Source organism: Canis aureus, chromosome 1 (assembly GCF_053574225.1).
Source record: "Canis aureus isolate CA01 chromosome 1, VMU_Caureus_v.1.0, whole genome shotgun sequence".
In the NCBI taxonomy this organism is placed as follows: domain Eukaryota; kingdom Metazoa; phylum Chordata; class Mammalia; order Carnivora; family Canidae; genus Canis; species Canis aureus.
In genome coordinates, this window is record NC_135611.1 from 78968833 (window position 1) to 79040921 (window position 72089).

The 72089-nt window shown below is 35.1% G+C and overlaps 1 pseudogene across 1 annotated transcript; it reads left to right on the forward strand.

Moving 5' to 3' along the window:
* The first annotated feature begins 19981 nt into the window (after nucleotides 1-19981).
* On the forward strand, nucleotides 19982-46513 carry LOC144318670 (proteasome subunit alpha type-1 pseudogene; annotated as a pseudogene). The gene is made up of 4 exons (XR_013384730.1): nucleotides 19982-20867; nucleotides 35006-35136; nucleotides 42340-42398; nucleotides 43848-46513. The product of XR_013384730.1 is annotated as a proteasome subunit alpha type-1 pseudogene (transcript).
* The last annotated feature ends 25576 nt before the right edge of the window (nucleotides 46514-72089 follow it).

Here is a 72089-nt window from a genome sequence, read left to right on the forward strand (position 1 = left end):
ATTTATGGCTAACCAATGTAGCTGTAACTTTCACTACAATGTTGAATAACAGTTGTAAAAGCAGGCATCCTTGTCTTGCTCCAGATTTTAGAGATAAGCTTTCAGCCTTTCACCATTGAGTAGGATGTTAGCTATAGGTTTTCAGTAAATTCCCTTTATCATGTTCATAAAGTTCCCTTCTCTTCCTGATTTTACATATAAATTTTAAAATCAGTTTGCCAATATAAAAAAAAAAAAAATCCCTGTTATGCAGGGCATGTTCCCTTCCCATCCTTGTAGTGTTTTATTTTTTCCTGGCCTTGGAGAGTTTCCTCATTTGCATGTGCTCTCCGCAAATTGGTAGGATTTTCTTTTTGTGCACCTTTTTTCCTTGCTGGGATTTTGCCCTGCATACCTCAGCTGTCTTGGTTCAACCAGACTCCTATTTTTTGCATTTTCTGAATGGGCTCTCACTGGGTTCTTCTTCCTTCATTCATAATGTTGACATTCTTCAAACAGTATACTGTGGCATGTACAGGGTTCAACCCATTCTTTTCCTGTCTCAGAAAAACTCCTTTGGCCTGATGTTCAATATACTGAAACATATTTATTGTATTTTTTGCAATTTTTTAGTTGTTTTACAGAGGATATTAAATGCAATCCCTATGACTCCAAGCTTGCCTGAAAGCCAAGTGGGGACTTGGCTTGAATTTTTTTCTAAAGATTTATTTATTTATTTATTTATTTGTTTATTCATTCATTCATTCATTCGAGAGATTGTGCACAAGCAGGGAGGGGGAAGAGGGAGAGAGAGAATCTCACGCAGAACATGTAGCCTGACGTGAGGCTTTCTCATGACCTGGAGATCATGATCTGAGCAGAAATCAAGAATCACACACTTAACTGACTGAGCCACCCAGGCTCCCCAACCATGTTGAATTTTTTTTAAAGATTTTATTTATTTATTCATGAGAGATGGAGAGAGGCAGAGACACAGGCAGAGGGACAAGCAGGCTCCATGCAGGGAGCCTGATGTGGGACTTGATCCTGGGACCCCAGGATCATGCCCTGAGCTGAAGGCAGATGCTCAACCACTGAGCCACCCAGGTGTCCCCCAACCATGTTGAATTTTTAATGCCCAAGTCACAATATTATGAATGAACTTTGTCCTGATTTCTAGATTAACTCTTGCCAAACATCCCCATATTATTTTTTAGAGTGTATCAGGTAACTTTCCCATGTATTATTAGGATAAATTATCTCATACTCTTTTGCCGATTAGCATTGTTAAAAGATTTTTCTAGTTTTTTTTTTTTTTAAGTCATTAAATCACTAACACTCTTCTATTCTGTTTGGCTTATGGAATTAGCCTTTCACCCTAATTTCAGATTCTACAATTTTGACTACAAAATTTAAAACTACCTATTAAATGATCTCAGTATAGTAAAATAGAGAGTATCTTACAACTAATGAAGCCTACAACCTTTCTCAGAGTACTGTACAGTTCAGCCACAATTCTGTTCTACCCTGACTCTGACCTGCTGTACAAGCTTATCTATTTTCACCATAGGGAATGCTAGCATCAAATATCAAGCTCCATTTATTCTGCAATTTTAAAATAGAAACAAAACTTCAAGTAAGCCAAAAATTTAGGATTTTTTTTCCTTTAACTCCACTCTAAAACTTTTTCAAGTCATCATGTCTTGTCCCTGCATTAAACTCTCTCAGAATGATTGACAGTGGGATATCAACTCTCTGTAAAAAAGTATGGTTAAAACTTATATCACAAATAAAACTATCACACAATATCTGACATCATCAGAACATTTTCAAAAATTCTGTTAGGTTTATGTGATCAAAAATTTCTCAAAATTTCTCCTCCATTATTAGGTCTGTATGACTTTCTTAGAGCCTATAAATTCTCAGAGCCTGTCCAATAGTCTGCAAAACACCCATTCAAGTAAGAATCTACACAATTCCTTAAGTTTAAACATTAATTTACAGGCAAAAGAGAGTGTAAATCCAAATTCAAGAACGAAATATATCCTAAAATGTCTATTTATGTATAAACTTTTAAATAATATTAATTTTCTTAATGAACAAATGACCGAAGATTCCTTTTCTTTCATGGAACCTTATTACACATAAATATTTTGCATCATTTTATCTCACCTGATGATTAGAATCAAGAGCTTATTTCCCAGAAGTGTCAAATTTAAATAAAATTCTTATAGAATTTTGTTTTAATGAGCTGCATTTCTACTTGGTTGGATAGTAAACAAACTGAAACATATTTATAATTCATCCCATTGTTTGCTATATCATTTATTTCTGATTATATTTATTTATAAAATAAATATGTCATTCCTTTTTTTCTTCGTGGAAATAGTACTGTAGTAACAACTCATGCTAAATGTCTATTTTTTATTATGAATATGATGACCTTTACAATATTTTCCTAAACAGGAGAATTTCTCTACGAATGAAAAAGGGTGCTAAGAATTTTACCAAAAAATAAACTGGGCTTATCTTTAGTAACAGACATATAGTCTTCCAAGTAATTTGGTATAAAGGACTAAATATCATAAGTGGTAGAATCAGTATTTGTTTTTTGTTTATCTCTTTATCTTATCTCTCAAACAAAGACATCACAGTAAGAACCAACTGATATCTCCATGGATTTACTTATTCTAATCTTTGTATCAACTCGTGGTGTCTATATACATTTTCCCAGCTTCTCTTTGCAGAAAAAAAAAAAAAAAATATATATATATATATATATATATATAAATGAACTGTTTTCATATGGAATTATGATGCTTAATATACTCATTTCAACTTTTAGATATTTAGGAAACTTGGAGAATTTTAAAGAACATTCTATTGTCTCCAGGATTTCATTGACCAACCACTCAAAGATAAAACATACAAGTCATATTTATTCTTTAATTGTCAATAGGAATTATTTGTAATCAGTGTAAGTGACAATAACTGAGTCTCAAAATAGCCCTGCCTAAAAAGCCAGAATAAATTCTTTATTGAAAATAGTGGAAAATGACTGAACATTCCTATTCTAGTATATTTTTTTACTTAGGTAATTTAAACATTAAAAGGACCTGAAAAATAACAGTACTTAACACTCTTGTTTTCTCTCCAGAGTGTGCAGTAGATTTGAGATAGCAAATAGCCTTGGGAATGTTGTACTGGGTTTCTTTAACACTAGTCTGGCACATTAAAAGTGTTATCCATGGAATGTTGAATAAAATGCTTCCTCATAATAATGTTTCTTTAGATCTCTCATAACTTTCTATTTCCAAGAGATCTGGAAACAAAACCAGTATGTTAGCAATTCAACTTCTATTTATTTATTTCTTAGACTTTCAAAATAGCATCCTTCACTAGCTAGCCTCAGGACACAATTGTAATAAGTAACGAATACAATAAATTAAAATGCTCAAAAAACAGCTTAGAGCAATATTAAAACAGCATGACAAGAATCATTTAAACAGCGAATATCCATTACTTCTTGCTGCATCACTGCATTTGACAATCTGGAAGCATTCTTTTGCATGATTTTGTATAAGGTCAACATATAGAGAATTTATCAACAATTTTTAGCAGGCACTCAATAACTGCATGTAGAATTAATGAATAATTATGTGCATAAATAATGCTTAAACATTTAAGGGCAAGAATGGGAGGGGAATGTTTTGTATTGTGTATTACTTGCCTGAGGAAAATTGAAACCCTAGTTTTCAAAGGGATGGAAACAGTGATTTGTGTCAGTGAATATTTTATTTCAGTCAGATTTCAATAAATTAGAAATACATACTAATTCTGTTACTGATTACAGTATTATGTAATATATTTTATTTAAGGGAAAAAATAACAGCAAAAACAATTATATATTTATAGTATTTTATAGTCTTAATTACACTTGCTTTAGATATAAGTAAGAAACAATATTATGAACCAAGACAAGATTTTTTTATTAAATGAAGAATAAAATATATCACAAAAGAGAAAGAATAAAAGCAAAGAAGTTAATTTTGTATCAGCCAACTTTAATGGAACAACTCATTTAAAATGTCTATATTTTAGACATAAACATAATACACCTTTAAACTAATGTATACATAATAGATTATTCTGAGTCTAGATAATAGCCTAGCATTCCTTTCACATAATTAAGATGCTATCTCCAAAACCATGCTCAAACTGTCTTCCATAGTTTTTTTTTTTTTTAATGCACTAGAATACTTGCACTGCCCCTTTGAAACTTTCATTTATTCATCACACTACAAATCATTTTTGCATTGTCTAATCCACTAGATTACAAATTTAATGAGCCCAGGTTTACTGATATATAATACTGACCAGAAAAGTCCTCAGCCTATTTGGGTTCAATAGAGACTGGTTGTATAGAGAGCTAGCTTGCTATGGGGGTTTGGAGATGGTGGGGCTCCTGCATCTTCCAGTGTAATGATCTTGAACACTCTCTTTTCTTAGTGCAAAATGTCAGGGACACCCAATGAGGAGGTCACCACCAAGGTAGGAGAAGAGAAAAATGCACCTGAAAGAAGCTACAGAGCAAGATGGTAGATTCAAAATTTAGGATACTTTAAATTTAAAACTGGTTAGAAGGGTAGATACAATTTCTTCATCTTACAATCAACAAAAAAATAGATAACCGAAGGAGGGAAAGAAAAAGCAAAATGTTGTCAAAGGTGAAATTCAGAAAAATCAAGTTTATTCAAGAAAACTGGATTATTGTGAAATGCATTACTGACCTACTTTCTCTAACCCAGCTATTACAAAGCTTGTGTGAGTCCATTACTGGCACCCTTACATCTCTGAACATCCTCATGGCTGTCCCTGATGCCTCCAAGGTCTTCACTGCACAGTGGTAGAATCAGCACTGAATATGTTTGAAAAGTGGGAAGGTCTCCCAGAACTATAGAACTATGTGAGTGATAGCACTTAGAGTATAAAGTGTGAGGGGGTATATCCTTAGGTCACATCACAAACGTATCATAATCCACTATGCCAAATTCTAAGAAAGCATATTACTAATAGATTAAAATATTGACCATAGATGTTCTATGAACAGCTATTCTTCACTCGAATTTATCAGTTCTCTAAGTATAAAACCTTTTTTTTTTCTAAAACTTTGATAAATATCAGATCTAGTGTGCAGTTTAAGTCATATTTGCTTTGGTGAAACTTAGGACCTCTTAATTCAATGTGAGCCTTTTAATTCAATTTGGGTTTTTGGACTACTGAGAAGAGGAAAGATTTGTGAGCTTTGAACAGCCTTTGTTAAGGAGAGCTTCACTGAGACAGTGACAACTCTTCAAGGGAGCTTTTACAGGTTTCTCATTGATGCTTCAATTTTACATGACTTAATTAGGTTGTATTTTATATCTGATTTTAGTAAGAAAAAAACCCACAAAATTTTGGCTTACAATATTTTATCATGATTATTTCTGCATTAGCACAAGGACAATTGGAAGAGTTTGTGCTTTTAAACATTTAACATTATCCTGTAGTTTTTGAAGTGTGACAATGCCCTCCAAAAATGACTGAATACAGCAAATTGAGTAATTTGGAAAGCAACTGAAATAGATTGTATGTTCAAAAATGTATTATAAAATGTTCAATAGTTATTTGCAGTTTCTATTCACCTGTATAAAGAATACATCTATTTTCATGTATTCACAAGTAGAAGCACATATCTTGGACATATCTTGGTGTTCGTATTTCAGGAGAACACAGAGGAACACACAAGCTCATTTTATTCTTTCATTGGTCTTATTTCCATATCTCTAAAGTACCTTTCAAACTGTTACCTGTGGATTTATAAAGTGGTAAACATTCAACCATAAAAGGTTGAATTGAAAAAGCTGTTTTAGCAGATGCTAGCAGTGCCCTGTCATAACCATTGGCCCTCACTCTCTAGGATATGTCAAATGCTTCCTTCTATCATCTGTGACTCTCTACCAGAGCAATTTCCCTGTGTACAGGGGCATGCTCCACTTACCTGTGGGTCATACTGGGAGGGCTGGGAGGCAGGAGAGATGGTTAACACTCCCAGGAGCAGCTCACAAACAATGAGGAGTAGGAATTTGTAAAATAAATATACCATCTTCCTTACTTTAAGGAAGTAAGGTGAAATTTAGGTGAAATTTAGGTGCTTTAGGTGAAATTTCTCTGAGAAATGTTCTATGCTATCACCCAGAAGGATCTCCTCAGGATTGCACCTGTTGACCATCTGCTTATCAACTGTGAACAGGCTTTCTTTCTCCATCTTACTACCCTATCTCCCTTCCAGTACTTCCTGGTATCAATTTCCAAATAAACATTTTGTTCTCTCATCTTTCCTTATATCACATTTTGCTTCTGGGGAGGAATGATAGCTCTTTTAAAAATATGATCATCTTAGAAAGTAAAGAACTTGGGGAACATAGATGAAAGAAAGGTAGAAAAGAAATAACCATAGGAAATGGTCAGATTGAAATATAGTACAAATGAAAGAGTAGGGGAAGAAAACAGAAGAGAAAATAATAAACATAAAAAGAGAAAAAAGTACTGTAAAGGCAAACAGAATAATGTAGGCTTAAAAAAAGTGAAAGAGAGAGTAAAAGCTAGAAATTAAAAAAAAAAAAAAAAAAAAAGACTAGTGACTAATGCATTCCACCTAGTGTTCTCAGCTTGTTATCCTTGTCAGGAACCTGGGCAATCCAGCTTCTATGGTTCCTGAGAGGCTGAGATTGAAGGTAAAAATAGCTCATGCTTATAGTAGTCTTTGGTGCCTAAGAACAAGCATCAAGAATGAAAGGGAGCATAAGCATCCAACCAGAAATGTGTGTTTAATGTATGGGTCAAAAAGAGAAGTAATAATGAGAAGTGTATGTGCAAAGAGCCAAGGAAGGTGAACATAAGGGATATTAAATCAGCATAATTGAATGAACAGGATAGCTTAAGGGAATGCCAGAATTGGTTAATGAGCCACACTTGCCTTTAACTTCCCTGGGAAAGAACTGTGTCTCTTGTTTTCCAAGACACTGGACATTTATTTTCCTTACTCTTGGGTAAATGGTTAAGAGTGGAATTTCAGAGTCTTAGGGCAAGTAGATGTCTCCCTTTATAAGCAACTACGAATGAGTTTTCCAAAATGGTTACACTATTTTACATTCCAGCCAGCAATGTCTGAGAGTTCCAGTTGCTCCACATCTCTACCAACATTTGGTGTTGGTCTTTTAATCTGAATTATGGTAGTGGGTGTAAAGTGATATTTCGCAGTATAAATGTTAAAGATAACATTTGCATGTTAAGAACATTTTCATGGGTTTGTGAGCTACTTATATATCTTCTTTTTTTTAAGATTTTTTTTTTTTTTATTTATTCATGATACACAGAGACACAGGAGGAGGGAGAAGCAGGCACCATGCCGGGAGCCCACTGTGGGACTCAATCCCGGGACTCCAGGATCGCTCCCTGAGCCAAAGGCAGGTGCTAAACTGCTGAGCTACCCAGGAATCCCCTATATATCTTCTTTTATGAAGTGTTTATTCAAAATTTTCCTTCTTTCTTTGGCAAGGAGACATGAGCTCTGTGATAATGAAACAAATCTTTTTCAGTATATACCACAAGAAGTGTTATTTTCAAAGGTAATCACATTGTGCAAAAAGTGAGTTTTTCATTTAAGTTGATATGAAACAATTTTCAATGCAAAATAGGTTTGTTACAAACGCACAGTGTTTTTAAAGTTTTTAAAGATGGTAAAATGTATGTATTGTTACTATCAGAGAAATAAATTTTTGCATAATTTCTAGATTCCCAGGGGCCTGATCCAAATAGTAGCTTTCATTTCTCAAATCTGACAAGATAAACAAGACTTAATCGTTATTACTTATTTCTCAAATTTAACAGATAGCTCCATTTTCCATCCTCAAGTGCCTGAGGGTCTCTTAAACATGTGTTGTTTCTTATTTTATTTAATAAAGAACAAACAAACAAGCTACCTCCTTACAATTCTATGAGCATAAAAAAGTACTTTAGCTATTTCATTTAAATTATATGATCTCTAAACATTAGATATTGTGGAAATATTAGGATGAGAATTGTTATATAAGTATACTCCAGATAGAATGTAATATCAGTTTTACATAAAGTTATACTTTTTTAACAGTTTCCCCCCAATATACCAGAATATAAAAATCTCATCACATTCTAACCAACATTGAATTGATAAAAGATCAAACCTAAAATCATGGGATTTTAGAGGTCATTTGGACCCAAAGAATTCTTTAGCACCAGGGGAACCTGAGTGGCTCAGTTGGGTAAGTGTCTAACTTCAGTTCAGATCATGATCTCAGGGTCCTGGGATTGTGCTCTGTGTCAAGCTCCATGCTCAGTAAGAAGTCTGCTTTTTTCTTTCCCTATCCCTCTCCCTTTCTCTACTGTTTGTGCTCTAGCTCTCTCTCTCTCTCTGTCTCTCAAACAAAAAATAAGATCTAAAAAAAAAAAATTCTCTGGTATCATTTTGCTCAAATATTTGACATTTATATGCCAAAAGATTTGAAAGGGACATGAACCAATACATTTAAGTAAATGTATTTTTTAAAGGTAAGTAACTATTAAGTTATCTTGATATTTAAGAAACAATTTTCTGTCAATGAAAAAGATTATATAACTTGCACTTTTGATTCCATGAGTCACAGTCAATCTTTAGGTCTACAGAATATTACATAACATAATAATAATAATAATAATAATAATAATAATAATAATAAAATACTGTGTATTTTACAAACATAAGCATTAATTATTAATCATTTAGTATTTATGTTAGCAAAATGTTTTCACTGAAAGCTGCAACTCAAATTTACATTGAAAAAGGTTAATGTCAAAGTTCTTAAAGCATATGCCCAACTGTTAAGAAGTCTATGATTAAGATCATGATAGAATTTCTTTGTAAATAATTATGAGTTTTCTATTTCAAAATTTTTGCAATGCCTTTTTTTCTCTCTTCCTCTGGTACTACCAAACTGCCTGCAGAGCATATACTCTGTTATGTACCATCTAATACATTATGGCTTCAAAATTATTCAAGTAAGATACATCTCTTAAGAAGTAGAATTATTCAGCAAAGAGTAAGTATTGAATCTTCTCTGACTGGTGTAAAGAAGATGAAGAAAAAGTTTTAACCACTGAACAGAGATAGCAAAAGTGTTTCAGCTGGAATACCAACTCTTACTAGTTGATAGTAGTTGATTGGAATACTGTATTGAGACAGATTAAAAGTTTTGTCTAGGCTCACAAGCAAAGAAGGGCATGGTTTGTTATTAATGGCTGCTATGAGCATGGGAAGTGGGAATGCCACATGTGTGCTGGCCCTTTTTTATAATTTCATTGAGATTCCTTCACTTGTTATTGAAAATGATAGAAGAGTCATGCTGTCTCTATGACTGTAGGAGAAAAAGTGAAAATGATACCACACCATGGGTCTTTGGCTATATTATCTCATTATTCTTTTTAACAATTCTTTTTAAACATTTGAGAAACCGTCTGTAGGATCACTGATTTGCTAAGTTTTGTCAGAATAGATGCTCTATTTGTGTAAGAAACTCACCAAAAGTACGGATTACATAAATTTCTAATAAAAACACTAAAATGAAAAGATACCAACACCCCATGTTCACTGCAGCACTGTTTAGAATAGCTGAGATATGGAAACAACCCAAGTGTTCATCAGTGAATGATGGATGAAGAAAATGTACACACAAACATACATACACAGACAGATACAGTCAATATTATTCAGTTATAAAAAAGGAAGGAAATCTTGACATTTGCGACAACATGGATAGAATCTCGAGGACATCACGCTAAATGATAAAAGTTAGAGAAAGACAATAACTGCACGATCTCACTTATATGTGGAATCTAAAACAAACAAAACAAAAATAAAAATCCTAAATTCATAGATTACAGAGAACATATTGACACATTGGTGGTTGCCAGAGGTGAGGGTGTGGGGTGGGCAAAATGTGGGCAAAGTGAGCAAAGGGGGTCAAAAGGTACAAACTTCCTGCTACAAAATAAATAGGTCATAGGGATGTGTATATTTATGCATACATTTTCTTCATTCTTTCATCCACCCACTGCTAGATACATATGGATGTAATGTATAGCATTAACTATATAGTTAATAGTTGTGTAGCTAATAATATTGTATTGCATATTTGAAAGGTGGTAAAAGAATAAATCTTAAAAGTACTTATCACAAGAAAAAATTTTTGTAACTATGCGTAGTTATGGACGTCAACTAGGCTTATTCTGGTGACTTCACAATGTACACAAATATCAAATCATTATATTATGCATCTGAAACTAATATAATGTTATATGTCATTTATACTCATTTTTTAATTAAAAAATACATCAAATGAGTAAAAAATATTCTAATGTGATAATAGAACTGCATTTACTAAAAATGCTATTTGGTTGGTAAGAAACAGTTTTCTCTAGAAATGAAGAACTACTATCTTCTCATGACTTCAGAACAAATAATTATCTTGTGACCTTAGCCCTATTTCGTAGTCATGACCTCAGACTACATTAAGAAACAATGACTTCAGAATTTCTATCATAGAAAGGTAGGACTGATTTGAACATGATAGTTAATGACATGTCTTAAAGTGTTTTTGCAATGAAGCATGCTGTTTTACTTAATGTGTGTTTATGTGGGGTATTTGAGGAATGCTGATAAAGACAGGGGACATGACCAATGATCTCTTATGCCATGCATTTGGGAAATATGAATGCATTCATACACCCCAATTTATCTTTGATGTTCATATAGTTGTTAAGAAAATAATTGGTTTGTGTGAAATAAGCTGGTTGTCATGTACAGGGATCACACTGATCATTTAATTAGTGATAGTTGCTTTGGAGGAATTTTTTCATGGCTTCTTGAATGACCTAAGAGGTTTGGACCTGTTTGTTTGTATTTTGTTTGCCTTTTGATAAAATAGTATATTCCTTTGAGCACAAGGAACTTTTGTTTGTAGAGCTTTTATTTGTGTATAGTAGCCAAATGAAGGAGCTGCATTTGTTCTTACACAGGACAAACTTACAGAACCAAGATTTCAATAGTACAAAGTTCCAAACTCTCCAATAGTACAAACTCTTATACGAATAATTAGAATTTCATTCCACACATCAAACATCATCAACTTTTCAAACAGAATTAAATATAAGTCTCTGGGATCATTCCTCACTCTCCATCTAATGACCATAACCACTTATGTGTAAGATTCTCATCTAAAACCAGTAACAAGATGAAACACGTCTAACAATGACTTATGGGTCAATAGGGCTTCAACCCTTCATTGCTGAAGCTGGATGATAATTTTTAAAAGCTCTGTCAAAGCTTAATACACACATAATTGAAACAGTATAGGGAAAAGAAAATTTAATTTTCCGATTCTGAACACGTTTTGTTGCAGCAAGGAGAAATTACAACTATTGTTCGGTTATTTAGTGTGTTATTGCAACATTATATAACACAGAACATTTATTGTTATAGAAAGTGCTTTTCACTTTAAAGGCCCAAGTCATAAAAAGTTGTGCACTGGTTGTTATCATTTACCTTTTCCTTAGGTACATTACTTTTCATACGCTTTCATTAGTGCTTTGCTCCCTAGCGTGCAAGTAACTTAACATCTACTTGCCAAAACTGAGCTGGGGAGAAAAAAAGGAGTTATTCTTGCTTCAATTCTTTAAAATGGAACAAAGCATTTTGCAAGAGATGGTAGCTGTAAAAGAGCCAGACGGAGGAGCCTATAAAGTGCGGCTCGTGAGCATAGAGCAAGACTTAATAGGCTTCGAGCAATTAATAGATGCTATTAGAGTTTTATGTGACCTTAATTTTGCATAGTGCCCTAACAATGATGCCTCTAAAATGCTTGGTTAATCTTTTCTCACAAAGCTTGATGTTTGCCCTTAGTGCACGGTAGCTTTTTGGTTACTGTTGTTCTTGAGAAAAGGAGAAAATTATGTGAGGTAGCTATCTGGAATTACTTGCCTAGAACTTGAAGACTGAATAAAATCTATTTATCTTTTCTGCTTACTGAAGTGTCATTTCAGATGGCCTGACGTCTGCTTCCTGCAACAGAGTTTTGGGCAATGAGTTAATGTCACTAATAAGTAGAAACCTTATGCTTTCCAAATATTAGATTTGGGGATGAAACAGTAAAGCTTGCACTTTACTACTTGTATAATTCACTTGGAAAACTGTAGTATAAAAGGATAAAGATGGTAGAATAACTGGAAAATAACAACTAGGTGACCCAATGATTTTCTTGGGTTTTCCCTCAGTTTATAAAGAACAAATGCAAAAGGTCACTCAAGTTGCCGCTTTTCAAGTGGAGGCACTGGTTATTAGGTGTAGCAGAGTGTTAGAGAATACTTCTGCCAACAATTTACATCTAGAGAGCTGAGATAATTTTAAAAGAATCATTGGGAAATTTGAAACAACAACAGCAACAACAATAAAGAACACTGAAAATGATTTAACACCAAAAAAAAAAAAAAAGAAAAAAAAAATCATGAGGAAAAGGAGATCCAGACTTCCCAGCAAGATGGAGGAAGAATGAGCTTAAGGCTCTTTGCTTGTAACTAAACTAGTGATGCCACAGGGGTAGGGGTGATATTACTGAATCTGTGAAATTAATATCAAATCTCTGAGAAGCCCCTGGAGGAGTAGAATGGATTAGGTCACAGTGTCAAGGACTAATGAGAAGATGAGGCTTGAGATGTAAAAGATTTTATTTGTGCTCTTTTCATACCCCTCGTCAAGAGGGCTTGCTTTCAAAATAGCCCTAGGATGGGCAAGCTGAGCTTGACGTCTCCCCCTCAGAAATCTTCACTCGCTCTTGCTTTCTATTTGATTTTGATTTTAGAGACCAGAGAGATTTTATCTAGATGGAAGGCAAGAAAAAGCCTTTGTAAGATATAAAAATTTACAATGTAAATATTACAATATAAAAATATACATAATAGGATATAAGCATTGAAAAAAGAGGGAACGAAGTCTCCTATATCGCTGCATCATATAATAGATAATCATATTTATCTTCTTATCAAAATCAGGCTGAGTTCAGGAAAGTCTTCCCTGAGAAAATGACACTAGATACATGCATTTTGAAAAAATAGGTGGAGATTAGACTGATTAAATAAGTATAACCATTCTAGGCACAGGGAACAAGATGTAAAAAGACAGATGCATGGCATAGATTAAGTTTAAATGTGTGGCTGGAGAAAGAATGCTGAATTGTATATATTTGGAGTGGAATTGTGATAGAAGAGTTTATGGAACACATCATGAAGCAGAGCTAAGGAATTTAGACCTTTTCCTGAGGACCATTAAAGTGCTATGAGCAGGAGAATTTAGTGTCAGATTTAATATTAGAAAGTTGGCTCAAGCTGTGGTGTGGGAGTTGATAGAGCTAGGGAGTGATGCTCAAACAAAGAGTAGGGATGTAAGAGGTAATTCAGATGAAAAGTGAGGAGAGCTAAGATGAGTTTCTAGAAAGAAAATGGACAGAGTTCATTTCATTTTATTAAGGATATAGAATTTGCAGGATTTTGCAACTAATAGGATATGGTGTTAGTAAAAAAGAAAGAGTTGGCTACATTTTATTTGGTTATTTTCAGCATAAGCTCACTCATTATTCCACAGGATAGCCAATCTATTTTTGAAAATGTTTATATATATGAAGTTGAAATCTGCCTCTCTGCAAGTTGATCTTCATTTTCCTGCTGGAACTATAAAAAAATAAATCAATCTCCCACAAGCCAGTCTTTCTGATACTCAGGTACAGCTCCATTTTCATCCCCACATCTTCATTTTTTCTAAATTTTTTCCTAAAATGAGCAGTTCTTTAATGATGTCCTAAATAGTATGATTTCTAGACATTGTGCCATCCTAGCCACCCATTTCTAAACATACTCATGTGTAAATACTTTTATTTATTTTTTTAAGAAGATTTATTTATTTTTTAGAGAGAGATAGTGCGAGTGGGGTCAGGGACAGAGGGAGAGGGAGAGAGAGAGAGAATTTTAAGCCAACTCCCTGCTGAGTGAGCACAGAGCCTAATGTGGGACTTGATCCGAGGACCCTGAAATCATGACCTGAGCTGAATCAAGGTGCATGCTTAACCAAATGAACCACAGAGGTGACCCCACTTGCATCAATACTTTTATAATGGACCAGCCCACATCTGAAATGATGTAGAGCCTAGAGGAAGCTCCATTGTTCTGAGTGTTATAGGTCTAGTAGTAGAGCTTGAGCTTGCAATATTTTCTTTCATCTGCACTTAGTTCCTTGGTGCCTTCAGTCCATTCCTTCTCTCTTCTTTCCATTCTTTTTGTCAGTTATATCACAAGATTAGTGCTATGTTGAGTTGACGGTAGCCTAAAATCCTGAAAGTATATTAAAGAGTTCTCCTCTAACTTATATTTAAGTAGCTATCTTATTTTAACCTAATGCCAAAAAATTGTGCAATCTCAGCACACCAATGGAATTGATAGATATGATTTTGAGTTTTGATTCTCTTATTTACCATATTAGTTATTCTGCATGCTGTCTGCTCCATTATATAAAACATTTGCTTATTTCTGAATTGTCATGACCCTTAATTCCTCTATTCTGGAACTAATCACTTGATGCTTTGTGTTATACTCATTTAGTGATAGGACTTAATCTTTTATAAATGATAAGTTCCTTGATATCAGAGTCCATGCTGATTTACTTCTTTTTATTCTTTCTATGGTCTAGAACATAATAAGCATTTCAGCAAACAAATGAGTGGATAATTTACAGTAGCAAGAAAATTATTATCATTTTCTTCAAGTATCCTTTGTTTCTATTGTCACAATCAACACTGTTCCATCCATTATAGATTGAAAATCTTTTTGTCTGATAGAGAATTTCAAAAGGAAAATTCAAATTTAGTATCTCTGATTTCCATCTCTCATTTATAAACATTATCTCATCTGCCTCAAGTGATAAAGCTGAACTTTTCCTTATTCAAATCTATCTGAACATACATTTATAACTCTTGTGACTATCTTTAATTATTTGGTTTCCTTCCTCTCTGACAGATGCCCTTTGTAAATTTAACTGGTCCTCTTCCTGTCCAGCCATATTGGTTTTTGGTGCCCCTTATTTCCTCAATGGTATAATATGTGATTATTTATAGAAACTTCATTTTGAGGACTATCAGCCTTCTTCCCTTTTAGTATATATTTTTTCAATTTCTTGATATGTGAAACTAGTACTATCCCTCCCATGGTGGTTAGACATTATTTTATGCTATTACTATCACCTTCCAAGATCCTCACATTTTGTCAACAAAAACTTCCTCATTGCTCAACATTGAGAATAGTTATTTTATCAACCATCCAAAGACAACCTCTCTATCAAGAAAAGCTGATAATCATTTATAGATTACCAATATTTGTACCCATAACTACAGTATATCTATTTTTAATGTCAAAGCTATTATCATACTCAATTGGCAAATATTAAAATAATCTTACTGAAGGTAGAAATAAAATGAAGATACTTTTCGTCACCAATATTATTTATCATTCTTAAGCTTTATGACAATGCTATGAACAAATAGAAAGAGATAAAAATAGGGTCGGAGGATGAGCACAATCAATGACAAATGGTTTAACTAATTTATCTAGAAAACCTGAGACAATTAAGTGAAAAGCCATATAAATGCAGCCAGGAATGGATGATATATAGAGCTCAATCATTTTTATTTCTCCTTCACTTCTGAAGGCTAATTTCACTAGATACAGAATTCTAGTTAGAAAGCTTTTTTCTTTCAACACTTTATTTTATTCTTTTCTTGCTTCCTTGGTTTCTGATGAAAATTGCTCTGAAATTCTTACCCTTATTCCTTTATAGGTAAGGTGATTTTCCTTTTCTAACTTCTTTGAGGATTTTCTCTTTAATTTTGGTTTTCTGCAATGTGAATATGATAGGCTTAGATGTAGATTTTGTTTTGTACTTATCATACTTAAGGCTTTCTGAATTTCATGGATCTCTGGTTTGGAGTCTGTCATTTACTTTTAGAATGTTCTCAGCCATGACTTTAAGTGTTTCTTCTGCTTCATTCAGTCTTTTCTTCTCCCTCTGATATCCCAGTTATACTTTTTGCAAATTTTCTCAGAGGTTTTGGATGTTCTGTTATGTGTGGGGTTTTTTTTCTCTCCCATTCTTTTTTTTTTTTTTTTTTTTTCTTCTGTGTATTTCAGTTTGGGGAATTTCTATTGACCTATCTTCAAGCTCACTGATTCTTTTCTTTGGTCATGTCCAATCTCTTGATTAGTGCATAACAGTCATTCTTCATTTCTCTTACAGTGTTTTTTATTTCTATTATCTTTGGATTTCTTCTTAGGATTCCCATCTCCTACATTATCCATCTGTTCTTGCATGTGATCTACTTTTTAAAGCACTTAACAAATTAATTACTAATGTTAATTAATAAATACCAGTTTTCTTAAATTCCATGTCTGATAATTGAGTCTTGTTCTGATGCTCACTTTGCCTCTTCAGACTGTGGTCTTCCTTGTCCTTGGCATGTCTTGTAATTTTTTTGTTTAAAGTCAAATGTATTGTATTGGGTAATAGGAACTATAGTAATAGGCTTTTAATGTGAGTAGTTATTCTTGCCAGGAATTTAGCTATGTTTAATGTTTTCTGTGGCTGTAGGTGATAGAGACTTCAAATTCTAGCATCTTTGCTTTTGTCTTTCTTGCTTCCTTTGCTTTTCATGAAGTACTCTTTATAGAGTCTATTTATTGCAGTTCTTCCAGCTGAAATCCACTGTTCTATGCTGAGGCCTTGTTTGTGTGGTGGTTAAGATGTATGTAGGAGGGAGATGTGTTTTATAATCTTATGATTAAATCTCAGTCTTTTACTGTGCCTGTGTCCTTACATTGTGACCCTTCATAAGTATTTCTTAGTCTCCTCCCCCTCAGACAAGGCTGGAAGACTAGAAAGGACTAGAATGGAAATGCTGCCTCTAGTAAATTAGACAGAACTCTGGTCAAGTGTCTTTCCCCTGAAGAATAGGTCTTTGCTAAGGAGAGTGCTCTGTGTGAATTTCACAGAGATTACTGTTCTCCTCTTCCCATCAGAGCCATGAGAGGACCTTTTTGACTCTTCACCATGAGAACCAAGTAAAATTTCCAAAGGTAAAAATCTATGAAAGAATGGGTGTCTCCCCAAGACTGAAGCTTGTAAAAGTTTCTCACTCATACTGGTTCACATTCAGCCTCCAGCAATTCATCAAAATTATTGCCTAAGTTTACCCACCAGTTTATGGCTATAGAGGCTTGTTCCACATAAATAGCTTTTAGCTGTGACTCTCTGTGTTCGCCTGTCTCTCCAGATTTCAGGGTGCTAGTTTGCCCTGCAAACCCAGGTTTCTGAGGGATCCATGAAAGCCTGTTGATTTCAGTCTTTTCAGCTTTTTTTCTTTCAGGACAGGAGTGACAACTTCCAAGCTCTCTACATGTCAGAGTTGAATCTGAAAGTAACTGTGTGTGTGTGTGTGTGTGTGTGTGTATTCAATCCTTTAGAAGATATGAAGAAAATATAGTTTAATAACATTAAAAATAAAGTAAAATACCTGAGACTGAGCTATAAGAAATGTGTAAGTTCTATATAAAAAAGTTTCAATAGAAACTTCCCAAATTGAAATGCACACACAAACACACACAGAGAATGGGGAAACACACCCATGTGCACACAGACACACAACAGAACATCCAAAAACTGTAGGAAACTTGCAAAAAGTATAATTGGAATATATATAAAACTGCTAAATGCATATGAGGAAGACAAAAAATACTCATCATTCAGATGCCAATTCTCTCAATGAATCTCTAAATTTGATATAATTCCAACAAAAGTGCCAAAAGTATTTCTTAAAAGTGAATAAGTTTATTTTAAAATTGATATGAAAAGCAAAACAACAAGAATGGCTGCCAAAATTCTAAAGCAAAATGTAAGGCAGGTGAATATAGATTGTTCAATAATAAATGAAAGCATATTAAAAATTGTAAGAGTCTATTTGAGAAAAATTGATTTCAAATGGGCAATACCAAACTGGAAGTGGTTAGGAGTGCTCCACCAGCAGCTTATGGAGAGACTTTTACAGTGAAAAGGTGGAAACAGAGTAAGGAAATTGTGGATTTGCTATAGCTTATAAGGTTTCTTCAACCATATTCTTTAACATAGCTTAAAACCTGTTTGGCTATTTGTCATTGGTTGTCCTTAGGTTTCAATTTTATAACCTTCAGGCACTTACAGGCTTAGATTTTGGTTTCCTTACCTAGGCCACAGCAGCATTAGAGCGACAGCAATCTAATGGCTTTCTTGTTTCATTAATTTAACAAGATCTACCACATTTTAAAAGGTCATAACAAAAAGCACAGTAAATAAAATAGCATGATAGAATGCAGAATTGTTCATTCATTTAATTAATGTGCACCTACAGTAAGTCAGACACTTTCCTAAGGATTTGGGATATAGTAGTGAGGAAATCAGAAAAAAAAAATATTTGCCCTCATGGAGTAATTTTATTCTAGTAGAGAAAGACATATAATCTAAAAAATTAATATGCAAAATACCAAATGTATGAGATACTAATAAGTGGGATGAAGGAAAAATAAAGCAGGAGCGGGAATGAGAAATGTTGGACAGGGGATGTTAAATATTAAATAGTTTGGTTGAGGAAAAGCTCACAGATGAAGTGATATTTGAACAAGAGTGTGAAACAAATCATGGTATTTGCCATGCAGATATTGGGGGAAATTTTCTAAGCACAGGAAATATTAAATGAATAGGCTCTGAGGCAGGAGCATGTTGGGTGTTTCATCGTAATTTGAAAGAGAACCAGGAGTTAAGAGAAGAACCATAGTGAAAATACTAAGCAACGAGGTCAGGATTAAGAGGTCAAGGTCATCTGATATTCTATCAGTCATTATAAATATATTTTGGCTTTTCATATGAATTTGATAGGAGTCCATTGGAGGGTTTTGAGCAGAGCAGTGACATAATCTGACATGCATAAAATGGATTCCTCTAGCTTCTGTATTGTGAATAAACCATTGAAGGGGAAAGTCAGAAGCAAGGAAGTGAGGATAATAATATGGGTGAAATATGATTTTGTTTAAATAAAGGTGGTAGCAAGATAGGTAATGTGAAAAGAAGGCAGTTGTGAGAGCAAGTAGAATAAGGTCATGGGGAAATAATAAGTTAAACTTTGAGCTTGTAAAATTTGAGATGCCTATCAGATGTTCAAATGAAATGTCATGTAGGTACTTTCATGTGTGATTCTAGATTTGAAGGGGAAAATGTGAGCCATAGATATAAATCTGGGTATATTTCATTATATAGATGCTATCTGAAGATATAAAACTGATGAGATACCCAGGAAGTAACTGTAGAGAAAGAAGGATGAAATCCTGGGACAGCCCATTGCTAGAGAGTGGGGAGATTAGAAAGTAGTAGGAAAGGGGACAGAGAAGGAGTTGTCAGTGAAGTAGAACAACTGAGCTTGGGAAGCTGAGTAATAAATTTGGCTGGTCTTTATCCCCAGTTACTGGGAAGTAACCTGTAAATCCTTGGAATTTCCAGAGAGATAGGAGTGTCTCTGTTATTTATGGAGGGATGCTAGATTGTTCATGCTAATGGGATGACTCAGGATGGGAACTAGCCCCACCAGAAACACCAACCCTGTGGTTAGAAGGTTGGATCATGTGATATCAGCCTGCTCTCTGGTGAGGGGAGAGGATTGAGTATTGAATGCAACAGAGTAGCCAGGGACTAAATCAACTGTGCCTATGTAATGAAATCCCAATAAAAGTTCTGAATACTAAATTTAGCTAGACTAAACTTTGCTAGTTGACAATACTCTGTTGTTGCATGGTAATGTGCCCAGAGGGTAGTGAGTCCTGAAGATAAGGAAGCTTAATGTTTGGGATCCTCTCAGACCTCACCCTATGTACCTCTCCCTTTGACAGGTGTTGCTTTGTATCCCTTTGTTATTAAAATTGCAATAGTTAGTATAGCACCTTCCCTTAGTTCTGTGAGTCATTCCGGTGAATTATTGAACCTCAGAGGGTAATAAGAACCTTTGAATTTGTGGACAGCAGAGCAGAGGTGAGGGTGGCCTGGAAAACCCTGGATTCATGGCAGTCTTGCAGAGGACTGTGCCCTTAATGTTTGGCTCAACTCTGAATAGTTGGGTGTCAGAAGTCAGTGCAGAGGCCAATGGAAGAATATATTTTAGGGAGCAGGTAGTGATTATTTGAGTCAGTTTGTATGCAGACTGAGAATTGAGGTCTCTATTCACCATGTGGAAACTATGGGTGGCTTTGACAAGAGAATGTTCCATAGAGTTAAGGAAGTGAAATCTTGATTGCAGAGCATTCTATCTAGAATAGGAGGAGAGGAACTGTAGTTAGCAAGTATAGACTACCCTTTTGGAGTTTTACCATCAATGGAAAAAGATATTTGGCTTTAATTGGAGGTAAAAAATGTGGGATTATTTTTCTTCTTCTTTAAGATTGGAGATTTTATATAATGTTTACACTGATGAAAATAATCCATTAGAAGGAAAACACAGATGAGATAGGAAAGAGCAAGAATAATGTCTGAACATTATCCTTGAGCATCTGAAAGGCACTGGATTAGATGCTTAATTTAGGGGTTGGCCTGGAAAAGAACACAGATGATGCCTCCATAGTAGCAGAAGAGAAGGGAGATTATGTGCATAGATGTCTTCAAATGACAGGTAAGTGACCTTGCAAAGAAGTTCTCTCTTATTGCTTCTGTTTTTAGTGAAATACAAAACAGGGTTATGGTGTGAGAGTGAGGACAGTGTAGAAGTTATTGGAGCCTTGAGGAGAGAAAAGCGGGTATGAACCCCAGGCAGTACTAAAGAATGTGACGATAGTGATCATGAGTAAAAAGTGAAACCAGTCAGCATGGTGGCAATGAGGAGCAAGGAGAGTCTCTGCTCCACAGAATTGGAAGTCATAGTGGGGTAAAAACTGTAATCATTTGAGAGGGCTCCCAGGAAGGGAAAAATGCATTCAAGGCACTCTTGGACCAAGAAGGTAAAGTGAATAGGAAAAAAAAAAAGTGAGGATATGACACGTTTGCTGTTAACAGATTAGTGGGGAAAAAATAGAAAATCCATAAAGAAATCTGTGTGTGTTTAATAATTGTAGAACTTCACATCCATTCAGAAAAAAAAATGGATTATTTAATACATGTTGTAACTGGAGGAAAACGTTTATTTTATTTTATTTTTTTAATTTTTATTTATTTTTTTAGGAAAAAGTTTAGAACTCTGTCTAACATTTTATACCATGAAAAATTCAGACAGGTCAAATACTTAAATATGAAAAAGTAAATTACAAATTTGCTATAAAAACAAAAATTTAAAAATAATTTTGAAATGGGTAGACACAAAAGTATAGAAATTATTGTGAATTGTATTGATCAATTTTGCTACTTAAAGTTTAAACATATCAATTCTTTTTGAACACAGAGACCAACACAGGGCTCGATCCCACAACTGAGAGATCATGACCTGGGCTGAAACCAAGAGCCAGATGCTTAACCAACTGAGCTACCCAGGTGCTCCTGTTGTTATTTATATTACAGGAAGTGGCTAACTAATTTTGTTATTAGTTAATAACCACCACTTATAGTCAATAAGACCAATAGCCCAATAGTTAAATAGACAAAGTATATGAACAAACCATTTATTTAAAAAAAAAAAAAGAAATGTAGCTAGGTAGCTCTTGGGCATATTAAACATTAGTTAATATCAGCCATATTAAAAATGCAAATGAAAACTATGAAGCTCCAAATTTCACTCATCAAATTGGCAAAGATCAAAAAGTTTGATAAGACACCACTGGGGCAGAGATTATACATTGCAGTCTATAAGATGGAAACAAATGAAATAGTCATTAACAAGGTACTTTGTTAAATAAAATATGCTGTATCATTATAGTGGAACACTGAGTAGCCAAAATTAGCCAAAGAATGAGCTAATTTTATATGCTACTTTGAAATGTGTTACCAAAATTTTGTTAAGATAAGTTTTCTTAAAGATTTTATTTATTTATTCATGAGAGACAGAGAGAGGGAGAGGCAGAGACACAGGTAGAGGGAGAAACAGGCTCCATGCAGGGAGCCTGATGTGAGACTTGATCCCGGGACCCCAGGATCACACCCTGAGCCAAGAGCAGACTCTTTAACCTCAGCAGCCCAGGCATCCCTGTCAAGATAATTTAAAGAGCAAGCAATACTGCGAGGAGTAACAATGTAAAGGGCACCTCAAGACTCAGACACTGCATATGATAGCTACTTTGAATCAAAATAAAAAAACAAGTGTAGTACACACACATAAATATGCATGTATACTTGTATTTGCATAAAAATATATAGGAATATATAAACATACTAATTGTTTGCTTCTGGAAAACGGCTTGAGTCCTATGGAAGAATAGAATGGAACATAGTCTTACCTTTTTGGAACTTTTAAATTTTATGTCATTATTTTATTACATTTTATACCGTATTCATATTATCCACTTCAAAAATTTTAAGGAAATATTTTAAATTAATACAATTGGAAACTATTGAAACACTTTAAACAGGTGAGTTTAAAAAATAAAGGTAAGCCAGTATTGACTGAAAATAAAAACTTTTGAAGTTTTAAAAACGTAATGACAATAAAAGTAATAACATTGAATTCACAAGGGAATTCACAAGGGAGCTGAAGAATACTGACAAGGATTTAAGGAGAATGATATGGTTTGTTTCATTCTATCTTGGTTAAAATATTAAGCTTGGTTGCTAAAAAATTTTAGGCAGTTAAGCCCCGGTGGCGCAGCAGTTTAGCACTGTCTGCAGCCGGGGACATGATCCTGGAGACCTGGGATCGAGTCCCATGTCAGTCTCCCTGTGTGGAGCCTGCTTCTCCCTCTGCCTGTATGTCTCTGCCTCTCTCTCTCTCTCTCTCTCTCTCTGTCTTTCATGAATAAATAAATAAAATCTTTAAAAAAAATAAAAGAAAGTAAATAGACTGCATACTGTCCAAACCTGAGATGGAAAAAAAATAGGAAACATTAAAAAGTTGATCAGGAAAAAGAAAATGAATAATAAGAATGTGAGGCGGTAATACATGATAATAGAAAAATATCCAAATAGGACAATGACTACAGTAAATGTAAATACAGTTAACTCACTTATTTAAAGTCAGAGCAACTCAGCTTCCTTCCCTTTTATGTTAAGAAAAATGCAGAAAGTAATTACAGTGCCTTTGCTAATAATAGAGCTAATGTTTGTTTTGGAGATCTTTGTTTTGCGTATATTTACCCTAAATATATGTGTTCTATTTCCTCTGTTTTGGTTATTGTTTCCTCATGTGTTTTTGTTTTGTCCTCAGCAGAAACCTCTAATGCATAGACAAAGGTCATGGAGCAGGTTACAAGAAGGACTCAGATCCCTCTCCCTCTCTGTAGCCTTGCTAAGTTACTGTGCAAAGCCCTCCCACTCTGGCTCTGGGCTTTGGCCATGTGACGTACTTTGGCCAATGGAATATTAACAAACATGACACAGCCAGAGACTCAGGAAACGCTTGTATAATGTTTTCCTGCTTCTGCATTTTGCCTTCTCTGTGAGAACGTGCCTGCCTGACAATGGAGGACATGAGAGACAGAGAACTAAGCCATAGCAGTCACTCTAGGCAAGGCTGACCCTAGTACAGTCAAAAAGCCAGCCATCGGGATCCCTGGGTGGCGCAGCGGTTTGGCGCCTGCCTTTGGCCCAGGGCGCGATCCTGGAGACCCGGTGATCGAATCCCACGTCGGGCTCCCGGTGCATGGAGCCTGCTTCTCCCTCTGCCTGTGTCTCTGCCTCTCTCTTTCTCTCTGTGACTATCATAAATAAATAAAAATTAAAAAAAAATATTTAAAAAAAAAAAAAAAGCCAGCCATCCCCCATAATATGTGAATAACTGCCACAAAATAAGTAAAATTATCCAATTAACCCACAGATTTGTAAGCTAAATAAATATTTATTGTTTACACTGCCGAGTTTTGAGGTGGTTGGTTATGTAGCAGTATGGTGGTAAAAGATTCTTGGTACAACTGAGGAGACTTTTTGGATTGGCTTTTTCAGTGAGTGTAGAATGAGTACAGTGGTGAGAAGCCACCAGTCCTCATGTGACAATGTAAGCCAACACTCCAGCAAGTGAGACACAGCGCGCTCACAAAGACATTGAGGGACCATTTTACAACAATTCTCTCCACCAAATGATCAAAATAGGATTGAATTTTAGAAAGTACCAAGGGTCTGATACCTGCTAGTCTATACTTCTTATTAGCACCAATTTATGTTCTTTCAACTCTGTTCAACTGCAATGTAATTCTTCTCATTTGCCAGTCTTACTCTGCTTCTGACAGTTGCCTTCTCTTTTCTGGCTCTCTTGTCTCTGTTTAACCTGCCACAGCCTTTTGTTTTCCCCCTTGTGCTTCAGGAAAAGGAAGATAACTTGGCATACCTGCCAAAGACTTGTGACAGTAATATATGAGCAGGGTGCTCCCCTGATGTCTCGGAATAAAACGGTACCCTCAAGAAGACAAACCCTCTGTCATTTGGTTTCCAGGGATACAAACATCTAAAAATGCAGAGCTAAATACATTTAAAGTAAGAAATTCTTTTAAAAGTGAAAGTGCAGAGAATGATCTAGAGGGAAAAAATATGGGCTTTGGAGTCAGATACTCCTGGGATTGAATCCTGACAGCCATTCACCTCCAGCAAGTTACTTAGCTGCTTGAGCATCCCTTTCATCTTCTGCAAGATGTGAGGATTATGAGACAGAATAACTGAACTCCTAGCACAACCAGCATATTTCTTCTTCCAAGTCTCTCTGGCCTCACTGACAACTAAGACTTCTTTTACATTACTACTAAATATCCCCCAAATCCTTTAGCAATTCTGCTCTGTCAGAGCCCCTCTAAACTGCCTCTCTTTGGAAGCCAGTGCTCTTTCTGAGCAAAAGCCCTATGGTTACTAGGATCTAACTACCAAAGACAAAGAGAAGAGAAAGCTAGAAATAACATTTTAAAATTCTTATTTGGATACATTTTCAAATTGGAACCCTTTATCCTTCTTCCATTAAGAAATAATGCTTCCATGACTCATTAACAAAACAACATTTTAAATTTCATAGAACTTGCAGAGCAAATCAGGAAGATTACTCCATAAAGCAATCGTGAGGACACTGTTAGGTACAATTATATGCCATAATTAATAGTATATAGCTAGTCAAGTTGATTTATGGATCTATGGAATGATGACCATTTCCTAAAGGAATGAGACTGGAGCCCTGAGACAGGTTGTTGACAAAATAAAAATTGACATATTGGATGTCTGATAAGAATTTTCTCAGCTGTTGATAACAGTGGATTATGACTCATTTAAATATCTTTTCAGTTTAAATCCCTAGTTTATGCCACAACCACTTTCATAAACACTGAATTATAGATGATAAAATGTGCAATTTTTATTTTTCATCAGTAGGATAACTTTCTTGTTCTTACACTATTCTAAATAGGAGGAATATAAAAGCAACAAAATCTTGACAAGCACTTATTCCATGGCTAAGAGATGAAAATAGACACCACCATTTATTGAATGTCTCAAATGTGCTAAGTACTTTGTGCATATTATCTTATTTAATTCCAATGAAAACCGTTTGGGATAAATATTGTTAGCCCCATTTTATAGGATGAAGTGTTAACAGACAATAAGGAAAGTTCTTACGTTAAAAATGGCTATTTAAAATTATTATTGGATGCAATACTATTAACTGAACAATAAAATACGTATATAACAACCACCAAGCCCCTCTCTTGCTTCACCTACTTGAAAACAATGCTTCCTCTGCATTCATATAGTGGGAATCCTGGATTCTGTCAATTTCTCCTTATATTTCCTGCTCTCAGGATTCACCTGCCACCTAGCCTTATTCATTTGACTTGCTACATCTCCTTTTCAAGTGAACTGCTTATGCTACTCTTGAAGGATTTTCAAGAAGGGCATTTTCTTGTCAGTGGCCAGATGAAGAGCTGAATTTTAAAATGAAGATGAGAAGTCAAAGGTGGGAGGGATTCTTTTCAACTTTTCAAAGCTGTATGAAGACAATGGGTTAAAAATAAAATTGTGGTATAAATTTAATGAACAGGGGAATGAGTTTCCATCATGAGGCATGTAAATGCAAAATTATTCTCTGTGATTTCTGTTGTCCTTGGCCATTATAGTTAGGAAAGCTTCTTATAGCACAATGTAACTAATCAAAGAATCATTTAAAGTGTATTTTTGGTACACAGATATTATTAATAAGTGATTCATTTCAGTCATTCTTATATATGATATACCAAGAAAAAAAAAAGGTGGGGAATCAGACTAGCTGTTTATGAAATTAATCTTAACTTCCTTGGAATTTGAATGTGGTATTTTGGTGTCTACAGGGCACAAAGGAAGAATAGCATACAAAATACTAATTTCATTTGTTGCACAATACTATTTTTTTGACACTATATAAAACTAAACAGAGCACATTGGGTTCTCAGAAATTCTACAATGATGTTAACATCTTGCTTTTATCCCACAAGGGTGATCCAAGTTGGAAGCTACCATCAGAATATAATTCCTGCCGATAAACTAAATATTCATTATAATTTCCAGCATCTCCCAAGTCAAAGACTTCCTTACTTGTCATAATCATCTCACTTAAAAGAAATCGAGACATACTATAATTAATGTTTTCTCTATGTTGAAATTTTTCTGGGACTGAAATTTGGATATCTCTCATTTTCTTGTTTCAAGTTTAGATTATAAAATGACATGTGATTTAGTGCCCCAAAGCACTTTTCAGACTAAATTAGTCCGAGGCTTTTATAAATGCCTAAGAGAAATTAAACAGCTTAGCCGTAATTAAACGACTGGCTAGAGGTAAAGCTAAAATGAGAAGAGTCTTTTGTGCTTTTTTTCTAGCCAGGACACAGTGCTGTCTTCCTGTTACAATATGAACCTTTTTCCCCCTTTATCTGCCTTCAGTGGAGACAAAACAGCTGGTCACCATCCTTCCTATTTGGATAAAGAGCACAAGAATGGATTATTATAAAAATCACCTCCTTCCCTCCAGTCTAGTGGGTGATGATTCCACTGAAGGGAAAGAGCAATAGAGGGGAAACTTTCAATGTTGCTGGCTTGTTTCCATGTAGTCTGGATAATAGAGCTCTTTGATGTCTGGCACTTTCATAGCCACCAAATTCAGCCTCCCAGTCAACAGAAAAGCTATTTTACACTACTTTTGATGTGATGAAATAACTTAACTAGACATGGTTAATCACATAGCTGGTGATTATGCCATGCAAGGAAAAGCCATTAAAATAAGCCAAGTGCCGCCTCTAAAAAGAACAAAGGAAAACTTCCTAGCAGGCATGTTCATAGCTGACTCAAGTGCTCTGGCATGACTCAGTTTTTTACCATCCAGATTCACTCTCACTATTTTCATAACACGAAACATAAACATCACTGCTTCCATGAGAATTCTGCATACCTGCCTAACTTGCTTATTTCTTATTCTGTGAGGCAGTCACAATTTGTCTTTACTTTGTTCCAGACATATTTGGCTTTGATCACACCGCCAGGCTGAACACCGACAGATTCTGGGACTAAAGCAGAGAAAGCTCTTTTGTAAAAGTTTAATCCCACTTAGGTCATCTGTTTATTGCTTTGTCCAAAACATCTAGGTTTTCAGATGATTTGACTAGTATCACAAATGCAAATCTTATAATAAATGAGAGTACCTACAGGTTAGCAGCATCAAAGGAAACTAATGCTCTGGGGGGAACAGCACTGACAAGTTGGTTTATTAGTTCAGCTGGTTTGTAAAGACCAGCCAAGGTCCTGTTTTCAACTAGATTGTTTATTTGTACCAGTGGATGCTCAACTATTTCAAGAAAATAAGCAAACTACATCTACTGAGTAGATTCTTTCTATGTAGGGGAAATTCTAATTTTTGTAAATCTCAATGAACTGAAAACTAATCAAATATGACATTTAACCCACATTCATGCATTTCTCAAAGCCTGATAACCAAATGAGTCAGTGATCTTGAAATTAAGCTATTAATGGTAATATATAATTACACTGAAAAAATTAACTATAGGCTAAATAATCTATGTATTAGGTGGGCTATCTATGTTGGTCGAACATAGAGGGCACTGTTGTATAAAAACCATCCAAGAACCAACACAGATGTTAGGAAGATATAATTCTAAAAATTAGGACTTCAAGGTAATTGTAGAGAAAGTTACTCAGTGCTGTAAAACAAATCTACACCCTGTGCTAAGATGATTTATCTTTTTAGGAAGGAGTATAACAAATCTCGAAAAACTCATTCAATACAAGAAAAATTGCATTTTTCAGTAATGGATGGATTTGTTAACTATTCAAAAATAAAATGCCAACAGGTCATTAAAAGTTGAATTACAGATGCTTTCAGTGTCTATATCACTGTTTGAAATGACAAGGAAACTAATTAAACATTCTGCCCATAGTTTCCTCATCAATAAAATGATGAGGCTCATTCACTCAGTCAAAAATATTTATAGGGCTCCCATTTAATGTGCCGTACGATTTAAAGTAATAAGACACACAGAGTCTTTGCCCTCTTGGAACTTACACTCTGGCAAAGGAAAGATGGAAAATAAACATGAAAGTGGTAATGACTCTGAAACAAATAATAAAGACAATGTGACAGTGACTCGGAGAGGAAAGTGCTGCTTTAGTCAGGGATCATCTCACCTGATGGAGGAGAAGTCTAGCAAAGATGTGATTTGGGCAGAGTTGGAGGAGAGAATCCCAAAGAGCTGAACCAAACCAAGGCCTTAGCCAGGATTGGACTTGGTGTGGTAGAACCAGAAGGACAGCATGATAAGCATGATGAGTAAAGCAAGTGTGAAAAGTGGTTAGGTCAGAGATAGAGGAAGAAACTAAACACATGATATTTAGTCCATGGTATTGGTCTAAAGGAATTTGGACTTGAGTTTAAATGTATTGGTAAAGCATCATAGGTTTTGAACAGGAGAGTAAGAAGGAATTTACACGTTCAAAGATGGCTCTTGCATTTGAGTACAGACTAGATCTTGGAGTAGCAAGAATTGAGGGAGAAAAACCAGTTACCAGGAGTGGATTAGATGGTTTAGATTAGGGCAGCTAGACTAGATAGGAAATTCTCAATTTCTTGGCAATTGATCATTTTCCCAGTCTGTGGAGACATCTCAAACTAATGTTTTTTAAATGCAATAAAATACAATGTAGAGAATTAAAAAAGAGAACTAGTATATTAAAATATATAAATATTTTACATGTGATTAATACATTAAATAACAAGATTTAGCATAAGTAAAATTTTGAAATGTCTGCACAAGCTGACTATGATATGGAAATATCTGATTAATATTGATAACAAGGTACTACTAATATCACTGTGGTTAGTGCTACATTTATGATTAAAGAAAATGCTGGAACGCCTGGGGGCTCAGCGGTTAAGTGTCTGCTTTCAGCTCAGGGCAAGATCCTGGAGTTCTGGGATTGAGTCCCACATCGGGATCCCTTCATGGAGGCTGCTTCTCCTCCCTCTGCCTATATCTCTGCCTCTCTCTGTGTGTCTCTTGTGAATAAATAAATAAAATCTTTTTTTTAATGCTAAATTTTAGTTAGATGTATATGAAAACAAAGTTGCAAGTTTTTCCATATAAATTCACACACCTCTGAACTCTGGGTCATACATGATCATATTTGTAGCTTCCTCCGTTTATACCACTTTCTTCGGCCATTGAGCTTAGGGAGCTCAAATTCCAGATAACTATACTATTTCTATCTCTAAAGAGAATTTGAGTTGATATCAGAAAAAACTCTATAGAGATTTTTCAGTTTGCCAAGATATCCTGACTTCCTTACATCCTTAGAATTGACTTTCCATCCCAAGATTTAGATATGAATAAGCAATAAAACCAGGGCTCACAGCAACATGCATCCACCATTGCTTTGAAAATACTTACTAGATAAATAGTATGTACATGAGTTAACTCCTGTTTATATACAGAAACACTTTCTCATATGCTCTCAGAAACAATAGAAACAATGGGGAAAATATAACTAGAGATTCACAGTCCTGGGTTTTGCTCTTGGATCTTCCTCTCAATTGTTTGATTGCCTTTGACAAATTACATGACTCACTGATTTCCTCATTTATACTGTAAAGCTAAAATATATTTACTTTACATTGACCAGCCAAGCATGCTACTTTTCTGTAGGAAAAAAAAAAAAAAAAAAAAAAAAACTAAACAGGTTGAATAAAATGAAATAAATCTTTTCATGCTATTGATATCATCGTGTGATGCATTCCTCATGGTTATTTGGCTTGGTTTGATTATACTGTATATTGAAGAAGAGTTCTAATTGTTTTGACAGGCTTAACACCTATCAAAGAAATTATGTATGGAAGAGGGAAATCTTAGTTTGATGTTGTCTCTGAGATACTGAACAGTTTTGTCCGCCATTTCTTAATATTTGTTTTGCTTTAAGTACATTTTGTTCCATATCCAATTTTCCCTTTCCGCTTCCAGCAACCATTGCTTTCAAGGTAACTTTCTAATATAGAATACAAGAGGAAATCTGGATCACTAAGGACTTTCATTATAAATAATAAGAAAACATGAAAATAAAGTGATCTTTCTAAGTTCAAAAAAGTATGTTTTTATTTATGTATCTAGCCTTAAAAACAAATATGGGCTATATATCTAAGCCCCTAAAATCCACCCAAATTAACCTAATGAGAATCAGTTTTGGGGGGCCCTTGGGTGGCTCAGTAAGTTAAGCATCTGCCTTTGGCTCAGGTCATGATCCTGGAGTCCTAGGATCCAGCCCCACATCAGGCTCCCTACTTAGCAGAAAGCTGCTTCTCCCTCTGCCCTTCCCCTCTCTTGTTCTCTCTCTCTCTTTCACCCTCTTCCCCCCACCTCTCATCTTCCTCAATAAATAATCTTAAAAAAATCAGTTTTTGTAAATCTACTGCTAACCATTTCAATTAGTGATTTTGGTATCACAAAATTTTAAAGAAGCCATGATAAAAGACCTAAAGTTAGCTAATATGGCTAGTATAATATGACGTGGGCATTAAAAGGTAAATTTCTATGACAAGTATCACAAAGAGCCATGACATTTACCACGAAGTTGCAATCAGAGTGTTTATGTGTGACATGGAGTTCAACATTCACCTATAGTTTTGGAAACCCACAGGACTGGGTTAATGGAAAGAGCACTTCAATTTTTACTTCTTGGCCAAAATCAATAGGCATTCCCTCATCAGGGAAGTGAGCCCAGAACGAAAGCCAAGACTGTTAATAAGCAAAGAGTCTTACTGGCCTGGTACTATGTGAGGCAAGAGGAGCAGTATTACCAAGGGTAAACATAGTTGTTTTTATTACATTACAGAATTCGAGAGAATTAATGAGAAGGAAGCTTAGATATATTAATATCATCTATAATAAAATATGAACAAAGAGAAGAAAAATGACATAATTGAACCATGGTCTTTGAGGACAGGTATATATTAACCCAATTTGTTATTCTCTAGGCTAACATCTTGGCCAGTTACTTAAAATGTCTACGGCTCAGATTTCTAATCTATAAGCATAGACATGATAACAGTAACTGTCAGAGTCCCCCTAAGGAGCTCTGGGATAATCCATGTGAAAAAGTGTCTTGCAATTGAGTAGGCAATTTTAGTTTTACTCTTGTCAAAATAAGCATTTCTTTTTGTTAATTTAAACTAATAAAAATTAAAGTTACTTCTTAATTTTCAGGCATGGTAACATAATAGGATGTTCTGAATAAGATTCCTTTTTTTCTTGGTTTGGATCTTCCATAATTTTCCCCTTTTTTCCACACCATAGTCCCATAGTCTTTTGGCTTTCTTCTTACCCATCTTGGTTCTTTTTTTTTTTTTTTTACTGGTCCATTTTATACCAATCATACTTTAACCTTCCTTTCCCTCTTTTATCGTGATCTTTCTCCCACTGCCTTTCCTCATGCCTTCTCATCACAGCTCTCCTTCTCTTTGGCTCAGCTTCAACACTCATTTGCACTGTGACCTTTCAGGCCAGAGTGTGCTAAGTTGCATGCTTGTCTTTCCAACCAATCCCAGAACTCTTTGATCTTGCAGAGACCTGACCAACCATGGCATTTCTTTGAACTCAATGCCTTTGGCTTTTCTCAATAGCTCTTCCTAACTTCTGCCTGTAATTTTGCTTTAGCTGGAATTCCATTTGTTGGAAGGTGCCAGTTGTATAGGCGCCAAATATTTGAGGTTTTGTTATGTGATCAGAAATTTGGATATTTTAAATCAGGGAATTTTAGCAGTGCTCTAGTGCTTAAATGAGTCTTAAATAAAAACATATATATGACTTAAAACACAATACAACTTTTCTGTGAATAAAATTAAGAAGGAACAATGGCAAACATAAAATGGCTGTTTATATTATATTGTTTCTTATCAGAGCAATATTAACAATTTTCTTAGCTCTGCAAAAATTCCACTACACTCTCTTCCTTCAAATTGTAAAGTAAAGCAGCTTAATAATTTAATAAAAATTAATAAAATAATTTAATAAAATCCTTTATAAGTTTCATGTGTTTATTGAAACTGGATTATGATTAAGATGGAGAAGTGGTGGTATAAAGAGATTTAAAGATTATAACATGCAAAAAAATAGAAAAACTATAGTCCTAAAAAGGAATATTGAAGTAATTAGTCACATTGACTTGGAACAGTTAGTAATAGATTTGCATGTTACATCAGTCAAGATTTTTTTTTAATTTGTGAACTAGAAACAATGTAACTCTGTTGTTTTTCTCTCTCTCGATTATACTTAAATATTTGATCATTTATCTGGAGAAAGATGAAAAATCTGATTGAATTGTCCAGACAATTGCAATACAAAAATCATTTGTGACTGCATTGTTGTTACCATATTGATTGTAAATGTGAAAGTCAGTGGCTGGGTCCTTTATGAAATGTAGCTGGAGGCTCTCTGGCTCAGCTTTATTTATTAACAAAAGAGGGAAACAGTTTCAGAGTGAGTGAATATTTTATAAAACATTCACAAAGAAGGAAGGAAGGAAGGAAGGAAGGAAGGAAGGAAGGAAGGAAGGAAGGAGGGAGGGAGGGAGGGAAGGAAGGAAGGAAGGAAGGAAGGAAGGAAGGAAGGAAGGAAGGAAGGGAAAACATCCAGGCAAGGAAATAAAAAGACTTTCAGTCTTCCTTTTATTTAAAGTTAAACCTAAAGATACTCTAACAAGATTTGGTTTTCAGAACTTACTTGTTAAAACTCTACCAATGTGACACATTTGAGACCTAGACTCTGCTGCTCCTAGAGAAAGACAGAATATGCGTGGTGTTTGTGAGTCAAGCCACAAATTGCTCTAGCAATTGACTAGAACTTGAAATTCTGGGGATCCCTGGGTGGCTCAGCGGTTTAGCGCCTGCCTTTGGCCCAGGGCGTGATCCTGGAATCCCAGGATAGAGTCCTGCGTCGGGCTCCCAGCATGGAGCCTGCTTCTCCCTCTCCTCTGCCTGTGTCTCTGCTTCTCTCTCTCACTCTCTCTCTCTCTATGTCTATCATAAATAAATAAAAATAAATTTAAAAAAAAGAACTTGAAATTCCACGTGTTAGGTATATCCTTTCACTTGAAGCTGTTGTTCCTTTGTAAAACATACTTTTCCTTAAAATGGGAATCACTTATGCTGTTTAATCACATGGAGCAATCACAAGGATGGCTCCAGAAGAGATGGTGCTACCAAAAGATTAAATATGGGAAAAGTAAAAAAGTATAAGTTTTTGTAGCAAACATCATTTTTTAATGGGCTAGACCTACTAAATCTGTATCAGATGAAGATTTATATTCCTGTTTTTACTTTTGTTTTTTTACCGAGTAAATATCTATGGAGTTTTCCTGTGTGCATGTCATTATTCTAGGTTCTGGTGATATCAAAAACACACACACCGACTTATGATACTCTTTCATACAACCTTCTTTCAGTATGTAGTTATTGAATTTCTAATACATGCCCAGTAATGGTCTGGGTGCTAAGAATATTGACATGAATACTACAGAAAATTTCCCATTTTTCACTGTGTTTATTTTCTTTGGAGAGTGATAAAAATAGACAAAAAATTGTCAAAGTGTTGTCATATTAAAAAAATGGTATTTAAGATCAAGGAATAACTGAGGGAGAGTGGGTATTTCAGATGTGATTGGAATGAAGAAGAAGCCAACCATACAACAGTTTTGAGAGAGAGCATTCTAGCTTTCTAGCTAGAGGTAAAAAAAAAAAAAAAAAAATCTCTGAGACAGAAGGAAGTCTAGCAAATTAAAGTAAGAGTTACCTGTGTTATAAGCTTCATCAGAGGGAGCTAGAGGCAGAATGTTATGAGCTAAGAGTGCTGAGGTAGACAGTAGCCAGACTGTGAAGAGAATTATTGGTTGTGGTATGACGTTTGCATCTTAAGTGTGCTGAGAAACCCCTGTAGAGGTTTTAAGCAGAAAAGGAACAAGATAAAATGTATGCTTTAAAATTTTATTCTGCTTGAGAGATAAACTAAGTATATACTCTGTGTTTGACACCACTGCTTACCAAATGCCTTTTAAAAAGCCACTGCCAGTTTCACTTCTGCTTAAGATCTAGAAACTCACAACAGAACATCATTCTCATCTTAACAACAAGATAATGGTGGATATCCTATAAAATCCTAACTTTCTTGAATTCATCAGAGCTCTGACACAGCATGACAACAAAACAAACTGAATTCCAAGGAGTGACAAAGCACCTCTGAGGAGAGATGGGACCCATGGACTATTTTACCTTTGGCAGAGTGTGGGAAGGAGAGATGACTGCTATAGAAGTAAGTAATATATAATCAACCAAAACTATAATAAAATCTAAAAGGCTGAATGTGGGCTATCACATCAATTTAGAATAACTGAGAGCCTCCCCTCCACACAAAAAGCCCCTCTCACAATGGTGAGGGGGATACTTCTCACTCACTCCCAAAATCTTCTTCATGGGCTTCCATCAGGTAACCATTTAAAAAAGGGGGTGCAAGGCATGAGAACAGAGTGAGCACTCTGCAATGGTAGACATATGAAAGAGGCGATTGGCTACCACTGAGGGATAAGCACACAACACTTATTCCTCAGATTCTATTTCCATGAGAAGCAAAATCCTAAACCATTGATTAAGAGGCAGCAAATCCTTTTGCTCCCACACCTGCTGGGGAGGGATATAAGCAAAACCACTGGGGGGAAGGGAGGAAACCCTCCTTTTTGCCTAAGCAGCCAGGCAAAGATTCATTGCCTCTGCAGAAAGCATAGAAACAAAAGCTGTCTGCTCCAGGCTGAAAGGGCAGAAAATCCCCCCAAGGCTCAAAATCCCAAGTGATATCAATCAGGGGCCTGCTACTTTTGAGAGAGGGGCAGAAAACTCTTTCTTTCTCAAGTTGTGTCAAAGACAGATGACAGTTTGGCTGTTATAGGAAGAACAGGCAGGAATGATGAAGAGACCCAAAGCTCAGACACAAAGACCCTGCTTGAAACTAAATAGGGACCAGGAGACTAGAGATTCACTACTCCAATCACAAGCTTAGTTAGCATAGGCAACCAAGCAATAACAATGCACGACAATGTGTGTTTTAAAGGAGTGTGGCCAGTAATTGGGAATGTAGAGAAAAACTCTTGATATGATACAGATATCTAGGACCTACTGAAAACTGTAGGTGAGGGAGGAAAAAATAAAATCCCTTGGCCACCCCCAGGCTTCACACTAAGCACAAAATGACAAAGACTTACACTGGAGAAATCTGAAATTTGTAGTACACTGAAGGTAACAATAGCAACCACAAAATCTACAGTTTGCTCAACTACCAAATGGACTGGCTCAATCTTCCACATTGGCAGCCTGATAGCGAAGAGACATGCCCACTTCTAGATATAAATACTATTTATTTCAACTTCAACTGATTTCCATGAAACATGACGTTTTGCATTCAACTGCATTTAAGAGACATGCAAGAAAAGCAAGGGTGAAAAAAAGATCCATTCTCAAAAGATAAAGCAACTAACAGAAGCAGACTCAGAAATGACTCAGCTGTTAAAACAATCAGAGACTTGAAAGTAACTCTGGGTAATATGTCAAAGAATCAAATGGAAAGAAATAGACATTATGCAGGAGCAAGTGGGGAATTTCAGCAGAATTGGAAACTATAAAAAATGTCAAATACAAATGCGTACAATTAAAAAAAAACACTTTTGGGTATCAAGCATTCTTTTAATAGCCTTATAAATAGACTAGACACAGCTAAAGAAAGAAACAATAGACTGATCTAAAGAGAGGTAAAGAGAAATTACTCAAAAAAACAAAAGATAAAAGAATAAAAAAAAAAAAAAACACAGAGTATGCCAGAATTATGGGACAAGTACAAATAGTTTAACATATAGGTAAGTGAGGTTCCAGAAAAAGAAATTAGGAGGTTGAAAAAATATTTGAAGAGCTATAGGCTAAGAATTTCCAAAACTAATCAAATACAACAAACTATAGATCCAAAATGGTAAGAGAACACAAAACAGTATAAATACAAATTATATATGTATTTATATATTATATATAGGTAAACAAAGATGTATACAAAAATGTAGGCACATCCTAAACTTTGGAAAGCCAAATATAAAGTGAAAATCTTGAAGAACAAAAAAATAGAAACAGAGGAATAAAGATACTACCCACAGAAGACATCCCATCATTAGTTATACCCACCAGAAAACAGTGGGGTGACATCTTCCAAGTACTGACAAGACTACATAGAACAAAACTATCAACGCAGAATTTTATGCCCAGCAAAAATGTTTTATATAAGTGAAGGGAAAGTAAAAGTATTTTCAGACAGAGAAAAGCTAAAAAAAAGTTCATTGCCAGTAGATTTGCATTACAAGAAAATAGTAAAAGAATTTCTTCAGGCAGAAAGAATATAACACAAATGTAAATTTGGATCTCTATAAAGAAGAGTACCAGAAATAGTAAAAATGCAGATAAATATAAAAGGTATTATTTTCCACAATTTTAAATAGCAAATATAAAAAGATAAGTGAGTGCTTAATTCAAAATAGCAACACTATATTGTGAGGTTTATAACAGCAGGAAGTGAAATCACAATAAGAGAAGAGAAAAGAATGGGAAAGAGGAAATGGATTTCAAATGTATACTGTTGCAAAGTTCTTATACCAAAAGTGGTATCATACTATTTGACAATAGACTTTCATAAATAATTTATTAAAAACTTTGGAACAACAATTTATACACACACACATATACACACCTGTGACTATTACCTTATGCAGCAAAAGGGATTTTGCAGATGTGATTATGTTAAAAATGTGGAGATGTGGAGGTTATTCTGGATTATCCAAAAGGGCTGATGTAAACATATGAATCATTAAAAGAAAAAGGCAGATCAGAGTCAGTAGTAGGTATGTAGCCACAAGACAAGAAATGCAGGTGATCTCTAAAATTAAAAAAGGCAAGGAAGCAGAGGTCTTCTAAAGAAATGCAGCCCTCCCAAAACCTTGATTTTAGACTTTGGAACTCCATATATATAGGAAAATAAATTTATGACGTGGTAGGCCACTAAGTTTGTGGCAGTTTGTTGCAATAGGAATTAGGAAAATGATACAACTAATTAAGTGATAGTATGGGTAAAATGCAATCATAAAAATACTCAATTTTAAAAGGGTCAGATGAGGTAGAGAAGAACATAAAACAGATTGGAAAACACAAAAGCAAAAATATAAAAGTACAAAATAAAAATAGCAAGAGAGTAGATTTAAATTCAGTAATATCAATTATCATACTCTATCTAAAAGCTCTAAACAGAACATATTAAGGGCAGAAATTGTGAGATTGGGTAAGAAGGCAAATCCCAGCTACACATTGTCTATTAGAAAACCACATTAAAAGAAAACACACACAAAAATAAAAGGATGGATGAAAATATACAGTGAACAGAATAATGTTAAAAGTCTTAAAGAGTCTTAGGGATTCTTAACAAACTCTTTCATAAAACATGAAACAAGATCGCATTTCCAGACTCATACCACAATACGAAATGCTGGCAAGAATGTGGGAGAACAGCTCCCGTCCATTGCTAGTAGGAATGGTACAGCCGTTTTGTAAAACAATTTAGCATTTTTACGTAAAGTTACACTTACCATAGGATTCATCAATTCTATTCAAGAGAAATGAAAACATGCTCCCTTCTATACCTGCATGTGAATGCTTCATGGTAGTTTTAGAAAGTACTGTCTTGTAGAATTCCTTATTTGTATTAGTTTTCTGTTCTTGCAGCAAGGAATTACAAATTCAGGTGCTAAAAACAACACCCACGTATTATCTCACAGTTTTGTAAGTCATTGTCTGGGTCTCTGTTGAGGGTCTCATAAGGTTGAAATCAAGGTACTGACTGGGCTCGGCAGTTATCAGAAGGCTTGGAGGAGGGGCGCCCAGGTGGCTCAGTGGGTGAGTGTCTGCTTTTGGCTCAGGCAGTGATCCTGGGGTCCTGGAATCAAATCCCACATGGGCATCCCCCTCCATGGGGAGCCTGTCTCTCCCTCTGCCTATCTCTCTCTTCTCTATGTCTCTCATAAATAAATAAATACATAAATCTTTAAAAAAAATGGCTTGGGAGAAAATTTGCTTCCAAGTTTATTCAAGCCGTTGGCCGAATCCAGTTCCTTGTGACTGTAGGTTTGAATTCCGGTTCTCTTGATAGCTGTTAGGTGCCTGCTGTCAGCTAACAAAGGCCCGCCACATTTCTTCTCAGATGACCCCCTCCTCACTCAAAGCCGTCAATGGTGCACGAAGTCTTTCTCATGTTAGGTTTTCTGCACTGCACTTCCACAACCAGCATGACAAAACTTTCTGCCTTTAAAGGGTTCATGTGATCAGATTAAGCCAACATGGACTGTTCTTCCTATAATCCTCTTATCCCTATAGTCACCTGTGCTATATAACAATATAATGACATGTGTGATATTTTATCATATGCACTGGTTCTATCCATGCTCAAATGGGAAGGAATTAACAAGGGTGAATTATTAGGATTCTGCCTACATATTATTCAAGAGGCAGTAGATATTGTTAGAATATTTGTTAAGGAGCATTATTAATCTGACTTGGATAATTATATATATATTTGCAATATATATAATATACATATAAATATTTGCTTCTCTTTGTGATATTTTAATATTATACAGACATAGCTACTAGGCAAAGTATCTAGAATGTTCTAGTGATAGGTTTTAACTGTCAAGGTCATATCAGTGGCAAGATTTTGCTTTCCCGGCTTATTCCAAAGCAATTTCTTTAGCTGGATTTACTGGAAGTACTAATTTCTACATAAGCAGTACTGCCTATATTTTTTTCTATGAATGAAAGGAGAGATAAAAAGCCATGAACCTAAATACTCAAGCAATGATTTAAGAGGAAAATAAGTCTTGAGTTCATTCACCAGAAGTATGTCTAACCTGAACATGTGAAGAGAGGGAAGCAGATGAACAAAAATGGGACTCTGCAGGAAGGTAACATCGTCAATAGGTCCTGGGGGTACTATCAGCATTCCTTTATACCACCTCTTTTAAAAATACCATTAAGGGATTAGTAAGGCTATCCCAGGGAAGTGTGAATTCTGACCCTTGTTTAAAGATTTAATGATCCGATACTAGTTGACTTGTCCTTATACTTGTTTTTCACTCTAATCTGTTCTCACTGAAGAGTCAAATGAGACACTATCTTTTCCCCCCAATTTCATTTTGGTTTTATATATATACATATTAATATGTATATATATATATATATGTATATATTTGACATACATCATCTTACATACTCCTAACACATTTGAAATCTAAGTAGTATTGCTCCCATTTGCCAGAAGAAGAAACTGAAATTTGGAATTAAAATCATCTTTCTTAGATGGCACAAATAAAAAGAGCCAGAATCCAAATTAGAAAAAAAAGGGGCATCTGGATTCAAAGCGTGTGCTCTTATCACTTTCCTCCATTATTTCTCATAGAACACATATCATTAGGCCTTCTTGGAGTTTGCCTCTTTCCCCAAGGTTCATATGGCCTTGAACTAATGAATGCTTGCATCATTAGGTATAATTTTATGTATTTTATTTTGGCCATGTGTGTACCTTATATTGCAATTTGGTTTTCTGCTTTACTCTTAGCATTATGAATTTTTATTCTTGGTTTCCCATGATATAGGTTACCATGACCTATCACTATTTTTTTCTTTTTGGCTATTTGCTTATTGTGTTTATTTGTTCTTTTGTTAGGGGACCCCAGATCTAGAAAGTTGAGATTATTCTACTCCTTTTGTCATGGCATGATAACATCATATCACTCTGCACAGTTCCTAAACTGACACCTTTTTAAAATTCCTTTATTTTACCTCTGTACCCTCCTCTCATTTCATCCCTTCCTTCCTATTAGGCAACTATTCCGATTGTTTGATGTCTTTTAAAAATTCATGTATGTCTTTTACTTATCGGATTTTTTTTTTTTTGGTGTATTTCAAAAATACAGAAAGGGGGTTAAAATATCCATCCAATTCTGCTTTATTCTTTTTCACGCAGTACTGTGTTTTTAAGATCTACTGACGTTGTGTGAATCTCTTGACCATCGCCTCTAACTTCTGAAAAGTATTCAATAGTGTGTATTTTCCTGTAAGAAATACTTAGAATGCCATCAATCTCCCACTCCTGAACGTATTGCTGCAGTGAACACATTTCCCTGCAGAGATGTACAGGGAAATGTGGGGTGAGCAAACTTTTCTGGGCCATATGCTCCAGAGTGAGATTGTTGGGTCAGAAGTTATACATAACTCAGTCTGACAGCAAACTCTTCAGCCAGCAGTGGCCGAGGGTTCCAATATCTTTGTACTCTTTCCAGCTCTTGGCATCAATGAGTTTTATATGATTTTATAATTTTATGGATTTAAAATCCTCTCTTCTTGTTTTTTTCTCTCCTTTTTCTTTTCTTTTCATTACATGCTAATGAGTTAAAGTTATTAGTAATATAGATTTCTCCATCTGGGAATTACCACATTGTAATATTTGTCAATTTCTCTAATCCTTTACTTTTGATTTTCAGGAGTTCATTATGTATTCCAGATATTAATTCCTTATTTTTAGACACTGTAAATATTTTCTTCCAATATATTATTTGTTAACTTTGTTAGTGATTCTTTATTGAATAAAAAATCTTTAATATTAATAAAAACAAACATCTTTTTTCCCCTCGGTTTGTTCCGTGAGAGATTGGTTTACTAAGTCCTTTCTCAATCATAGATCACACAGAAGTTCTAATATATAAAATATTATTTATAATTTACCTTTAGGTCCTTAATCCTTCTAAGGCTTATGTTTGTAGATATTACTAAATGAAAAGATTGTTTTGTAATTTTTCTACTTGGTGGGACAATATACTGTCTTCTAATTCCTTCCTCATTTCTTTCTTCAACACTTTCTATCATATATCTAGTTCTTATATACGAATGAATCTGTCTCCAATTTCTACTTGCTTAAATATTAATAACTCCAAGCACCTTGAACAATCTCTATCACAAAGAATTATTTTAAAATATTGGAATAAATAAATTTCATTCATAGGATAGTGTTATTAAGAATTTCTGCTAAAATATTTTTTACATGTATATGTTTCTGAAATTTAAAAGTTAGGGAGATTTTGAATAAACTTCATTAGTCAATTTGAGGGAAGTCTCTCTGACCTGTCACTGATAAGAAAAGGCAATGTTATTCAACATCCTAAATAGATGACCCATAAAATTCCTTGGTACTCCTAAACTCAGTTTCTATGGTGGAAAGCTAAGGGAATTTGAATGAATGGGATAGCATGTGGGTATAGCTGAGGTTGAAGTATTCTGCTCATGCCCTTAGAAGTGCTAGTATGACATTCCATTTTTACTTTTTGACCTTACTCTTTGTTCTGGATTCTCACTAAAGCATTTTGCAATCCACACCTTTTCCTAGAATTTCATGGAATCCAGATTGTCTGCCTGATTGCCAAGAACTTCAATGGGAGATACTAGGTACCAGTGAATTGCATAGATTTTCTGATTTGTAACACCAGACAGCACATTCCTTAATCACATTCTTCACTGGAAGGTGATTTTTGTTGCTTGCTGATAGCAATTTCATTATATCAAACTGGACTGCAATATGGCCAAATAAGCACTAGCCATTCGCTTATTATGGGACTAGGGCTAAGAATCTATTTATGTATCAAAACACATCTTGGAACAGCTTAGATATTTCCTGGAAAGGAATAAGATGTAAATAATTCTGGGTGATGTGCTCTTAATTTGGATAATCTGATCTGCTCTGTATTCTCTGTCACCACAATATAAGGTGTAGGATCGTGTTTGTCTGACAGTAGCAGAACTATTACTACAGTGGCTTAAAAGAGTAGAATGCTTAATTATGTCAGGCAAAAGGGAATCAGGAGACTATTCAGCTATATTGATTTAAACGAAGCCATCAATGACTCATGCTCTTTTTCCTTCTCTGTGGCTTTTGTCATAGTGGCAACATAGTGGATCCTAGATTTCTTTTTAATGAGTCTAATTAATACAGATGGATTTCCCTTATTAATATTTGAAGATGTTACCTTCAATCTGCCCTCTTAATATTCTGGACTCTTTAGAATTTCCTTTATAACATTATTTAGCCATTTTTAATTATCTAGCCCTTTTTTCTTATGAAAATTATGCAGTTGCTAAAATGTCCTTTTGAAATGTGTAGTAATAATATGGATATATCTTGATCAATTTATTATTGCCCTAGATTTAAATGCTCTGATTAAAATAGATATTATAATTATATTATATTTAGGTAATGCAAAATATGCGTAATTCCAAATAATGTGTATTATATAAAAATATAGTATTTATTGAGGACTTATTATGTGGCTGGCAATGCTTTCATCAAGCAAATTCTTGACATAGAATAATCCAGTTAACCTCACCTTAAATTTCAGATATAAATACTAGTAATATCCCCATTTACAAATGAGGAAATTTAATCTTGGAGAGAACAAGCACTCGCCTAATGTGACACAGCTAGTGAGTGGTTCTTCTGAAATTTGAATCTAGGCAATCTGGCTCTAGACTCATGCTCTTCTTAAATACCACAGTTACACAGCTATGCTTCTATAAATATAATTTATTTCCATATGGCAATTTTTGCCAAGTTATATTATATGATTGTTTAATACTCAACTACTCAACTTGTAGTCACTAAGTCTCCAGATACTTTCTCTTATAACATTTAAAAAATACGTATATGCTTGTGGTGGAGACATTGTGACCTTTATCTGTGTGTGTGTATGTTATTAAATCAGTTTTATAACATACTAAGTGGTTCAGTTTAAGACCTTGAAATGCACATGGGGTCTCGGTTTTTTGCCAAGTTTTACAATTACATTTCTTCTCTTAATTGAACTAACCTCATCCATTTGAGTTTTTGTTCACTTTTGGCAGGATAAGTAAAGGCCTTGCTACAAAGAACACGTAAGTCAGAGGAAGCCTTTGATTATTATTCATTCCCATAAAATGTACAGATGTGGCCTCAATAATGTGTACTAAAAATACTAATTTTTGTAAACCAAGAAATTTGGGACAGCCCAGTTACCTTGTTAGGAAGAATATCAACCTTCACAATACTACTTAGACAACAGTTCTCAAATCTACATTGTTCAGCTTTCAAAAGTTCAAATTCATGTATGTACTGAAGTCATTTTAAAAAGCTTTCACATGTGAGCCACTCTTTTCAGTGTTGTTGGGGAGAAGATAAAAAATAAAGTTTTAATACACATAAAAATGCAAAATATTTTATTTATAATTATCACAAATTTGCTTGCCAGCCCATGGCTTAAGGACAATTTGATTAAAGAACAACAAAACCCATATAAGTTAATCATTGCTGAAAGCCTGAAAAATGATAAATTTAAGCAGTAGCTTTATTTGTAGTCAACAAGGGAATTAGATTATCCTTTTGCAGCAGAAGAGGTTACAATTTGTTACATCCCATTGACAGCCTCTAAAATATACAAACTTTTTACCTAACACAGATAACACATCTTTAGGAGAAATAAAATTACTTGATTTGTTTTATGAACCAATGGGTGTCCTATCTGTATTAAACAACATAAAATATTTGTACTTTTGTTTTTGATTGGTGTTGTATCTATATTTTAGAAGGTAATAAAAGACGTTTGCTTACTGTCAGGCAACCAGAATCAAAGCCCTTCACTTGGTGGCAATTGCTTAGGAAAGCATATTGTGCTCAAAAATATTAGATATTCAATAAATACATGGAAATAAAACTTTCAAGTTAAAGAGGGTCTTAGAGACTGTCTACCACAGAGATTTTCTTTTTTCAAGAAAAAAAAATCTCTTTTTATATATTTTACTATTTGTAAAACATAATGTTGAGACACTGCTCTAGTGGACTCCACAGAGAGTGCCCTAAGGTCTATCTCATGAGACCTCCAATTTCCCATATCAAAGCTCCTACCTTATTAGGTAGCATTGAAACACAGTTTTAAATAATTAGTAATTCCACAATTTGATAGAAATAAGGAAACTGAGGGACAAAGATGTTAGTTAGTGTAAGAATTTGAATTTACTTTTCCTGATTCCTAGATGAGCATTCCATCATCTGAAATGTTGTATTGAAGGTTAATGCTCAAGGATAGATGTTAGCACAATGTAATTCTAGGCCAAATGGAAAAGATACTTATATAACCTGTATTTTGGAATTATTGATGCTACTGTTCTGCTCCATTAGTAGGGATAATTGCTATATGACTGCATTGAGTCATTTTGAAAGCTATTAGATTCAATTGAATGCTAAATGCATTTTACTAAAGTAATAGGTTTGTTTGGCACTGAAATAGCTATCAACAGCAAGTTCTGGGATCTTCAGAAATCATAAAACAGAATATGCATCTTCTTCAAAGGCCTAGAATAGTTTAAGAAAAGTATAACTGGAGAACCTGGAGTAGACGGTCTTAGGGGTAGTGAGATTAAGATTTTAGTTAAATTTTGGCGCTCCTGAAGCCGCCACCTCTGCCGGAGGCCGCAGCCGGACCCCCGCAGGAACCATGTTTCGCAACCAGTATGACAATGATGTCATTGTTTGGAGCCCTCAGGGCAGGATTCATCAAATTGAATATGAAATGGAAGCTGTCAAAAAAGGTTCAGTTGGTCTGAAATAAAAAACCCATGCAGTGTTGGTTGCATTGAAGAGAGCACAGTCAGAGCTTGCAGCTCATCAGAAGAAAATTCTTCATGTTGATAACCATATTGGTATCTCAATTGCGGGACTTATTGCTGATGCTAGACTGCTACGTAATTTTATGCCAGTGTTTGGATTCCAGATTTGTATTTGACAGACTTCTTCCTGTGTCTCGTCTTGTATCTCTAATTGGAAGCAAGACCCAGATACCAACACAAGGTATGGCCGGAGACCATATAGTGTTTGACTGCTTATTGCTGGTTATGATGATATGGGCCCTCACATTTCCCAAACCTGTCCATCTGCCAACTATTTTGACTGTAGAGCCATGTCCATTGGAGCCCGTTCTCAATCAGCTCGTACTTACTTGGAGAGACATATGTCTGGGTTTATGGAGTGCAATTTGAATGAACTGGTTAAACATGGTCTGCGTGCCTTAGGAGAGACACTTCCTGCAGAATAAGACCTACCTACAAAGGATGTTTCCATTGGAATTGTTGGTAAAGACTTGGAGTTTACAATTTATGATGATGATGATGTATCTCCGTTCCTGGAAGGTCTTGAAGAAAGACCACAGAGAAAGGCACAGCCTGCTCAACCTGCTAATGAACCTGCAGGAAAGGCCGATGAACCAATGGAGCATTAAGTCACAAACCAGTCTATATGCATATTATCAAATATGTAAGAATGCAGGAACCCTTACTGATGACAGTTATCTATACTTTGAACCAAAAGATGCAGCCTGGTCTTCTGGTATGTTTTAGGAATCGGTCCAGATGTGTTTTTCCCAAGTAACTTGTCTGAACCATATAATGGTGTGCATTTTTCTTTGAAAGGTTCTATATAATCATTGTCTAGAAAGTATAGTTATCTGTACTAATGTTTTTATATGAAGAACATAGTGTCTTTGTGGTTTTAAAGACAACAGTGAAATAAAATTGTTTCACCTGAAAAAAAAAAAGACTTTAGTTAAATTTTATTCCAATTACAAATAAGAATCCATCTGATTTGAAAGTGTCAAGGGCAAATGGCTACTCTTATCACATATTACTCTCATTCCCTTCTACTCAATAAAAGTAGGAAAGAAAACAATTTTTTCAGGATTTGCAGTCCTATAATAATTTATGTAAATTTGAAATCATATACAATATTAAACTGAGACCTAAAGCAATGTAACTGTGTTAACATTTAAAAACTCAGTGACACATACACTTCTTCCAGGTTTTATTAATTTTCCTTTTATCAATAATTCTATGGAATCAAATCTCTTTTCATCTAAAAAATGTTATTATACTTGAATGGCAGTTCAGATGAAAGGAGCTCTGGTGTCTATAGCTGAAAGGAGCTCTGATGCCTATAGTTGACTGTATCTTTTCTCTTTTGCTTGAGTTACCACCTCTTTTCTGTCCTTCTTCAATTTATCTAACTTGGACTTTCTCTAGATTTGGAATCTGACTCAAAACCATCTCCCTACTTTCTAGGAGTGACCTGAGGCCCCATAAATCTTGCCAAAAGCATGGAAAACTCTTAACTTACTTCAACCAAAGAGAATGAATTTATTTAAATTCATTTAAATTCATTTAATTTAAATTTATTTAAATTCAAGATGAGGTAAAAAAATACTTGCAAATGTACAGAAAAAAAAAAAAAAAAACTAGTTCATAGGGGAGAGTCTCTACTTCTACTTTAACCTAAGTCTGACCTGAGTGCAGATTGACAGACACCATTTAGGGGACACTCAACTCTATTTCTTTCCTTTTTTCTATTTTTCTCTTTCCTCTTCTTCCTAATTCTTTCCTTTTTTTCTTTTGTAGAACATGTTGTTATCGACTATAAGACCAAAGGGACTTCATGATGCCTTAACTTCCTTCTAAGATATTTTCTTGTTCTGTCTTAAAGTCTCTGATCCTGTCTTACTGTCTCTGAATCCTGGTGGGCTACTCATTCAGTTTCAATTCCTTAGGTTATAATCCGTTTCCAACTGTTAGAAAATTTACATAGGAGAAATGATTGGTATACTCTGACCCCAATGAATAATCAGACTGGCTCAGGTGGCCTATCATCATTCATTTCTTAAAGTTCCTTTTGATTGCTTTTTCCTTCAATACTCCAGAGAAAGGATTTTCAAGAATAATACCATTAAGGTTGTACCCCCAAATTAGTGAGATCTACCACTTATTCTTGTCAATGTCCCTGGACTTGGGACCAGTACAAAAAGAGCTGTCACATTGAGATTTTAGATGACAAAAAAGACATTCCCACTAACAGGAAAAAAAAAAAAATCATCTTCTCCCCAAAGCCACTGTTCTTCTATTAGTTCTTCTATTAGTTAAAATGATAATATTTTCAGCTAAGGGGAGATCAATTTCCTGGAAATATCTATACATGGAAAACTTTGGAAATAGAAGCATGTGTCATTGAGGTTTTTCCTGTTGATGAAGTATGTTGCTTTAAGGCTAGAAATGTCTTGGGATTTTCAAATTTGTAGGGATTATCAGAAAACTAGAGTTCTTATACAGATTGAACTAAGTCTTTATTTTAATTTGAATTCCCTCAACAGAAGTCACATGTTATTTTCTTTTATTCAATTTATTTAAACTAAAAAGAAAAAAACATCAAAAACATTTCACCCATCTTCCTCTACCCTGTCCCAACCATCAATCTGTTCTCTGTATCTATGAGCTTTTTTAAAAAAAAAAAAAGCATAAAAATATGTAAATGTATGCACATATACACATATATTTGATCTTACCTATAAGAGAGACCAAGCATACAGCATTTGTATTTCTCTGTCTCACGTGCTACCTTTTAATAGGATTGATTTGTATAGCAGACTCCCGAGTGCTGGGCTAGCCCCTAGTTTCTCCCTCCTCCAAACCATTCTGTGCATAGTAATCAGAGTGATCTTGTAAAACAAGAATCTCCCCTTTAAGCCATGCAATGACTCTGACATGACTCTTAACTGGGGGACATACTTGGTCCCACCACCACCTTCCCCTTACTTTGCATTCTAGTGACAAGTCTTTTACTTCCTCAATTATACCACGCTACTCATCCCCAAACCTTTACGTGGGCACTTCTTTCTCCCTAGAATGATTTTACCCATGCACCTCCTCCAAATAACCTCCCTACCCCATAATGCTTATAAGTAAACACTTTTCTCCTCTTTGTGTCTACCTATCTGGCCCAAATGCACAGGCCTATCCAGTTTATTGAACCTACTGGACCGCATTGAACCTCTAAGCACTGTTGTCCCTGGAACTGCAGTGAGGGAGGGAGAAGACAAGGGCACTGTACATGCACAGCTCCAAATTCAAACTACCATTTCCAGAGGCTGAGGGGAAAAAAAGAAATCCTTAAAGATTAACATATGCCTATAAATTCTTGATAAATACCTGTGGTAAGAATCTATGAATAGAGTCAAACATGAGAAATAGTAGCATTTGCTAACCTTGCCTCAGAAACAAATCTTCATTCTAAGACAATAAATTAGATAAAACTTTTATTGAAAATGAGCACATTTTCTATGCGATTTTCCTTAAAAAAAAAAAAAAAAACTCCAGATGGATTTGGAATTGGAATTACAAATAATGCCACATAAGCATTCTTAATATTGTCAGCTCCACGGGGATGAAGTGTCTCACCCCGACCCCTCAGATGATCAATTATGACTTAAATCCTCTTGAAAGCTCCCTTAAAAAAAAGCAAAGCAAAACAAAACAAAAAACTCCCTTAAGATTCCATCATTACCTAATGTCAATTGTTCAATTACAAATCAGGTTTCAAATGTCTCCAAATTCTGCACACTGAAGAGGTAAGTGGAAAAGAATTTGAGAGATGGAGAAGGACCAGATCAATTTGGACTTTCATTAAACTACATATAATTAACACAGAACAGATGCTTCCCAATTAATTGTGCTGGCTTCAGACACAGGAAAATCTTTACTGATTTGTCTTGGACAGAACTTAGCAAGTGGAAAAAGCTAGTAGAATCAACATATATTTTAAATAGTATGTCATAATATTACCATCATCTTAAAATACTTACTTGCCTCTATGCATTTCATGGAATTAATTGCTACATAAAGTTACTTAAACAGAAGCAGGCATTTTATTCTAATAGTTTAAGATCTAAAACATAGGATATTGATAAGGTCATATGAATAATAAAAAAATTACTAAGTTAAATATGAAGCAAAATCTATCCATCTAAAGGAAGAACACCTTATCTATCTATCTACCTATCTCTCAAATACTTATGTATAAATTTTTACTATTTGCTCATAAGTGCAAAATACTATAGGGCATTCACAAAATACTAATACAGAAATGAAACTTTAACATCATAGAAAATATCACACATATATTTTCTGATAGTAACTAGAAAGGATCCCATATAGACCCTGAAAAAAACACCATCTATTAGAAACTAAATCAAGGCTTTATCTAAATGACAATATGACAATTCCAAAGGGAATATAAGCTTTAAAAGAGTAATACAGTTATGAGTATGGAGTCATTATGATGCCCAATATGTTAAGTTTCTAGTTTTTTTTTAAAGATTTAATTTATTTATTCATGAGACACACAGAGAGAGAGAGAGAGAATGAGAAAGAGAGAGGCACAGACACAGGCAGAGGGAGAAGCAGGCATCATTTCATGCAGGGATCCTGACGGCAGGGATCCTGACTTGGGACTTGATCCTGGGTCTCCAGGACCACACCCTGGGCTGAAGGCAGCACTAAACTGCTGAGCCATCCAGGCTGCCCAAGTTTCTAGTTTAAAAAAATTCAAGGGACGCCTGGGTTGCTCAGTCATTGAGCATCTGCCCCTGGCTCAGGGCATAATCCCAGAGTCCTGGGATGGAATCCCACATCAGGCTCCCTACAGGGAGCCTGCTTCTCCTCTCTGCCTCTCTCTCTCTCTCTCTGTGTCTCTCATGAATAAATAGATAAGATCTTTACAAAAAAATTAGAAATATTTGTCCTTTGCATCTCTTAAAAAGACATGATATTTTAGAATTTTCACCTGCGTATTGTGATATTTATTACTTTTGTAATAAAGACATAAACATATTTCATTTCTAAAAATAATTATAGCTTCATTTCCTGGATTAGTATGTGTTCATTTCTAAAAATAATTATAACTTCTTTTCCTGGATTAGTATGTGTTCATTAGAGATAATGCAAGTATTTTCCACATAAAGAAAATAGAAAAATGATAAGAATGGAAATTTAATTGGAAAGTTGGACAAAAGATACACAATCTGTCCATATATACATGCGTACACACATTGAGTAGTCTAATGTGTGCCAAAATATTAATAGTAGATACATCAAGATGGTAGGAATTAAGGTTTATTTTGATCTGTATTTTCAGAACTTTCTACAATTCAGTTCTAGCACTCGAGATTTACAGTTAGATTCTTTGTTATTTGATTTTAGGTTCTGTCATTCACTTGATGCCTGACATTAAGTTACATAAACCAGCAAAGCCTCGAGGTCACTATTTATAAAATATTAATGATAGCCCCTACCCCACAGTACTACTTTAGGGATCTAACTGTATGAGAAAATCCAAGAAAAAGTACTTACCAAAGTGTTTAGCACTTGGCACAAGCTACTTTAGTTATGGTAATGATGATGATAATATAGATCATTGAAGATATAATTAACTTTATAATGATGATAGGTATGATTATAAAGAGGATTCGACTATCATAACCAACAAAATTGACTTTCAAAAAAACCAATATTAGATTATTTCTGCTTGATCAGTTAGTCTACTAAAAATATTTAGTAGCCAAAATATGTTCATCAAATAATCAATAATTCCAACCACCAACAGACTGCCACTAAAAGACCTTTAGCAAAATGCCAAAGTAAAACAAGCACCTCTAAAGTAATAACACATATAGAACTTGATTCTTGGGTTATTGCTAAGTTTTAAGAGCTCTCACTGTCTTATTCTGGGCTCTTCTATTCCTTAGCAAGCACAAGGTTGAACCATGGGCGAATTTACATTAAGCATACAGAAATGTTGAATCCCAGACATATCAATTTCTTCCTATAAACTTTTATATTGAAGTTAGAGATTAATTTTTTTTACCAGTATTACCTATCATTAAGGTAAGATAATGCAAAGTAACATTTATTATTTAATAATTCTTTATTAAGCATTTTCTATGTACCACCTATTATGCAGGGCAAAGTAGGGAATAAGGACATAGACCTCATTCTCATAGATACTGGATTTTAATGTGGAATACATAGCAGAAAAGAGAAAATTACAGTACAGTGTGATAAATATTATGAAAAGGGAGGGGCAGACTTCCCTATGAGAAGTCCCTGGATCTGGGAAGGGGACATAGAAGCCTTTCCTGGAGGAATTGATGTTTAAGTTCAGATCTGAAGAATTAGTTGAAATTACCTAAGTGAAAAAATAGAAAGACTGAATAATATGTGCATATGCCCTTAGTAAAGCCAGAATACAGTTTGTTCTAGAAACTGAAATACAGCATAGCTAAAGAGTGTGGGGAAAAATCAGCTGAAGAAGTTAGCAAGGGACAGACCAACACAAATATCCATTATCAAAGATAGCTTCATAATATTGTACAAATGTGACACTCTCTGAAAATACCCATTGAAGATAAGCTCGAGTCAAAATCACAAATCATAAAAAGAATAAAGTATAAAAAGTTTTAGAAACAATGAAGTTTATGGTTTTTCATTGCATATGTATGTCAGTTATGGTTCTAGCAAGAAACAGAATTCACCCCAGATGTTTCAAATGAGTATATTTAAATAGAATCTACTAGAACGCCTGGGTGGCTCAGCAGATGATCGTCTACCTTCAGCTCAGGGCGTGATCCCGGAGTCCCAGGATGGAGTCCCACCTCGGACTCCCTGCAGGGAGTCTGCTTTTCCCTCTGCCTATGTCTCTGCCTCTGTGTCTCTCATAAATAAATAAATGGAATCTTTTAAATCAATCAATCAATCAATCATCTACTTACAGATGTATGTTAGGGTTAAGTGAAGAAATAATGGTAAAGTCCCCAACTGCTTAGCAACAATAGGATGGCACTGCATCTTAATAGCTGAGGAGACCAAAGGAGGAAATAAGAGTATCAGTAGCTTAATAGGAATTGTAATTTTGGAGAAGAAGCCATGTAGCAGATACTGTTAACAGACTAAACAGATTAAGTTCATCTGGAGATATGTCAAAAACAGGGAGGGAGTAGGGAGGAAATACCCTGATCTCTGTCTTTTCCTACCTGTTTGATATCCTGCCAGGACATCTCATTGCCTAAAACCAAGTAGAAGCCAGTTGACAAGGGGGAGCCTGGGGTCTAAAATCTACAGAGGACAGCTTGGCAGGAGTGGAGGAACATGGATATAGTATGAAGGTGGGGACAATAAGAGAATAACCGTCATGCATATAGAGTAAATTACTTCTTTAAATGGATGTTACATTTGCAAACCAGTTTTAGAAAGACATTACCACCTTTGGAGAACTAGGAAAAAAGGCTGTCTTGCTGGGCAAGGAAAAGAGATCCAGTATACAGGCAAGGTGGTTACTGGGAAGGATGAACGAAGGAATGTTTATGTTTTTGTTCATTGAAATGAAATTGGATGAGACTGTGTTATGCTTTAGCTTTCTATGGCTAACTCTGATGTCTCCTTGTAAAAGAAAACTTGGGAAAAATATAGCAAAATGATAGCAAAATTTGTTAAATATGGGTAGTGAAAAAATTGGTGCTTGGTTTTTGGACTCTTCATACTTCCCTGTGTGAATAAAGTAGCTTGTCATTTTTTTTTTAAAGAAAGCATTCTGCTAATTTAGCATGCGAGAACTCCCTCAGGCTAGGGGATTCCAAATTTTATGAATCACAGATCCCTTTGATAAACTGAATAAAGGTACTTTTTCCCCCTCTACAACACCTTGCCTAACACAACAGAGACACACTCTGAATACGAAAATTCACAAATTTTATATAATCTCAGAGAATTCATTGACGATCCCATTTCTGAGCAGGCTTTGGGATCATACACTCCAGAAACATTAGATGAGCCCCTGTCCTAGTAGATAATGTGCACTTTAAATCAAGGTAAAATAAAGACCTTCAATGTATTAATTAACACTTTGACAGAAAGAAGGTTGCATGTTTATTGAACTAACATACTTAAATATTTCTGGTAATATAAAAAAAGCATGATTTCAACATGCCCATTCATGAATTAAGGATAAAAATATATTGTGAAACTTTCTAAGATCTAATGTAAGTAAAGAAATCTCAAAAGAATCTATGTTTTTGTAGATAGGAAATATCTGAAATCAGCCAGTTCTAGTTTTTTTCCTCTGTGTCTCAGACCCAAGAAGCAATATCATCACTTTTTCTACCTCAGTACTGAGGTAAACAAAGGAAAGAATAAAAGGGTATGGATGTTTCTGCCTATTGTGGGCAAAATTAAAGATCCAGAATATTGTAAGCCTGTGTCTGAACAAGATTTGAAAATAAGAGGTATATGGCAGAGGAAGATAAAAGATATATATAGTAATTAGACAAATAATACAAAGTAAAATGTCTGATCATGGTGAAAAGGCCATGAATTTAGTTGTTTTAAAAGAACATATTTAAGAATGAATGCTGAAGAAAGATCTCATACCTGTCAATAGAGTGCACAGGGGATAGAAGGTACATAAGGTATGAGCTTCATGAAAAAAAAAATCCAGAACAATGCTAAGAATCATGTGTATGTAACAGACAGTAACAATCTCCAGCTCCACCTTGCTACATTTTGACTTTTTATAGTTTATTGTTACATTTGAGTCATTTTGGGCTAATTTTGTCTAATGTGTGAGGTGTAGGGTGATAATCTCTTTTTTTATATATCAATGTACAATGGTTCTAGCATCATTTATTGAAAGACTGTCTTCTCCCTATTAAATTGCTTTCGAATTGTTGTCTAAATCTGTTCAATATTCTTCTAGGCTTTCTATTCTGTTCTATTGATTGATGTATGTCTCTTTTCACCAATACCACACTGTCTTGATTATTATAGTTTTACAGTAGTTCTTGAAATCAGGCAGTATGGCCCCTTCTTTTTTTTTTTTTTTTTTTTTCAAAATATTCTGACTTTTCTTTTTTTTCTCTTTCTCTCTATTTATTCATGAGAGACACACACAGAGAGGGAGAGAGAGAGAGGAAGAGACACAGGCAGAAGGAGAAGCAGGCTCCATGCAGGGAGCCCAACGTGGGACTCGATCCCGGGTCTCCAGGATCACACCCTGGGCCAAAGGCAGTGCTAAACGGCTGAGCCACCCGGGCTGCCCTATTCTGACTTTTCTAACTCTTTTACCTGTCCATATGCATTTTAGAATCAGCTTGTTAATATCCACAGAAAGACCATCTAAAGTTTTGGTTGAGATTATGTTGAATCTGTAGATCAAACTGGGGAGAATTGACATCTTGATGATACTGAGTTTTCCAATCTATGAAAACAGTAGATCTCTCAATTTGTTTAGGTCTTCTTTGATTACTTTTATCGATATTTTATAGTTTTCAGCATACACACATATCCTGAACATATTTTATTATAATTATACCTAAATATTTAATTTTACTTAATATTATTGTTATATGATATATATAGGACACATGTTACTATGTAATATAATAGTGTATAGATTGTATACAATGCATATAATGTATAAATATATAGTTAAAACTCTGTAATCCAATTATTTATTACTAATGCATAGAAATATAATTGATCTTTATATGTTGATTTTGCATTCTATAAGTCTGCCAAAATAATTTGTTAGTTTTAGGAACTATTTGGTAGATATTCAGGGATTCTCTATGTAGATATTTAAGTCCTCTATCAATAAAATGTTTTCTTATTTTCCAGTCTATATACTTTTTTTCTTACCTTATTATACGGGCTAGAACTTCCTAATATAATGTCCAATAAGAGTAGTGAGAGGGGACATTTGTCCTCTTCACAATATGAGGAGGAAAATATTGCCTTTCCATTAAGTATAATGTTATCTACATATAAATTTGTAAATGTCTTTATCAGGTTAAAGAATTTCTCTTCTATTCTTCATTTGTTGAAAGTTTTCACCAGGAATGGATGTGGAATTCTGAAAAATGCACTCTTCTGCATCTACTTAGATGATCAGTTTTCTTTCCTAGTTAATATGGTGAATTACATTGATTTTGGGGTATTGAACCTCTCTTGCATTCCTTGAATGAACCTCATTTGATCATGATGCATTATTCTTTTATAGGATGATACCTTTATTTATAAAATGATAATCTTTATGCTGAAAATAGATTTGATGATATTTTTTAAGAACATTTGTGCATATATTCAGGAGAAAGATTAATCTAGAGTTTTCATTCTTGTAATATCTTTATCTTCTTTTGATATTAGGGCAATGTTAGTCTCATAAAATGAATTCGGAAGGACTCTCTTCTTTCCTATTTTCTAGATGAGATTATGAGATTCTTCCTTAAATGCCTGGTACAATTCACAGATAAAACTATTGGGGCCAAGAGTTTTTTGTGATGTTTTCAAATACAACTACAAACTGAATTCCTGTAGTAGATATAGGGCTACTCAGGTTATATATTTTATTTTGAATGGATTTTAATAGTTTGTGCTTCAAGAAATCATTTCATTTCATCTAACTTGTCAAATTTATGGACATAAAACTATTAACTGCATTCTTTTTATCTTTTTAATGTTCAAGTCTATAATGATAACCTTTTTCATTCCTAAATTGGTGATCTGTGTCTTCTGATTTTGTTTTGTTCTTCATGGTCAGTTTCATAATGATTCATTTAATGGTTTTGGGGTTTGTTTGTTTGTTTTTGTTTTTGTTTTTGTTTTTGTTTTGAAGAATCAGCTTTTGTTTCACTGGTTTTCTGTTTTTAACTTCAATTTTATGCTTATCTTTAGTGTTTCTTTTCCTTTGCTTTAGATTTCTCATTTTATCTGGTCACAGTTGAACTGATACAGCATGGTCCAAGGCTCCAACGATAAATCACACTGTTGGCATAAAGTATCTGGCATGACCAAAGACCCCACTTATACAAAGAAATCTTTATCAGGCAGGATAGCCCAAGGGTTTAGACTTTATCTTCCAGGATCTGGTCAAGGGCCAATTTCTTCTCAGGGTTTTCTTGTTCAGGGTTTGAACACTCAAACTGGCTGAGTTAACACTTTATGTACAACATTTCTTTTTTCTCTGGATACCATCAAGGTTTTTTCTCTTTTATAGTAATCAGTTTGTTGTATAAAATATGCTTAGATTTGTGTTGTTGTTTTGTTTTATGTATTTATCCTGCTTGGTGCTCTTTAACCTTCTTGGATCTATGCTCCGTGATTTGTCTTAAATTTGTAAAATTCTTGGTCATTTTTTCAAATGCTTCTTCTTCTGTATCTTTGTCTCTTTCTTCTAGGGAAACCAATTATGAATGTGCTTGAATGTGTTGAGTTTGCTCACACACACATACAGTTTGAGTGATATCTATTGAACTATCTTCATATTCACTGATTCTTTATTCACCTGTCCTGGGTTTTCTTTTGAGACTACTTAAAGCATTCTTCATCCCTGTTTCTGTTTTCTTATTTCATTTCACCTTCATTTGACTCATAGTTTTCATCTTTTTCCTGAAATTACCTATCAAATTTTGTATTTTATCTACCTTGTCAATAAGAATTTTTGACATATTCATCATAGTAATGTACGTTCCCAGTCATGTAGTTTCAATATCTATGCCATATCTGGATCTGGTCCTAATGATCACTTAAGTCTCTTCTAATTGGGTTTTCTTTTTTTCTATCTATTTATGTCTCCTACATATTTTTTTTCAATTGACAGTGAGACATCTTATGTAAGATAGTTGATCTGCAACAAATATATTCTATACCTGAGTACATCTTTCCTTCTGCTAGGTCTTTCTCCAAGGAGACTGAATTAATGTGGTTAGCATTCATGCTGGATTTGAGAATAATTGTAGCTGTGGTACCCTCAGTGCAATATGGGCTTCAGGTTCCTAAAGAGGTATCGTGTATTTATAATGGGCTTGTTTAACAAGCACAATAAGTATTTGATTATGGTGTTTAGGTCTTTTCACATTCTGCTTCAGAGAAGTTCTTTTAACATAATGTTGGTCCTTTCCTTATTCTCTTTCAGCAATATTCTCTGCTTTTACTTGTTATTCAAATGTATTAAATTGGTGTTGAGAATTACAGAGGATGAGTACTCTTTGTTATTTTAAATAAATCTTAGTCTTAGGGTGTGGACTTCTTGGTTCTACTGCCTATGCCCTGTCTTTATTTATGGGATCCACTTATAATCCTGCCCTTCCCAAAAGCAAAGTTCTCCTCTTTCTTTCCCAGCTGTAAGGTTTTGTTTTGTTTTGTTTTTTTTGAGTTTTAATTTTAATTCCAGTTAGTTAACATACAGTGTTATATTAGTTTCAGGTGAACAATATAGTGATTCAACACTTCTATACATCAACCTGTTCTCATCACGACAAATATGCTCCTTAATCCCATCACCTATTTAGCCCATCTTACCACGGCCTTCCTTCTGGTAACCACAGGTTTGTTCACTATAGTTAAAAGTGTTTCTTGATTTATCTCTCTCTTTTTCCCTCCTTTGCTTGTCTGTTTTGTTTCTTAAATTCCACATATAAGTGAAATCATAGGTACTTGTCTTCATCTGACTTATTTCACTTAGCATCACACTCTCGAGCTCCATGTATGTCATTGGAAATGGAAAGATTCAATTTTTTTATGGTTGAATAATATCTCATTGTGTATATACCACATCTTCTTTATCCATTCACCAATCAGTGGACACATGGGCTGCTTCAGTATCTTGGCTATTACAAATAATGCTGCTATAAACATAGGGGTACATGTATCCCTTTGAATTAGTATTTCTGTATTCTTTGGGTAAATACCCAGTACTGCAATTGCTAGGTTATAAGTTTTTTGAGGTTATAAGGTAGTTCTATTTTTAACTTCTTGAGGAACCTCCACTGTTTTCCACAGTGCCTTCACCAGTTTGCATTCCCCCCAACAGTGCACAAATGTTCCTTTTTCTCCACACCCTCGCAAACACCTTTTGTTTCTTGTGTTGTTCATTTTAGCCATTCTGATAGTTGTAAGGTGATATCTCATTGTAGTTTTGATTTGCATTTCTCTGATGATAAGTGATGAGTAGCATCTTTTCATGTGTCTGTTGGCTGTCTGTATGCCTTCTTTGGAGAATGTCTGTCTATGTCTTCTGCCCATTTTTAAATTGGATTGTTGGTTTTTTGGGTGTTGAGTTGTATTAGTTCTTTATGTATTTCGTATACTAACCCTTTATTGGATATGTCATTTGTCTTGTATCAATTCTAATAGTTTTTTGTGGAGTCTTTCAGGGTTTTTTTTAATATTTTATTTATTTATTATTCATGAGAGACACAGAAAGAGAGAGAGAGAGAGAGGCAGAGGGAGAAGCAGGCTCCATCCAGGAAGCTTGATGTGGGACTTGATCCCAGGTCTCCAGGATCATGCCCTGGGCTGAAGGTGGCACTAAACTGCTGAGCCACCCGGGCTGCCCTCTTTCAGGTTTTCTAAATGTAGTATCATGCCATCTGCAAATAGTGAAAAATTTTACTTGTTCCTTACTATTTGGATGCTTTTTATTTCTTTTTGTTGTCTGACTGCTGTAGCTAAGACCTTTAGCACTATGTTGGATAAAAGTCTTGAGAGTGTATATCTTTACCTTATTCCTGACCTTAGGGAGAAAAGCCCTTTTTCCCCATTAAGGATCATGTTAGCTGTGGGTTTTTCACATATACCCTTTATTATGTTGAGGATTATTCCCTCCAGACCTACTTAGTTGAGCGTTTTTTAACATGAATGGATATTGTACTTCATCAAATGCTTTTTCTGCATCTATTGAAATTATCACATAGTTCTTATACTTTCTCTTGTTGATGTTACATATCATGTTGATTTATTTGCAAATATTGAACCACCCTTGCCACCAGGAAAAAAAAATTCCACTTGATCATAGTGAACGATTTTTTTAATGTATTGTTGGATTTGGTTTGCTAGTATTTTCTTGAAAATTTTTTTATCTATGTTCATGAGGGATATTGGCCTGTAGCTCTCCTTTTTGGTGTGTCTATCTGCTTTTGGTATCAGGGGGATACTGGCTTCATAGAATGAATTTGGAAGTTTTCCTTCCTTTTCTTTCTTTTTTTTTTTTTTGAATAGTTTGAGAAGAATAAGTGTTAACTCTTCTTTAACTATTTGGTAGAATTTACCTGTGAAGCCATCCGGTCCTGAATTTTTGTTAGTTGGTAGTTTTTTTATTACTGATTCAATTTCTTGGCTGATTATAAGTCTGTTCATATTTTCTGTTTCTTCCTGTTTCAGTTTTGGTAATTTATATGTTTCCAGGAACTTATTCATTTCTTCCTGGTTGTCCAATTTGTTGGCATATAGTTTTTCCCAATCTCTTATGATTGTATTTCTGTGGTGTTGGTTGTTATTTCTCCTCTCTCATTGGTGATTTTATTTATTTTAGTCTTCTCTCTTTTTTCCTTGATAAATCTGGCTAGAGTTTTAATCAATTTTATTGATTTTTTTCAAAGAACCAGCACCTGGATTCACTGATCTATTCTATTGGTGTTTTTTAGATTCTATATCATTTATTTCTGCTCTAATCTTTATCATTTCCTTCTTTCTGCTGGTTGTAAGTTTTGTTTGTTGTTCTTTCTCTAGCACCTTTAAGTGTAACACTAGATTGTTTATTTGTGATTCTTCTGCTTCTTGAGGTAGACCTGTATTGCCATAAACTTTCCTCTTAAGGCTGCTTTTGCTGCATCCCAGAGGTTTTGAACTGTTGTGTTTTTATTTTAATTTGTTTCCATGTACTTTTTTATTTCTTCTTTTGTTTCCTGGTTGACACGTTCATTGCTTGACAGCATGTTATTTAGCTTCCCTGTATTTTTGGTCTTTTCGGACTTTTTCTTGTGGTTGACATCTATCACAGCTCTAACTTTTGACCAATGTCTGAGCAGTAGCTCTTGTTGCCATTACCTGACATATTAAGGCTTTTCTTCCATAGTAGAAATATGGAAAAAGCATCCAGTCAGGGTTTGTTTCCTTCTTTCACAGCTGCTATTTCCTTTCCCCAGTCTGGGTCTGTGCTTCTTTTTTTTTTTTTTTTTTTTTTAAAGATTTTTTATTTATTTATTCATGATAGACACAGAGAGAGAGAGGCAGAGACACAGGCAGAGAGAGAAGCAGGCTCCATGCACCGGGAGCCTGACGTGGGATTCGATCCCGGGTCTCCAGGATCACGCCCTGGGTCAAAGGCAGGCGCTAAACCGCTGCGCCACCCAGGGATCCCTGGGTCTGTGCTTCTTATGTCTCTTTCCAGTCTTCACTATAAGTGCTTCAGGGGTTTTATGAAGGAAGACCTTGTAGGAAGATGCAGATTCCCCCATTGTCTCTGGATTCCAGGGTTTGACACTGCCCTGTCAGCTTGAATTTTACTTTTATTAATTGGTCAGTTATTATAGCTGGACTCTTAGCAGTTTTCAGCTGTTTCTACCCTAGCTTAGTGTGTCCTTGCACAATTTCTCCTCAGATTTGGGATCAGTTAGTTGCTGTGCAACATCAGCTCTCCAATGGCTTAAAAAAAGTTATGATTTTGATGTTAGTCTGGCTAGTTTTTATTGTAATCCCGAGAGAAAACCTCTTTCAGCTTTCTATGTCTTGGAAGTAAGCCATAAATGAGGCCAGTGAAATATTAGCTGAAGTGAAATATTAGTGTTTACTTGCTGATACTTGACCTTCCAGCCTATTCTGATTCTGCTGTAGTGATCTTGGAAGCATGCATTTGTATAGCAGAGCTATTAATATGAAAGAAAGAAAGCTGCCCTAGAGAATTTTTTATATTCATAATAGACACTGCAAATAAGAAAACTTTGTTTTAACCCACAGATATTGTGAAGTTATTTATTATAGCAGCAGCATTTAGCATGTCCTGACTAATACAATATTTAAAGTAGGATGTCTGAGGTGATCACAAAGGCACAAATAGCAGAACATAGGCAGAGATAAAAATAGATGTGTAGCATACAGAGGGAAAGAAAACCCACAGGGCTTGGGAACTTTTTTTAAAACCATGAGAATCTAGGGAAGAAGCAGGAATCCAATGATTAGAAATCAGTCGATAAGGCAAAGACTAACAGAGTTAATGAAATAATTATAGAGATTTAGTTATAGTAAAACTGCAGGCAAGGTCAAAACACATTTCCTAGAAAATAGAAACAAGATAAGAACAAGTCACTCAGCAAAATGGATTAAGTGACAGTAGTGAGTTCCTCCTGCTTCTCAGCATCTTGGACAGATCTTTTTCTAGAGCAGTTTAATTGGACCCAGCATCTAGGACCACAAGAATATACCATAGGATGCCAAATAATTGTTATAATCTAAAACATGACTAAGAGCCTCTGTTGGAGGAAAAGTCCCTTCAATGACAGAATATATCATCTTGATCAAAATGCCATCATGAACTTCTCCTTCTGTGGCAAACAGCTTGAATGCTAAGACACTACCACCCACATCCATATGTCTCGGTGTATGCTCTGCCAAGATATCTGCTTGCCATTTGCTCTGTCTATACAATGCCAAACACCCAGGTGAAAAGTGAAAGATTCAGTCAGTGTTTCTAAACATCCAGATGTTTGGCATCAACTAACTAAAATATCTGGATGCATGACAGAGTTTCTCACTTTTTCATCTGGCTGTTTGGCGTCACATAACACAAACCATTGTGTAAATGCTTAGGACTAAGAAAATACAGAACATTGTCACAAATTAGCACATTTTTTTCCCAAAGTATTAGAGAAAGTTAGCCTGGAAATGGGCTTTCGAGGACTTCTAATGTAACTCTCTTCAAAATGCATTTGTGGTAGATCTGTAAGGAAACCAAAGGAACTCCAGAAAAACCTGTTTGGTACCTGGAAAGATTAACCTCTGCTCTCAGGTTTTAGGTTATAAGCAAGCATACAATTTCATTCAAAAAGCGCTTGTTGGGTGATTCCTCTGATACAGGCCCTGAGGTAAAAAGACAACTAATATGATATGTTCTCAAAAGAGCATAGAGAAGTAAGACTAGTAGAGGGGAGAAGTAAGACGGTGACAAGGGAAATGGAGAGAAAAGGACTATTTAGAGTGATCCTTAAGACATTGAGTCAAAAGGACTTGATGACTAGGAGAAAATAATCTACCACTACTTGAACATTTCTTAGTACTAAGCATATGGTAGGTATGATACTAATTTTCCCTCATTTAATCTGCATAAAACTCAATATATAGACATTGTTATTCCTATCTTATGGCCATTTTAAAGGGATTAAGTGACATTTCCAGCCTCATACCACACAAAAATGCAGAGGACTGCTTCTGTGCTTCTTTCCCTGAATTGCTTTGTCTACCTTCAAATTTCTGTAACAAAGCTCAAGTCCTCAGTAGCTTAATCTTGTCATCCCAGAGGATGATCAGAACCCAAAGAAGGCTTGGATCCTGATACCCTTGGAGATTCTCCAAATGGAATATAAATGACAAGAAAGACAAACCAGCCAAAAAAAGTAATAATACATAAAAAGAATGATTGACACTAAAAGGTGAAAGAGAATTCAGCCTTCAACATTAGAAAAACAGAGACAATGGACTAGGCATAGATGTTAAGAGAAAGAGCCAGAGCTACTCAGTTAGAAATGGGTTGTTTCCTAACCAAGAGAACCCATTTCCCATCTTTAGGATGTCAGATAAAAACAATTCTGTACTTACATAAGGAAAGATTTTATTCAAAGAGACTACTGCAATAGTCTCTTGCAATCTTGAGATCTTCAAGGGTCTCAAAAATCAGCATATGTTAGCCACACTCTCACCAAAATGGTTTTAAAGAAAAGGAAAAAAAAGCTTTTCTTTTATAGAGGGGAGTCATTGGGATTAGTTCTTAAAGAGGCTAGCAGGAACTGGGCAAGTAATAACGTGACAGAGGATGTCTGATGGGAAATATTTCTGGCTGTGGTCAGCCTGATTCTCAAGATGAGCTCTTAAAGGGAGATGTTCTGCATTCTAGTGCTTGCTCAGACTTGGGGGCCAACTAGAGTTTTGGAGCCTTGGGGAAAGGAGAATTCTGACTAAAGTTCGGTCAAGTCAAGGCAGAAGGCAAGAAATGGGCATGTAGTGTTGACCTCTGAAAGAATCACCTATTTTATCTGCCATATTTTACTTTATGTGCCTTTCTCCCTACCTTGCAGGTTCATTCATGCCTCTTTTTAATGCTGCTATGATTACAAAACCCTGTTATTAATGATAATACATAGGATCCTGTTTGCCCAACCCTGACCTCACCCTACTACTGAACCAAATTTCCCTGGATAGAGACATAATAGATCCACCCAGGTCTGAGCCTTTCTCTGCCCCATTATAGAAGGTGGGCCCAAGCTAGCTTTTGGATTCCCATGAAGTTGACTTTTTTGGTGACTAAGCCTTGGCTCAGGAAGCCCTGCTGGACTGAATTTCCTGGATTTCAGTTTGAGCTGGAACATTCCTCAGATTTACTCATTTTAGTCCTGATGGAACTTTTGAAGTGGAAATTGTGAATCCCTTACCCTCTGGCCTGTTATGAGACTCAATGACCTGCTCCTGACTTCCTTGGAAAACTTAATTTAGAATGTAAATGATTTCAGAGTGGACAACAGTTTATTGTCTCTTCATGTTTCTCTGTAAGAAATATGTGGGGTTTTTTGACCACGTTGAATCTTGCTTTAAGCACCTTTGTTTGATGTAATCTAGAACCTTGACAATTGATAAAAACAAATCTCATCCCCACTAGAGGATGAGATTTTTAAAACCAAGACTGTAGACATTAACTAAAAGTTCAGTTATTAAAATGCACATTTTATTCTGCAATATGAGTGAAGTGAAAGATGCAACAAAACTTGTAGATTTCCTTTATTTTGCTATTTCTTTTTTGTTGTTATTTTAGAGTGTTACAAAAAGAGAACAAACTATGTGAATAATGGTTTATGATGTCTTGAATATACCTCCTCCTTTCTCATCCTGAGCATATTTCTTTACATTTTCTCCTTATTTCTAGCTTTTACCATAATTGTTATTTGTAATCCAAAATTTCTCTTCTAGAGAATGAATTATATCCCTAAAGAAGGGAAGATAGTTTCTAGGGACTGTATCAGTCAAATTATTTTGGATTAATGCTGTTCTTGCAAGTAAAATATACAAGTTATAATGAAACACAAGGGGGTCTGGATAATTTATTCTAGTATAATAAAGGCCCTCAAATATATCCCAGAGGTAAGGGCTTGGAATGTTCAAAGCTCAAAAAGGCAAACTGAAGAAACACTTTATGTCTAAAAAACTATGATTACAATGTGGGTCTGGATTATTGACAATGATTTTAATTTTCTGGGTTTGTCAAAAAATAAAAAAAAAGAGAGAGAGAGAAGAAAGTAATACATGAAATGAACACCATAATGTCAGAATGTGGTCATGGATAAAGCCATTGGCAGTGATTCAGGTCTGATTAAAGTTAAAGAGAAAAAATAAATAACTTACATAAAGGGTATGGTGCTTTTCTTCTGTAAATGAATAATTAGAAAACTACTGAAAAATTCACTTCCCACAGCTTACCATATATTCTTCCTGAGACTGTGATGCCAAAGTGCATCATATTTATTGTTCTGCCTATTAAAATCTATCATTTTATAAAGGAAACCCATGTCTGAAGTTGATCCAGAATGAATAGTTGTTACCTAGGAAACAAATATAACTCCTATTACTGCTGTGTACTTTATTTTAAATGAGGAATTGTGTCCTTTTCAATTATTTGATGAGATGGGAAAGTGGTAAACAATGCTTTAAATCTCTAGATTTCACTCGATGGTAATAGCGCATTAAATACTTGGGCAACTAGAATTCACATAGCCAAACAGAACTTAGAGGGTTCACTACTATATAATTCTATAAGGATCATGAACACAACAGGGGAAGGAAATTGGCTATTCAGCACCAGTACTGCTCTGTGTCTTATCTAGTTGTACATAGCCTAGGTTAGCTAAGGACATCTCCTGCTGTGTGAAAAATAGGTAACAGCACCTAAAGTTGACAATAATTGACAAAGAAAAAAATGTGCTTCAAATGACAGGATGCCTCAAAGGATTATCTAATGTATTATCTTGAAAAGATTGGATTTTCATAAGACTATCAAATGGGAAGAGGGGACTAAGGAGAGTAAGAAAACTAAGACAGTTAATTGATTTGCAAGACACATTGACTGTGACAAGGAGAAAAGCAAGGGAATTACATGGATAATTCAAGGAAAAAAGGACACCCTTTCTTAAAGTCTTCTATTTTCAGTTTATGGTTTTATGCAAGTGTGTGTGTGTGAGAGAGAGAGAGACAGAAAGAGAGATAAAGAGGGAAGAGAGAGTTTTGGAACCATCCTAATATTAATGGTAATGGAGCCAATTCTTTTCTTGCATGGTTTGATTCAGATGAGAGAAATGCTCTCTCTATTTGTGTAACGAAGTGGAAAGAATATTGTCTTAGGAGTTAGGAAACCTGTACTTTGCTGCTCAAAATTGTGTTAACTTGGCCAAATCACTTACATTTAAAATTATGTTTTTCTGCTTTAAAGTGGTCCACATCATCTTTTTATTATTTAGTTGACCTGGAAGCCAGATACTCACATAGGTACCATCTAGTGTTGGGTTAGAACCAAATCCAGCCAGATAGTTGGTATTCAGTATCCAAAACTCTACAGTCTGAAATTGCCCTTCTCTCTAATGGTTTAAATTTCCATTAAATAAGAAAAGTTTAGATGTGAGATTGCTGGATTGTATGGCAGTTCTATTTTTAATTTTTGAAAATATGTATACCAATTTGCATTCCAATTACATACAATCACATACAATCCCAATTACACACTGATTACACAATAGTGCATAAGGATTCCCTTTTTTCCACATTCTTGCCAACACTTGTTATCTTTTGACTTTTTGTTAAGGGTCATTTTAACAGGTGTGAGGTGATATCACATTGTGATTTGGACTTGCATTTTCAGATAATTAGTGATGCTGAGTGATTGTTTCATATACTTTTCATTTACCTACCTGTTGGTCATTCGTATGTTTTCTTTGAAAAAACGTCTATAGGTCCTTTGCCCACTTTTTAATCAAGTTGCACTAATAAAAAACATGTGCTCCTGGTCCTGCCATGCTTTCTCAGCTTGCACCCTGCCTTGCCCTACCAACTCCCCAAGGTGTGCTGGGCACCTCCTCCAAGATTTGTGAGCAATTCCAGTCCTGTTTTGATTCCAGTCCTTGTTGAACCCTGGCTTATCACTAATACCTCAGGGCTCTACTTTAATGTTCACCTAACAAAGTCACAACAACATACCATAGAATTTTCTTCAACTTTGAGACACCTGGGTGGCTCAGCGGTTGAGCATCTGTCTGCCTTTCGCTCAAGGCATGATCCCTGAGTCCCAGGATCGAGTGCCACATCAGGCTTCCTGCATGGAGCCTGCTTCTCCCTCTGCCTGTGTCTCTACCTCTCTCTGTGTGTCTCTCATGAATAAATAAATAAAATCTTGAAAAAAAAAAAAGAAAAAGAATTGTATTCAACTTTAAAAAGAAGGAAATCCTGCCCTTTGTGACAACATGGATAAACCTTAAATATATTATGCTAAGTGAATTAAGCCAGATGAAGAAATGTATGATCTCACTTATATGTGGATTCTAAAAAAAAGAAGAAGAAAAAAGAAAAAAGATTGAACTCATAGAAGTAGAGAGTAGAACGGTGGTTACAGGGTGTGGGGGGAAGAGATGCAGGTCAAAGGCTACAAAGTTGCAATTATGTAGGACAAATAAGTGTAGAGGCCACATGTACAACATGATCATAGCTAATAATACAATACTGAATATTGGAAATATGAGAGGTGCTCTTATCACATACACAAAGATCACTATGAGAGGAGATGATATGTTAATTAGCTTCAATACAGTAATCATTTCACTATATATGTGTATATCATCATCATGTTGTATATTTAAAATATGTACCATTTTTATTAAAGTAAATAAAAAGAAAAAAGCAAATACAATAATTTTGTCAACAGTTGTCTATTGATGGTGAGTGATTACAACTGTTAAATTAATTGAAATAAAGAAAATAATCTGTTTCTTTTCTGTAATATCAGCGTATTATTATGTTTATATCCCAAATAATATTTTTTTGGTGATAAGTCTAGTAATAACCTCGCCAAGAGTTTATCCTTCAAGCTTAATGTGACACATCATAGAACTCAGCCTTAATTTTCTTGAGCTACTGTATATGGATCTAGTAAAATAAAATCAACTCCAATATCTTACATTTGCCTCCTTTGTATTAAGCTGGCCCTTGTGGGAATTACAAAGACATCGTGGAAATGGTCCTGAACCAGTTAATAATAAAAATCTTTTTCCCTGAAGAAATTAATATACCATTTTGGGTACAATCTATTATTACATATTCATTTTAGATGGAACAGCAGGCAGCCTCAAGTAGAGATATTGTAATAGTGTCCTCAGAGTCCCTGCCTGCTGCTGCTGATCAGAACCCACACACTTAATTCTTAATACACATCAATTATCTGTACACTTTGAAATAACCACCTAATGCATCAGTTCATTAAATTTAATTTCAGAATATAAATGGCCAAAAATGTCATTTAAAAATTTTACTTATAGATGTTTTCTTTACTGGATGAATCTTAACTTATCATAGATAAAAATAAAGGTACATAAAAGGTAAACACATACTGTTCTGCAAGATATTGACATTTAAGAAAATGTTCTTAAAAATACCAGTCCTTAGTTTCTGTAAAGACTCCTCATAGTTCAGCATAGGAAAACTGAAAAAAAAAAAAATCAGCTAATAGAAGAAAAGAATTGGATTTAGTATCCTCACACCAACCTACAATTCTTAAATGGGTCTACCAATTATCAAAACTGAAATATTACTTCTGTGTAGCCTGGTTAAAAGGCTGATTTATGTCTACTTGTCCTCTGCGAATAAGAATTCAGTGAGCTCCTAGTGAGAATTTTTGAAACCTACAGTGAAATTCTCATCTGGTTTTGAGCAAAGAGGGCATGGAGAGACGCTACAACATTAAATAGAGGAACACTGCCGGGAGTGTGTAGGGTCTATGCCTCTAGGGAAGCAACATCTGGCACCTGTCTGGAATCTGGGGATGATTCAGGACCCAATGCTTTTGGCTCTAACAATGGGTGAAACCACTAGAATATTCTCTGACATAGTCCTAAGACTCTTTCCTCAAGATCCAAGAGAAAAGTCACATAACAAAAAAAAACTGATCGTGGCTCTCCATATGGGAATCCAGTAAGCCTGAGGCAGCGCCTGCAGTTGTGAAAAGCAAGATTGATGTCAATGAAGACAAGTGTTAGGTGTTGAAAGAAGAATACTAACTAAACGTGTTACTAACCACACAACGGAATGACCAATAATCCATCCAAAGAAAGTTAAAAATTGCCAAAGAGAAGATATAAGTCTCTAAGAATTCTAACAGGAGAAGAAGAAGATTTGAGGATTTGGGATTCATCCAGTGATATGAATTGGAGCCAAAGACATTTTAGTTATATGCACTCTTCTGTAATATTCACTTCTCTATTATATTTACTTATTTTGCTCCATTGGATTAAAACACTGGGAAGGGAGGACTGATTTTTAAGGAGTGTTTGAAATATTTGTCAAATATTTGTCAAATCAGGAGGCCCTCAAAACAATTTCCCTCAAAAATTTCGTATGGTGGGGCACCTGAGTGGCTCAGTGGTTGAACGTCATTTGTGGCTTAGGTTGTGATCCTGGGGTCCTGGGATCAAGTCCTGAATCGGTCTCCCCACAGGAAGCCTCTTCTCCCTTCGCCTATGCCTCTGCCTCTCTCTTTGTGTCTCTCATGAATAAATAAATAAAATCTTTAAACAAAATTAGCATGGCAATATTAACATATGGAAGTACATATCTTGGATAAAAGATTCCGCTTCTGGTTATCACTTCTTATTTCCTAGTTACATACTATTAAGTGAAATGAAACTTCTAATAAGTCACCCCAAGAAGCGACAGCTTTACAAACTGTTTCTCCTGACTCTCCTAGCAGTAAAAAGCTACCCAGAGGGGCCCTGTCATCAGTGAGATACTCCTTCTTCCAAGAGATACCAAGCAAGCCAAGAACCTATGCACTGATTTGAACTCCTTTCTCTTGGTCTCCAGGAGAATTAATATCAATTTGCACTTTGTTGAAGAAACCAGGGGCCTCATTTGTTCTCTGTAGGCTCCCAAATTTACCCTTAGGGTAAAATAACACTGTCAATGAGGAAAATTAAGAAATCCTAAATTAGTTTATTGTTTGTTTTTAAAATATCAAGCCTTACCTAAAATTCTTTTGAGCTCTGTGACTTAGAACAATTTGACTTTTCCATGAACGGATGCAGGAATCTCTGCCCCCTTATCTGGCAGTTTCAGTTATCCAAGTGGTCAACTGCGATCTGGGAGCAGATGATTCTCAGATGCTCATCTGACTATATGTCAGAAGGTACAGTAGCCTAACACTATGTCACAGTGCCTACGCCATTCATCTTACTCCATCTTCTCACGTAGGCATTTTATCATCTCACATCATCACAAGAAAAAGATGAGCACACTACAATAACATATTTAGAGAAACAACATTCACATAACTTTTATTACAATATATTGTTATAATTATCCAATTTTGTTAATAATTATTGTTAACTTCTTGCTGTGCCTAATTTATAAATTAAACTTTATCATAGGTATGCATATATAAGGAAAACATAGTATATATAGTGTTAGGACTATCTGCGGTATCAGGTATCTTCTGGGAGGTGGTCTTGGAACATATCCCTTGCACATAAAGGGGGACTACTATGTCTCATTTTTATAGGCCCAGTGCCAGGTCCTCTCCTTTGAAAAGAAATTAAAGGAAAAATGCATTTTCATTCATGATGCAGACCTACTCTTCTGCCAGTGATCATCCTTGATTATGTTCCTCCTTCCAAGTTGCATTGGGATGAAAGAGCACTTGGCAGCCCCACTGTCTGAGTCTTATTGGTAATGTGGGAGATAGTCATCTAAGCATCTACATATCTATCCATCGGGGCCTAAATATAAGGGGAAAAAGAATTCACTCAAGAGGGCACCTGGGTGCCTCAGTCAGATAAGCAGTTAAATGTCTGCCTTCAGCTCAGGTCATGAGCCCAGGGTCCTGGGATCGATCCCCACGTTTGGCTCCCTGCTCCATGGGGAGGCTGCTTCTCCCCCTCTCACTACCTCTGCTTGTGCTTGTGTATCAAATAAATATATAAAACCATTAAAGAAAAATAAAGAACCCTCTCAGGAAATGTTATTTGGAGGATAAATAATTATTTGTTTGTTCTCATTTAAGGTATATATCCTAAATTCCTATAATTTATTTGGCTGGATTTTTGTTTTTAATTTGTCTCTAATGTTAAAATTATGTAATCTTTGTATATATAAATTATGACTGAAATGAAAATAATATTTGAACTCTGTAGGTTTATTGGGTAGAGATTCCCAATTTAGGAAAACACCCTTTCTTTAAAATGTCTGTGTCCAATAATTCTTTGTCAGATAACAAACTCATGCATAAAACATCTTACATATGCATAATTTGTGGCATATTCAAATAGCTTTTAAAATAATTTTCTTCTTTTTTCTTTTTCTATTCCAATCTTTTTATTTTTTCCCCAAATAAACTGTGCACCCAATTTGTTTTCCACGAAATTACTCTCCAGAATCTTCAAATGTATTCCTCTCAGAGCTGTCCTCTTGGAGCATTCATTTAGTTCTGAAAGCAGCATTCATCTGATTTGTCTGCAATCATGGTTTCAGATGAGCGCATTCCCAAGGACAAATTTAAAAGCACTAATGCAGCTTTATCTCTTTGAAGTGGCCTACTCTGTTGCCAGCACTCAGCGTTCACGGAGCTCTCTGGCCCAGCTCTAGCGTTCTCAGTAAGTATCTCCAAGTTTTTATTCTGCTTTCACAAGAGCACTGCAATCTTTGCTCTCAGTATATTATGGAAGGTGCTTCTCCAAGGAGGGTGAACAGGGAATCCCAGAAAGAAGGGAAATGGTGCCAGCTGGAGGAAAGGAAGAAGCTTTGCCAGTTTTCCAGTCTTGGTAAAATCATTCTTCCACAGAAGTCACTGTGAATCTTGCTGTTTACAAGGTTGAAAACAAACATTTAATTATGGCTATATGGAATTAAGCTGACATGCTCATTATATCTTTGTTTATGCATGTATACGCGTGTGTGTGTGGT